At 52.2% G+C, this 70,623-nt stretch overlaps 1 protein-coding gene and 1 pseudogene across 1 annotated transcript; both read right to left on the bottom strand.

Moving 5' to 3' along the window:
* Nucleotides 1–50,420: 50,420 nt before the first annotated feature.
* LOC129069489 (UPF0711 protein C18orf21-like) lies at nt 50,421–51,010 on the bottom strand (annotated as a pseudogene).
* Nucleotides 51,011–52,225: 1,215 nt separating this feature from the next.
* Nucleotides 52,226–69,203, bottom strand: LOC129069123 (vitamin D3 hydroxylase-associated protein-like). The gene is made up of 15 exons (XM_054571636.1): nt 69,009–69,203; nt 63,200–63,313; nt 62,786–62,935; nt 62,305–62,438; nt 61,440–61,646; nt 60,128–60,168; nt 59,562–59,686; nt 58,778–58,903; nt 57,925–58,022; nt 57,522–57,621; nt 56,979–57,022; nt 56,193–56,232; nt 55,674–55,782; nt 54,009–54,154; nt 52,226–52,354 (listed from the first exon to the last, which is right to left on the bottom strand). Exons 1-15 carry the CDS (start codon nt 69,201–69,203, stop codon nt 52,226–52,228), a joined length of 1,758 nt encoding a protein of 585 aa, XP_054427611.1.
* Nucleotides 69,204–70,623: the final 1,420 nt, after the last annotated feature.

Below are 70,623 nucleotides of genomic sequence, written 5' to 3'. Positions count from 1 at the left end.
CTCCTTCAAGTATGCAGAGACATGTGTACAAGAATATTTATCACGGCTCTGCTTATAATGGCAAACAATTGGAAACCTCACTGTCCACTGAGAGAGGATTAGTTCAGTGGATAGAGGACAGTCATGCCAACAACGGACTACGGTACCAGAGTTTAAAACAATGATGTGTATCTGTATGTGCTGATGCTCACAATATATTCTTGAGTGGAAGAAATAGGTAACGGTCTGCAGGATGTGATCCCATTTTTGTAATGTATGTATAAAAATGCATAGGGGAAAAAAGCCTGGAAGGTTATATCCTGAAATGTTAGCAGAGGTTATCTCAGGGAGATAGCAGATAGGATTACAGGTGATTTTCACATTTATATCCTTTCTTTCCTTTTTTGAGGATGCTGATGAGGAGGCTTATCTATGTGTTCCAATGGATGTGGGGATAGAGCCAGGCTCCAAAACACATCCAGGGAACAGAGTTTAGAAGTAATTTTATCCGTCCCTTCCCCCAACCCTACTGAATTGGAATGCCCCTCCCCCACCAAACTGTGAGGCTTTGTTGCTTTAAAACTCACTGCTGTTAATGTGGTGACATTTTAATTGACTTAATTATTGCTGATCCCACAGTTTTTGATGCATGACAAGTCTTTATTAACCAAAGCCAGTAGAGGCACCTCTCTGGGCCCCACAACTTTCCCAGCCCACTGGCGCTCTGAAAGTCTCCAAGACCTGCCCAGCCTGGCCTCTGCCCCCGCTGCAGCCTGATGCCCTCCCCCTCCCCAGATCCCAGCAACACCAGATTGCCAGCCACTCCTTCTTGTCACCTTCATGCCTTTGCTTCTGCAGTCACCATTTCCCTCCCTCCCCCTTCACCTGATCAATTCCTCCCTCTCCATCAGAGCCTAGTTCAACTGATACCGCCTAGGAAATGGGGCATCTCTCCCTTCTCCAGGCTCCAGATAACTACGCTCCATCACCGAAGTGACAGGGACAACAATAGCTACCATTTACTGAACACAAAGCATCTTGCATGGATTTTCTTAATTCTAACACCTTAGAGTAATGTGATGACACCTCTTTCTCCTTCACACAGCTGAGACCCTTGAGGGCAGAAAGTGTATCTGATGCATTTCTGGACTCCCCACCCCGGCTCAAATGACAGGGTCTGGCACAGAGGCAGGCTCAGGAGATGAGGATCAGATGAATTAATTAAGAATAACAATTACTTATTAGGATATATCAGACGTCCCCAGCAATCCTCCCAATGCCCTAGGAGATAAGGACTATTATTATCCCCACCTTACAGATGCAGAAATGGAGCGTGAGAGAGATTGGATAATTTGCTAAAGGGCACACTGCTAGGAAGTGGTGGAACAAGTTTCCACAGGTGAGGTTCTTCCCACCTCACCTAACCCCAGTCACTCAGGCTCTTACTCCAACATATTTTGTTCCCTGACATCTAATGTCTCTGATTTGATACAAGGCAATAAAGTCACAGCAAAGAAAAGGCACATTTCCCCTGATGTCTATGTCTGTGTGCACACATGCACGCGCGTGTGTGTATGTTTGTGTGTGTTGTGAGATGACGCTCAACATCTTTCCAGCTGAGCTCCTCTCTCTCCAGGCTCACCCTCTTCTTCCTCACTCCAGGTGGACATCAGAGCCCCAGGTCTCCTCTGAGGCCCCAGAGAGGCCCTTGTCTGCGGATGCTACTTACCACTTGGGCAGGACCCATGTGGTACTACAGAGTCGCCTGTCTGCAGCTACCGCTGTTTATTTGTGGCCACGTTTGCACACAGCCTGACTATGATGGGCCACATAACCATGTGTGCATCTGTGTTTATGTAGGTAACTGTGGTAATTTATATTTCTGTGGGCGTGCATGTCTATGGGCCTCTGTGTGTGTGCCCATAGGAATGTACACTAAATGGTACCCCTCAGAGGTCATGTGGTCCTGAAAAGGGTCTGAGAGAGAACAAGTGAGAAATACAAAGAGAAAGAAAAAAAGCAAGGAGATGGAGTTGATGCAGTGAGATAGAAAGACCGATCAACACAGAGAAAATAGACTGACCTTATCCATTGTTTTGTTTCTGCAACACTAGCACAGGGCCTGGTACACAGCCAGTGCTTAGTCAGTAATAAATGTTAAATGGCTCAGAAAGAACCACAGGCTAAGAGGTGTCGGTGGGGCAGAATGGACACTCAGAGTCCTGGATCCACCACTCCCTCTGTCCCCAGGTCTGTAAATCTGCGTGTGGGTGGGACCCTGCCCAGAGGACCCTTTTCCAGAGACAGAGGCAGTCCAGACCTGCTCCTGGGGTCCTCAGCCAGGCCCAGCAGCTGGCGCCCCAACCACATCCAGCTGAGTGCGGTGGGTCCTACAGGGAGGCCGAAAGTTCCCCGGGCCAGAGTCCTGCAGGGCCTGCGGGAGGCTCTAAACAGGGCCCTGCTCTCCTGGCCCCAGGCCGGGCCCTGCGTGGGTTCAGCCCACTGCACACTCCAAACAGAATCAATTATATATTTAAAAGGTGCCGCCCCGCAATTCCTGGCAAGCCAGGAGAGCCATCCATCATGGGGCGGCCGCGTTTCACAAGCTGTCGAATTGTGCTTACATTGGTTAAAAGAATCTTTATATTTCATTAAGCAAGCAGATCGGCGGATCTCCCGCCACAGGCGCCATATAGATGGCTTTAATTTTCCAAATCTGCAAATGCATCCGTTATGTCCCCGCGTCGCTGCTGGCTGCAGCCTAATGCCCAGCCAATCGAAGAATCAAGCAGAATTTTATTAGGGGGCATTTTTTATAAATTAACAGCAACACTGCTAGGAAACCACACACAAGGCATTTTTGATTAAAAGGAAAGTGGACCCTTCCTTTGGTCACACAGGGCTCAACCTCCCCACAAGGCTACCCGATCTCTCTTCACCTCTTGCTCTCCTTTTCTGAACTTTTAATTTCCCCCAGTTTCTTCTCACTCCAACACACAGTGGAGAACAAGGCAGAACAGCTATGTTTAAAGGAAAGGACAGGAAGCAGGAGGGGATGGGACCGACATCCTCTGAGCCTCTTACCTCCTCTGTTCCAAGCATGGTCAGACACATTATCTCATTAACAATGACAGCTGCCTTTTATGAACATTTACCATGAGCCAAGCCATCTTCCACTCACTCAACACAACCCTACTAGATAGGAATTATTACCCCCATTATATGAATGCAAAAACTGAGACTTAGGGAGGTAAATTCACCTGCCCAAGGTCCCACAGTGAGTCAATGGTAGAAGCAAGACAGGAACCCTAGGTCACTGAGGATCTCTGTTACTCACTTCCAGGATGTGGCCAAGAGATGGGCCCTGGTGAGGACTAGCCGTGAGCGCCAAAGGCAGTGGTAGGGGCTGAAGGTAGACCATGCACTTCCTTCCCCGAGAAATGCTGCTGTCCCTTTGGCCCTAGATGTTCCCCAGCAACCCTCTGGGGAAAGAAGCCCCTGCAGCTGTCCCTCCTACGCAGCATTTTAGAGACCAAAAGGACTTTTGCTCAGCAAGGAGAATAAGAATACGTGAAGCCAGAAGCACCAGGCCAGAGCTCCTGCCCCAACCCCAAGCTGCTATGTGGCATTGGCAAGGGCCCCACCATCTCTGACTTCTTCTGCCATGACACTGACCCAATGGCTGCCCCAGAAGGGAAAGAAAGCTCTGTCAGGAGGAGTGTTACCCAGGGTGGGCCAGACACACCTGAGAGAGGTTGAGGAGGAGAGATTCTTCTGTGTGTGTGTGTGTGTGTGTGTGTGTGTGTGTGTGCGCGCGTGCACACTGTTGGGGTAGCTGAACAAGCTGACCTTAAATTCTTCCGGCTCTGAGCTAGTGGGTCCAAGATTTTGAGAGAAGCCTATCCCTGGCCCATGCCAGGTACTCAACTATAGTAATCACATTAACTTCGTATCCCAACTCTGTGGGGGAGGCAGTATTATTATATCCACTTTACAGATGAGGAATTGAGGCTTAAAGAAAATAAATCACCCTCGGCTGTTTGGGAATAGGGAAAGCAGAGCCCCAATCCCAGTAAGTACCCCTATTCCCACATCAGTCTTTAGCCCTAAGTTGCCAAGAATCAGCAATGGGAGCATATGATGTAAGGGGGTACTCAGACCCCTGCCTTACCTTGACCAAGGATGCTACAGGCACAAGGCGTGAGGACAGACTGAAGATGAGGGTATCCCAGCTGCATCCTCTCAGATGCTATTTGTTTTACAGGAGCTCCAAAGAGTCTCAGATTCATTCTCAGGTCACGGCTGAACCCCCCAACCTCTCTGAAACTCCACTGTCAAAAGTGCAGACAGCCCCTTCCTCCCCATGCCCCCCCCCAGGGGGTGGGTGAGGGCACCAACAATTCGGTGATTCTGTGTAGCCAGCAAGGCCACAGAGAATAACCAAGGGCACACTCTAGACACACATAGGGCTAATGGCTGGAAATGTGGCATCATTTACTTCCGGTGTCCCCGAGCTGGGGAGCCTGAGGCACAGCTATCCACCTTCCTCAGATCCTCATTCGCCCGGGGTTGCACACCTCTGTCCCACTGCTCTATCAATGGACACTGAAACCTGTGCTCACCTCTCCCATTTAAAACAAATGAACCCATCTCTCAGATGAGTTATCTCTGGTCCCTTCAAATCTAAATTCCTTGAAAGGAATTTCCAAATTAGTCATCTCCACTTCCTCCCCTCCTGCTCACTCTTCACCCACTGCAGCGCCACCCTCCTCCCCACCACTGAGACACAGCTCTCCTAAGTCACCTGTGTTACTTATTGATTACTCCTCCACGAACGCTGTCCCTCCACCAGCATTACCTGGAGAACTGCTGGTCCCTCACATTGCGTCTAGACACCCTCTTCTCCAGAAAGCCTCCCCTGATACCCCGGGGTGTCAGGTGACTTCTCTGAACTCCTATCATAGCATTACCTCACCAACTTGTAGTTGCCCATTTGCCTGCCCTTCAGCTAAAATATAATAACTAATTTTGCCAGCCATCCTGATAGAGACCTGACAGGCAGTATCTCATTTAAGCCTCACCACAATCTCATTATTTCCATTTGATTGATAAGATAGCTGAGACCCAGAGAGGTACAGTCACTTGCTCAGCGGCTTAGCCAAGATGCAACCCAGCCAGTCTAACTCCAAAGTGTGAACTCAGGGCTCACCTGACCTCACCTTCTGCAGGGCAGAGTCTGGCTCCAGAGCCAGTACTTCATGCCCAGCACAGGGAACATTAGACAATCGTTCCAGAAGCAAACATAAAGCCATTGTTCTTATCAGGCAATGGACAGCTCTGGGATAGTATAATGAGTTCCAGCTCCAGGGCTCTGACCCTAGGGAAATGCAGGGAGTCGCAGGCCGTGGATGAGGGCAGACTAGCTCTGGGCGATGGGTGAATGGCAGAGCGGAGTGTGCCAGGCTCCTCCTCACCCTGCCTGTCTGCTGTGCCGCCAGCAGAGAAGAACCCATTTCCCCACCAAAAGCCAAGCCACCTCCTGGCCATAGCTGCAGCCCTGAGCTTGACCCAGACTGAGCTCTTATCCTGGCCACTGCTCTCACCTAGGTCATACCCCAGTGATGCCCCAGTGGCATTTGATACAGGCACTGTGACCCCCATGGTGTTACCATTAACCTCACACTGCCTGGTTCACGTGGGGAGGGAATGAGCTATGGTTGAGGTTCAGAATCTCTAGCATTCCCCTCAGCTGAGGGCCCCCAAACGTGGTCCTGGAGTTGGAGCCGAGGACCTCACACAGGTGGGCTTCCGGATGAGTGGCTTTACCAGGGTCAGATCAAGTGAGGTGCTAGACTCTAGGCAGTTAGAGCTCAGCTCCTCAAACGAGATTCTCACCTCCTGTCTTGGCTCAGGGATGAAGGGGAGAGGCAGGAGGAGCCAGCAAGGGGGAGTGCCAGGGTCCCTGGTGGATCTCAGGGCAGACCCCGCCCCCACGACCCTCCTGAGGAGCCCAGGCGCTTAGTTCCCTACACAAACTGTTATCCATTAACATCCAATTATCCCTCGGTCCGAGCCATTAATTATAAATCAGCCGCTAATTGGGGTAATTAGCCCCCCGCAGGCTAATGGGCCGAGACTGAGGGAGGCCCCATCCGCCTAGTCCTTGGGTTTTCGAGGTCCTTAATTTGGGGGCTGGAAAGTGCAAAGAAATCAGGCGGCTGGAGTTATTTTTCCCCCGCAGGCAATGAAAAAAAGGCAGGAGGAGGGTGAGAAGCTGAGAGAGGCCAGTTTTTGTTGTTTTATTCTCGAATCCTGTCCCGCATAGACTCTTGAAGGAGGCCTGACCACAGGCCCAGGGAGTAGAACTGTCGGGGTAATTGTACGATTCTCCTCTTCCTTCCCAACATAGATGCCGCTAGAGCTCCAGGGACGAAGAGGAATGAGACTTGGATGGAGTGTGGGTGGAGCAGGGGACAGGGTGAGCCACCAGCATATTCCTGGCTTCTCGCCGACGTGGAGGAGGCAGCCGGGCTCACCTGGTTCGCTCCAGCCGGGGAGACCCGCAGGAACCGGCTGAGTCACTCCGGGCTCACCCAGACCCAGGCCGGGCAGGGCTGGGAAACAGAGACTGCAGAGTCCCTGTGGAGCGGATGCTCCAGGCCCAGGTTCGGACCTCCGACGGCTGGAGTAACTAGGGGCGGGGCGCGTGGTACCCAACAGAGAAACCTGTTCCCTCCCTGCGCGCAGACCGACGTACGAATAGATTAGATACAAGGCCCGCGGCAGCCCGCATGCAAACAAACCCTGGCCGATAGAGCTGTGGAGGCCGGGAGAGGCCGCGGGACCGGTGGGCTCCACTAACCCTGGGGCACACTGAAGCAGCACCCGCAGCGGCTGTAGCCTGGCCACAAGGAATGACCCCGTTTGGGAAAGGCACTTCAGCCTGGTGACTGAGGATCCAGGAGACTGTCCTTTGCCGCTGCGGAAGAGCCGGCTAAAGTCAGAACATCTGCGGCCAGAGGTGGAATCCCGGGTCTTTGCGAGCTGGGATGTCCGCCCCTCTGGCAGCACTGGGGCCGAGTCAAATAGGTTGTCTGAAAAGGGAAGGGTTACTAAACGAAAAAGAGAGCTCTCTGGATGGTGTGAGAACCCAGGAAAAAGGAGAACCCAGCTCGGTGCCCTCCTTCCCGGGAGGCGAGGGGAAACTGAGGCGAGGGAAGAGCATTGGCTTACCCAAGGTCAGCGATGAGGGGTACTTAGCGCAAGACGAACGTCCAGACCGGACCACAAGCTCCACTGGAAGCTCAAGCGTCCTCCCCGCGCCCCTCCCTACCCCACCCGGCCGCTTGGTAATGGGCTTTGGCGGGCGGCGGCAGCGGCGGCGTCGCCCCGGGCCTTGATTAGATATTTATTGCTGTCATTTACATGGGCACCGCGGGGCGGCCGTGCGGGACCGTGGGGAAGAGGCGGAGGATCGGGAAGAGAAATGGGAATGTGGGGGGGTGGGGCAGCTCCTGGAAGACCGGGAACCTGGCAGGGGGAGCGAGCAGCGGGGCCCAGAGAGAACGCGGGAGTGAGGAGCGCAGAGACCAGGCTGGAGTTAAAGCCGCGCCGGTTTTTTGGCTGTGCTGGGCCAGTGCAAGAGCAGTGCCTCCCAGCACTGCCCTAGGAGGTGCCTCCGTGTGATGCCTGTGAGTGTCCGTGTGCATTTAACCTATGTATAGCAGAAGGATTTGTGAGTGTGTCCGGCAGATCTGCCTGTCCCTATGTGTGCATGTACTTTTCACCTGTGTGACTTCTTGCCTGGGTGTGCCTGAGCTACCCATGCCTCTGACTCGGTGTGGTGCTCAACATGTGTGTCTGTGTGTGCCCCAGTGTGTTCATCAATCTAAACTGCCTAAAAATGTGTGTGTGTGTGTGTGTGTGTGTGTCCAAGATTAGCTCAAAGATGGGGGCTGTGCCCCTCCAGGTTCTCCTGTTGCCCCAAAACCTACAGGCAGTTTCAGGTTCTCCAACTACCAAACTCCATCTGCTGGCAGAGGGCTGGGGAGGATTCCATGTACTTGGCCTGACCCGGCCAGTGTACTGTCAGCTCCCGGGGAGGTGGGGAACTCTAGAAACTTTGTTTTCTGCTCAAGATCCAGCAGGCAGCGTGTGAGTGGGAGTATGAGGCTGGAGACTGACTGCAAGTTATGTTTATATGGGAGCACAGGAACAGCATAATTTCTCCATCACACAGGTCCCCATGTGTTGCAGTGGCAGGGAAACGGGTTCAGGTATATCCCAGACACTCACCCATCGTCCCTGAGCTGGCCTGAAAGCCTGCCATTAGACAGAGCCCATCCCAAAGCCAGAGTGCTCCTCTTCGAGGTTGAGGTTGCCTTCGCCCGGGGCGGGTTTCCACTCCTCTGCACCTGTGCCTTTCTGTTCCGCATTCTAAGGAGGGTCTCTGTGGCCACAAACAGGTGGCTGAGTTTTTGCAGGAGTTCGCCCCTTAAGGTCTTTGGGGTTGGGGGAAGGTGTTTACCCCCTCTTGAATAAAGATTCCCTGCTTCTTGTCCAAAGATTGTGTCTACCTCAGCCACAGAGGAGAGGAATTTGAGCCAATTATCCGGATAATTTGCTCTCACTAGGCAGCAAATCCGATTTTTTGTCTGACCCGCCTACACACGCAGTAGCCCAGCTGGTTCGCAGAAAGTAGGAATTAAATTCACCGATCCTTAGGTCTGACTGAGTGCCTACCCCTTTGGGGGACGACTAGCAAAGCTGAGAAATGAAACGCGAATTCCCAAAAAACCGAAAACAAGTCTCATTCCACCCCACCTAAAACTTCCCTAGGAAGACGCCGGCCTGGCCAACCCGCCTGCAGCGCACAGGACCCTGAGCTCGAGTGAGAGGACGAGACACCAGCCCCTGGCCGTCGCGGCGGCGAACTGGGAACCTGCACAGTTTTCGTGGCTGCGGCGTGAATCACCTCCGCAGCGCGAACAGCCTCTGGGTCCCCAAAACCCATCGAGTCAGTAAGCCCTCCTCTCTCCCCGACGTCCTGAAACCCCAGCCATCCAGAAAACCAGCACCTGCCCGGCTGGTCCAAGGCCACTGCAGACTTTTCAAAAACGAAAAAGACCATCCCCTGCGCCGGACGGAACCGGCGCTGAGGCCACGCTGGAGGCTTCGCGGATTCCCTGCTGGGGGAGGTTCCAAACAAGGAACGAGGGCGAAAAGGACGCGGTTCAAGCCTTCTTCCATCCCCAATCCGGACTCCCTCGTCAGACAACTCACACACTGAGGAACCCGCCTTCCCCACCGGAATCCAGGAAAGTTCGGGCCCCTGATTCAGGGAGAATTTGGAGAAGTTCCTCGCAGGCCCCCTGTGCGCACCACCAGGGCAGCTGCTGTCCCTGCGCAGAGTCCGGGAACTTGTGACGGCAGAGACAGTTCGGCCGATGGTGTCCGGGACACTGCCTGTTCCCGTCCAGGAGCGGGTCACAGCCATCTGGAGTGGGAGGCCCAGAGAGAAGAGACCCCGCAGTTCCCCCAGCCCTGCGAACTCTCCACCAGGTGTACCACGAGAGCGACTCCAGGACTGGCCCCAGCCTTCAGGTTCCCACCGGAGCTCCTCCGACCCACGCCAGCCAAGGCCGCGGGACGCAAAACGAATACCAGGGACTAGATCCACTAGGCTCCAAACACCCACCTGCGGGGCCCCAGCCCGAGGCCACATTTACGAAGCCAGAGGCTGGCTGAGCGCTGAACCACCCACAAATGGAGAATTCGTGCGGAATCACAAACCGAGAGAAAAGATACATTGGTCGGCGGCAGAGTTTGAGCGGGAGCGGTGCGGTCGGAACCGGAGCGGGATCCCGCGCCATGCTCCGGGCATTGCGGGGTTCGCTGAGCGGTATGGACGCGGAAGCTGGGGAGGTATTGGCGGCCCGTGCGCTCCCGGGCGGAGACCTGGGCGGCGGGCGCACCCCCTCCCTAGCCCCGGACCCGGGCTCCGCGACGCCCCGGGCCGCATCTGCTCCGCATTACCCCGACCACCTCCTCCTCCGACCCCCTCAAAACCGAGAAGGATTTGTCTCCGCTCAATATCCAAACCTTTTTTGTATTTATTTTTTTTCAGGGGCGAAGTAATATCTTCCAAATGAGGCAAAACCGTGACGGATCCGAAGCGTCCTCTGCAGTGCCTGCGTCTCCCCGGGCCGAGGCTTCCGTCTCTGCCTCGGCACGTTTCTGCCCATGGCTCGCTCTCCTCTGTCCTTGCCTCGGAATTTCGAATTATGCGCTCTTTCTGACTCTGGTTGCTCGCTCTCTCTGACTCCGTTTAAAGCCCTCGGTGTCGTTCCCTCTGCCTCTCCCTGTGTGTATCCCTCTGAGTCTCCCAGACTCCGTCTCTCTGGCCTTCCCCTCCGTTTCCTCCGTCTCTGCGCAGACTGTCTGTGTCTGTCTCCAAGTCCCTGGCCTCAAGCAAACTTTCCGATACTCCTAGCTAGCTCCGGACTGCAGGACCACAAGAGAAGAGGCGGTCCCCTGAGTTCTCGGCCCGAGACCACCCCGTCCCGGGGCCCCTCCCGGTTCGGCCCTGCCGGCCCCGCCCGCTCGCACCTGGTCTCCCCGGCCTGCGCCGCCGCCGTCGCTGCCATCTACGCGCGCCGAGCCCGGGGCTGGAGTTTTAAACGGCGTTTCCCGGGCACCCAGCGCGGGCCCACTTGCTCCCTAATGGCCCTGGTGGCTGCCAATCACGCGCCGCTCCCGCCCCCGGCCCGCCCCGCCGATGCTGCGGGCCGGCTCTCGGCCTAGGCGGCCGGGGTCCGACTGTCTGTGGGTCTGCGGGCCCCGCCAACGTCTATCACCTCCTCCGAATCTCCATCTCTCGTTCTCGCGGCCGGGACCACAGCCTCCCTCGGGTCTGCAGAAGCTGCAGGCCGATCCCTTTCAAAGGCCTCACCCGCGGCTGGGGGCTTGGAGTTTAGCATTAGGGTCCGCAGAGACTGCGTGGGACTCCGTGACTCGCTCCCCGCCGTGCCTCCAAAATCGGTCCCGAGCTGCGCTCACGCACGCACGCACACACACACCCTCTCTCCCTATCAGCCCCACACCACCCGCAGCCTACCACCCCCACGTCACCGCACTATCCCACAACCTAAAATCACAGCTAACAGCCCACACCCTCAGTCCATACACAGGATGGGGCTCCTAGCAGCTGGTCACCTGTCTGACAGCGGGAAGCCTGTGGAGAGGCTGCTCCTGTGACACTCAGCTTCACAGGCAGCACACGCACCTATCTCAAGGACAACAGACACAGGGTACCTGGCCCACAAGGGGGAAATCCTGGGACTAGGGGCCTCGAGTTCCTGCCCAGTGCCCCACTCTTTCCAAGCAGGACCATTTCACAGGTTTACAGGAAGACAACGTTCTGGAGCTGGCTCTGGGGCCATGCAGTGATGGAAGCCACCTCCTGAGAGGTGTCTAAGTTGTGTGCCAGAGGAGCAGATTAATGCCCACGCTGCGTGGGATGGGGGTAGAGTGTAGAGTGGCGAATGACAGTATTGAGGCTGTGTCTGTGTGACTGAGTGTGTAGGAGGCTGGAGTGGCTCTTAGGCAGGTGTGTTGCAGTGTATGGAGTGCATATGGTGTGTGTCCTTTGTATGGCTGGGATTCTGTGCCTCTTGCCTTTGACCACAGAGGCAGTGACTGTGAGTTACAAGTGGAGTGTGTCCTCGTGACCAAGTACTCCCATGACTATAATTTTATGTGTACCTGTGCAGCCTCGTATGACCATAAGTCCTTTTTGGGTGTATAACCAATCCTCGTGCAATTAGAAGGTCAAGTGTAGTTGTGAATCCAGGTGGCTGGGTACAGCATGGACAGGCACATGGTATTACATTTGAGGCTGGGGCAGCTGGACCCTGGTTCTGACATTTCCTCTGGTCTGTAAGTGAAGCTCCTGGGTCTAGCTCCTGGGAGCTGGGCTGTTTGCTTAGTGGCAAAGACATGAAGAGATGGGAGGTGTTGGCAGACTGATGCTGCCAGTAGGTTTTAGAGTCCTGGTCTGGGTTAAGGAGGTCAGGAATTTTGGCCTGGGTGGAGCAGAAGGGGCCATGAACAGACTTGAGGGTGATCCCCAGGCAGAGTTAGGGGCTGAGAGTGCCAGGGCGGGTGGGGAGCTGTGGGCCTCAGAAGGGAGGGGAGAAGTGGGGGCGGTAAGAGGATTAGGCTGCTTAGACCCTTCTCTCCCACCAGGATCCCCCACCCCCACCCCAAAGCTCCAGAAAAGATTTCTTCTGCCAAAGCAAAACCGTTTAGACTCCATTTAAAGGGACAAGAAAGGTGGAGATGAGGGTTTTAAATAACCTTTTAATTTCCCTTCAGAGATCCAGCGCTGTAAGGGAGGGGAGCAGAAAGGAGGGAAGGGAAGGGAAGGAAAGGGAAGGAAAGGGGAGGGGAGGGGAGGGGAGGGGAGGGAAGGGAAGGGGAAGGGAGGGAAGGGAAGGGGAAGGGAAAGGGAAAGGGGAAGGAAAAGGAGGGGAAGAGAAGAGAAGGGAAGGCTGTCTCTTTGGCATAGAGAATCAGAACAACGGCAGGGCACGCCAAATGCTGGAGAATGGTGGGAAGGACACTGCGCCCCCACCTGGCTGCCCTCTACACACAAACAGGTATGTGAATCATCCTGAAGAAGAATGTAACCCCTGACACAACACACATACACACAGAGTCATTCATTCACACACACAGACCTGGATACACGTGGACATATGTTGGATCACATTTAGAGACACACAAATGAAGGGAGAGTGCAGTCACTGAAGTCCCTTCGGGGTGGCACAGATGTAGAGATCCTCCCTGCCCCTAGCCATCTCTACTTGGTGGTGGCCAGGAGGGTTTGCTAAGGACATGCCCCCCCCCCCAAGAGGAATATGGCTTCACTGGAGCTTCCCTTCCAGCAAATGGGAGGATCATATTTCTTTGCCCAGAGTCCCAACTCCAACCTATCCCTCACCAATTACTGCCAGTTCCAGAACACGGGCTGCTGGGCAAACTGGAGGGGTGGGGATCCCAACCCAGCTTGGGCCTGATGCCGGGCCAGGCCTGCCAGGTCCAGTCTTGGGGTTGGGGGCAGGACTGCTGAGGACAGTGCAGGTTCTGCTGGTGAGCTAAAGGGCTACTGAGAACTCCAGGCTGCGGGGCGGAGGGCCCAGCTAAGCACCTTCTTTTTGAAGGAACTTGTCTGCCACGCAGACTCTGAGCCCAGCTGAAGAAATCCTTGCTTGCTTTCTATCTCAGAGCCTTGCCAGTGACAATTGTCCTAATCCCAGAAATCTGAAGGTGGTGGCTGGGTGGCCAGTATGCCCCGAGTCTCATGGTACACTCTGGCCCTCCACAGACTAGAATTCCCAAGCACCTGGAGCAGCCTCCACTACCAGCCAGACCGCCCTGGCAGGGATGCACTGGCCTCCACACATGGGAAGGCCCTGGGCAGAGAGGCACATCCCCATCTCTGTGCACTTCCATAGACACTGCAGCACAGTGCTGGGCTCTGGGTTGATTGTGGGTATGTATGGAGGAAGGGATGCAAAAATCCCTGGCACCTGCTAGGATGGAAAGAGAGGAAAACAGGATAGGAGGAGTAATGGGAAGGTGTCCTTCAGGGAGTTTGGCATGCCACAATGTGGGTGGGTTTTACTGATTTAACAAAATGAATCTGATGGTTCCACCGTCTAGACAGGCACTAAGAAGTGGAAATGATTCAGGACCTCCCTCCTTAGCTTGTTTCTAGAGCTTCCCCAACCCGCAGCCTCAGGGCTGAGGCTGACACCTTCAAAGGGCTTAAAAGAAAGGCATCCCCAGACTGGCTGGGGACCCGCCCCCAATAGACTTTTCTGGGCTGCTGGGGCCTTGAGCGGAGGCAGCGGTGCATTTCGGGATTTGCTTGTATGTTTGTGCTAACTCATTATCCTGCGAGTTAACGTGTATTTGAGTAGTTATACTTCTGTATTTGTGTGTAACGTGTGTACACGTTTGAATATGCAATATGTGAATGTAGACCGTGACTGTGCCGGTTGCGGGGGCGTTGGGGAGACATTTCTAAATTGGACCGAGGTGCTGGGTAGGCAAGAGATGAGTTAACTTGGCTACTTGGGAAAACCGGGTGCTCACGGGGCTTCTCCGGGTGGGCCGCGAAACTCTCAGACCACCGGATTCCAGCTGTCTGTGCAGAAAGACCTGGGAAGTGAGGGCCTGCGGTTCCCCTAGAGTCTCAAGGCAGGTCCCAGCCTTGCCATTTCTGGGCTCTGGCCTCGGTTTAGAGCAGCAGTGCCAAACCCAGCCCTCCCATTACCCCTCCCCGCCATACACACTTTCTGGAAGAGACCTCGCAGCCTCCTTGGCGATTCACTGCGCTAGAGCGGAGGGGGCAGAGGCCCGCATGGGGCCACTGTAGGCGTCCCCCGCCGGGGAGGAGATACCCTTGAACTGGGGGGACGCCCGGCTGCGGTCGAAGAGGCTTGCCCAGGAGACATGAGACCGTACCCCTCCACGCTCCTTCCCCCAGGCACACTCTCCTCTGAGTCCTGGTTCGGGGTTGGGGGGCGCCGGTCCAACTCTCCATCCCGGGCCCGCTCCGCCTCCTCGGCTGGCGCTCCCCGGGGCAGTGGCTTGGTGGTGGGCGGCTTAGAGCTAATTCGAGAGTTAATGGCGGCGGCCCGGCCCCCCGCGGCCCCCTCCACCCCCACCCCCGGGCAGGGCCGCAGGCCGCCCGCATCTGCGCGGTCCGCGGCGATTCATCATCTTGATCCATGGCGCGCGCTGACGGCGGCCCCGGCCGCGCTGACAAGACTAACAAAGCAATTTGCCACGAGCCATCTCCTGGACAGGTTATTAGCGCGGCCGCCGCTTAAAGAGCCCTCCCCGCGCCCCCCCCCCCGCCCCAACCCCAGCGTCGGGCAGCTACCTGCTCTGTCCGCTCCCTCCGACGGGCTGCTGCCCCTCACCGCTCAGAGATACTCCTTCACATTGCTGGCCCTTTCTGACTACCCCGAGGTAGCCCCACACATACACCCCGGTCGTTGCCCGACGCATTCTTTCCTCTCCTAGCTGGGGTCGTTACCTCTTCGGTCCCCTTCTTCCGATGGGCTCCTGCACCCACCGCGTCCTAAATCCCCCACGTGCCGCTGGTCCCTCCCGATCACGTCTCAGCCTTTCCCTCACCTTCTGACTCCCAGCGAGTCCCCCTACTTCTACTCTCCACTCTCCTCATCTCTTCTTACCCACTCCCTTACGATCAGCGACTGGAAAACCGTATTTATTCCCAGCTTCGGGGAGAGGGGGTTCTCCTGCTGTGCCTTTGAGCAGATTGAGTTTCTTCCGACCACGCTGGCCCCTAGGTAACCTTACTGTAAAAGGGAGAGAGGCCCAAGGTCAGCTGGATGGTTACGGAGGTGGGAGGACATTCTGGCTTCTCCAAGGGTGAAGTGGCTTGGTGAATGGGGTAGACTTTCTCTGAGGGGAGGCTATGAATGCCAGGGCGAAAGGCTGGGCCCCATCCAAAGGGAGGCTCAGAGAAATGCAGGGACTTGTTCAGGGCCACACAGCAGGTCTGGGCAGAGGAGGGACTGGAACCAGGTGTGACTTCCCAGGCCTGGGCTTATCCCTGGTTGCACCTTACCTCCCACAACCAAGTAGTGAGGGGTAGGGAAAGCTATAGGTGCAAGTGAGGGTGTTTTTGGCAGGACCTCTCCCCCCACCCCTCTGTTCCTCTCCCCCCCGCCCCATATGTATAGTGAGGGAGAACAGTGTGCCACACACATTCAGAGCCTCAAAAGCAAGGTAACTATTTGGTCATTTCAGACTGAAGTCTGCTTTTGAGAGAATTATCTGGGTAGAGTGGATGTGGTCTGGTTCTTTGGAGACCTGGCAGGTCTGTGTGAAGTGAGCTCCTGATGTGTGTCTGAGTGCGTGCATAAAGCCAAGTGTCGCACGTGTGTGCGCTTGCACAGGTGGGGGTGTGTCTCTGAATATATGTGGGGGTTACTATGTGTACATGTGCATTGGGGACTAAGTGTGTGTACAGGAGGCCTGGGAGGAGCCAGCATGTAGCACATGTGTGAATGTGTCTGTGCACACCTAGGGTAACTGGGCTTCAAAACAGGAAGGAGCCCCCACGCCCTTGTTCACTTATCTCTTAGATCCAGCCTGGACATTCCCAAACTGTCAGCCTCCAAAGCTGGGTGGTGGAGAGAGAGATAGCCCTCTTCTGAGAGCCTGGGGGACCACCTTCTGAGGGACCTGGATATGGGAGGGGGCACTCTGTCTGCAGGGCAGGTGGTCTTGAACCTCCACCAGGGCCCAGGTTGGTGATAAGAGCCCAGGTGGGGGCAGGGGAATGGACCATGTGCCAGGAACCTGCGTTTTTTCTTTTTCTCCGGCCAACCAGGCCGTCTTCACCCGCGGGGAGGCCCAGCTCTGTCGCTGCCTGCACCACCACTGCGTCCCTGACGTGAAATATGGGGGGCACAGGCCGCGCTGGGGAGATTTGTCATCTGTGCTCAGCGGGTGACTCTATCTGCAGACTATTAGAGTATAAAATATATTTTACAAGAGTTTTAGCTACAGGTGACTTGCTCTTTATTACTAGATGTGGGCAAAATCAATACTTCTGTAACTAAAAGATCATTTATTTTGCTTTTTGAAACATTTTTCAACAGGGGCACTGGCTAAGCTTACAAAGCTATGATTAAGAGTTATGGCGGCGCCTGTTTCCCTTAACCCTTTAAGTACCACAGACCAGCCCCTCCTAGCACTGGTACTTGCCTGTGGAAAACCAGACACACAGACACGTAGACACAAATCCCAACTGCACCAAACACATACACAATGACTGAAGTGCACAGGCCCCCACTCTGATAAATCCATCATGCAGCTACACAGATTCTCATACACGTATACATCTACTGTCTCAGGTACACACAGAAATATAGTGGCATACACACTCCTTTCTACTCAGAAACCCACAAATCAAACGCACATGGGCACAAGTACAAGCTACATGAAAGCCTCCAGCACACACTTCTACACCCAAATATCTTTCACCTCAATGCATGCACACACTCACACATATACACACCTTAACACGGAGATGTGCACAGTTATATTGTGCTAAACTCTGAATCTGAGTCAGTGGCCAGCCAACAGTGGGGACTCTGAAAGGGGCTGGAAGATACTGAGAGGGTCTCATGAATGTAGCTATAGCCACTACTGGGGAAGGAATGGAGAGAACCAAGGAATGTCAGGGCCCAAAGATGGGATCTGTGGAAAGTGGGCCCTACTCCAGTCCGTGCCCAGCCCTCCTCAAGCCCCCGTTTCCGTGACAGCCCTGTCCCTTTTTTATCAGCTAAAGAGGGTTGGTCTTTCTGGAAGCCAAGCCGCCATTAGGAAAGCTGTGAAGTCATATAACTCTGTCAGGACTGCTCTTTGGTGACCACCCGTGCCGTGGGTGGGGTCAGAATGATTAAGTGGCCACATACCAGTTCCAGAATGGTTTTGCCTAAGCAGATTGGAGGTATCCGCTAGTCATTCTCTGATTCAGCAAATCAGCATTAGCCAGTTGTTACTTATCTCAGGGTTGGGGAGAGACATGGAGGAAACTGTGACTTAACCCACCTGTAGGTGAAGCTCTAATGGTGACACTCTAGACAATGAGACTAGCCAAGTGTATCAGTTATCAATTGCTGCATAACAAATTATCCCTAAATGTAAGTGGCTTAAACCATACATTTATTATGCCACAGTTTCTGAGGGTTAGGAATCTTGGAACAGTTTAGCTGGGTGGCTCTTGCCTGGGATCTGTCATGCGTTGCAGTTATATTGGTTAGGGGTACATTATTGTATCTGGAGGGTCCTCTCCCAAGAGGGCTCATTCACATGGCTGGAAGTTGGTGCTGGTTGTCAGCTGGGGTGCCTCAGTTCTCCTCCATGTGGCCTCTTCAACAGGATAGCCTGGACTTCTTTATATAGTAGCTGGGATCAAAGAGAGAGAAAAGCCAGAAAGAGAAAGTTAAAATAGAAGCTGTAGTCTTTTACAACCTAACCTCAAAAATGAAATCCCATCACTTCTGCTATGTTCTTGTCATTACAATCTAATCACTAAGTCCAACCCATAGTCAAGGAGAGGAGAATTAAGCTCCACCACTCAAAAGAAAATGTGTCAAAGAATTTATGGCCATATTGTAAAACTACCACAACTAGGCAAAGGGACACTTTCATTCTACCCAGGGTCTGCAAATGGGTCTTGATGACTCCAAACCCCAAGTAAACCATGGAGCACCCAGAAGTGGGGAAGGTACGGTCAGGTGATGCTGGAGACTCAGAGGCAATCCTTGCTCAGGACCACAGTATAGCAGTATAACATACACAGTAATTAAATGGGTGGGCCCTGGAGCCAGACTCTGCCACTGACTTGCTATGTGACCTTGGGTACATCATTTCACCTCTTTGCCTCAGTTTTCTAATTTGTTGAAAAGGGGAAATAACAGTACCAGCCCCCTAGCATTGCTATAAGGATTAAATGATTTGACATTTAGCATAATGCCTGGTATGTGATAAATGCCACATAAGCATCAGCTAATAAATACTATTCGTTCCTAAGTTTCGTTGGCAGCCCTCTCCTGTGAAAACTTTCTTGCCAGGATTTATTGGACTCCTTTGATATTCCTCATGCTAATCCCATACACCCACCATCACCACCCTAGTTACCCTGGGCCCTGCCCTAGCCCTGGCCCCACACACCGGGGCCAGGCAGACAGGCCAGGCTCCATGAGCTCCATTTGGCCCCGCCAACCCAGCACTGCCTTTTTGTGGCCTCTCTGGGAATGTTGTGCAATATGTTGGTCACAAACATTTTATGAGCAAGAGGACAGAAAGAAATTTTTCTCTATCGACCGCGGTCAGGCCTGCTCCCTCCCCCTCCTATTCATAAGTCTCTTTGGTGGAGAGAGGGAAGGTGGGGGGCAAAGCCTGGAGACTGTCCTCTCAGCAGAGCCCCCAAGGGGCAGCCCTGTCTCAGGCCCTCTTCCCCAAGTCTTCCCAGTGTCACACCTGAAACCACTACCACTGGCAGAGGGGTAGGCAGACCTGGATCTAGGAGCCCTGGGTGCATAGGACCTAAGATCCTCAGTCCCTTGTGGCAGGTATCCCCTCCAAAGCCGTCTGGTCTAGGAGTCCCAAGACATGTCACCAAAAACCAAGAGTAAGAGAAGGTTTTTGTAGGATTTTATTTATAAAGCTACATCTATTGAATTTGAAGGCCTATCCTCTCTATTCTGGGATTATGTCTTTTTCACTTTTTGATGCTAACATATCTTTGCTTTTACGCAGTGATGTTGACAGTAGTTGGTAGTTTTCCCTCGGTGTCCTTAAATGGCAAAATTCGTAGCTGGCAACTTTAAGCTGGAACGTACATTTTTAAAAATCTCACTCATTTCTATGCAGGAAGCACAAAACTATCGCCACCTCATCAATAATACCTGCTGACCACTGGCCTGGGCTCGGACATGAGGTGAAAGGGGGAGCTCGCCACACTCCTGCCACAGCTCTCCCAGCAATTCCGTGGGACCCAGGAAAAGCCCCTTCCTCTCCCCAGCCCTGTTTGGTCTCCCCAATCTGCTCAGTGAACAGATTGGACAGACGTTCTTTTGCAGTCTATGATCTAGACCTGCTCTGGCTCCTACCCTGGGACCCCTCTCCCCACCCTCCAGCCTTCCCTGCCTTACTCCCCCATCCATCCTCACCCTGAGATGACCTCGGGTAGATGCTGAAATGCCCCGGGGGCGGCAGGCTAGGCCTGGGAGTCACCTCTAACTAGCCTGAAATGCGCCCTCACCCGGTTCCACTAGAGACACGGCCTGGGCGAGGAGCAGAGACACAGGAGGGGTCTTCGGCCTTCGGCCAGGGGAGCCATCGTGATGCACTAAGGAGGGAGAGAAGGATCTGTCTACTCTGAGTTCTTGGGACACCCCCCCCCCGCCCTGCCCCCAAGGCTTGGCTAGAGCACAAGGGGCCCTTTTGTGGGGCCTAATCTCAAAGCACTGAGGCTTTAGCGACCTTCAGGGATGAAAGCGCCAGGAGCTGGCGGCTGGGAGGTTGTGTGGGGGCAGCCCCACTAATCCCTGTGCTTTCGCCAAACAAAGCTGCCAGGCGGGGCTGGCTCCCGGCAGATGATCCAGAGAACCAATTCCTAGAGCCTAACCCACTCTGACAGCCCGAAAAGGAGAGGCTCGCTGCCCGCCCAGTGGCCCCAGTTCAACCATAGAGGCTGAAGGCGGCCTGGCCTGGGACCTTCGGTACTTCCTCCTGGGCACCCAGGGACACCTCTCCCTGTCCATGAGGATGTGTCTCACTACTTCCTTTCCCTCCATGTTCAGCCCGCTGGTGCCCTAGTTCCTCAGCCCCAAACATTTCAGCCCTGATACTCTAGTCCCCCAGCTCTTTGGTTCTTCCCTATAGCTCCTAAATTCCCCAATATCTCAAATCCTCTGCATCCCGCCCCCCGCAATCCTCAGTCCTCAGTATCCTAATCCTCGCTGTCCCAAACCCAAATCCTTTAGCTCCCAATCTTCTCTCTCCTAATTTCTCGCCCTCAGTCCCAGCTCTCAGACTCCCAAACCCTCAGCTTCCCAATCTCCACTCTCCAGACTCTCAGCCCCAAATCCTTAAGTCCCCTGTCTTCTCGCCCTGCAGCTCTGACCACCCAGCCCCCACCTTCAGCCTCCACAGAACACCGACGACTTCTGCCCTCCCAGCTCCTCCCCTCCCCCTCCCAGTCTGACCTGATACCCCTACTGTTCCACAGGATACACCTAGCTATCTCTGTCCCTTCCCGTTCCATCTGACCAGGCTGCCTGGCACCCCTAGTGCCCAGACCTATACTCGGTGTGGCCATGGAGAAGGCTGAGGAGAATGATTCTGACTCAACCCTGAGTAAAACTGCCCCTTCCACCAGATACTCCCTCCAGCTGTGATCACCCTGGAATCCTGAGGCTTCATCCCAGTCTCACAGGTGAGCACATCTTTATAGCCAGAAGAAAGGCAGGGGGCCCTGCTGGGCTCAGTGGTCTGAGAAAAGCATCCCAGAGGGCTAGCTTGCTCGGTGGGGATGGGGGGCTGGGGGAGGCCCAGCAGGGCAGAGGAGAACCCCGATGTGGAAATCTCCACCAGACCCAGAGAGAATGAGATGCCAGGTAAGGTCACCCAGGCCAGCAGAGGCTACTGAGGAGCAGGATGGCTTTGGGGCCCATAGGGAAGGGGGTGGGTAGGGCAAGAGGGTTAGATTCCCAGGAAAGGGGTGGGGGCCAGGCTAGCCCAGAGCATTTTCCCACCATAGCCTCTGCTGTCTCCATTCCACTAATCTGATTACGATATTTACCAACCTCCCATGGCCTGCTTTGGGGAAAGAGGGGTGTGACACTGAGCATCTCACTTCCAGTTCCCAGCATAATGGGAGGCCCAGAAAGGTGTTTATGGGCCCTGAAATGACTGTACCAGGTCTCAGGGCTACCTGAAAGACGCCTGTCTGTCCTGCCACTTTCTGTCTCCAAATGCCTGGGTCACTTCTAAGCCACTTCTGGGCCCCTCATGTTGTCCCATCTCAGAGCCATGATCATATTATTCAAGTCTGGAGTAGTGCCTTCATTCCTTAGGGTAAAAACTCTAATGATGAGCTCTTAGGCACTGAGGACAACGAGGGTGGTGGTGTAGGTCCCAAGGAGGTACTCCACCTAGTTGAGGTCAATGTCACACACCCTTGTTTTGTTGGGGTTTTTTACAGATTTTATTTATTTACTTTTAGGGAGAAGGGAAGGAGAAAGAGAGGGAGAGAAACACCAATGTGTGGTTGCCTCTCGCACGCCCCCTACAAGGGTCTTGGCCTGCAACCCAGGAAGGTGCCCTGACAGGGAATCAAACCGGTGACCCTTTGGTTTATGGGCCAGCACTCAGTCCATTGAGCCACACCAGCCAGGGCTCACACACTTGCTTTTGACCTCACACCCAGGCTCAGGCTCAGGCCCTTACCTCTCTGCGAGGAGGGGGCACTACAGCATCTGTCTCAGGTTTCACTAAGAACAAACCTTTCTCTCTCTCTCTCCCAGCTGTGCACACCTATGCACCACTATTTATTAATGTGTTACAGACAAATCACACTGTCACACAGCGAAGGCCCACCCCACTCAGCTCTCGCCCTCTCCTCTGTTCCACTGAGCGCCAGACAGGTCTGCTGGGGACGCCATGGGTCTGCTCCCTCCCCCAGACGGTGCAGGTGCGAGTGTCCAGTGATGGCAGGACTCTGCCTGTAGATGAGAAGGGAGCACTCTTACTCCTCATCTCCCCCAATGGGATCATTTAAGAGACGGGATACCAGCCTTCCTGAGGGCTGAGGACAGTGGAGGTGGCCCTCTACAGAACAACAGCACCTCTTGCACCTCCTTTTCCTTCAGAGGTCTAAGGCCCCCCTGCACATACATCTCTTGCAAGATTTCAAGTAGTGTGTTGTTCTAGGAAACCAGTAAGTTTTTCTTTTTAAAGATAACAATACAAGGTCAAATTCAGACTGGGACAAAACTTACCCCCTCCTAAGGGCCCTCTAGTTTCCCTCCCAGAGTGTATTCAGCTTTCTGTGGGTTATTCCGGCTATAGGTAATTACAGCTGTGGGTTAATGCTGGCGATGGGTAATTACAGCTATGGGATCCCAGAATAGAGAAAGGATCGAACGCCCCCTGCTGTCTGACTCTAGAACTGCACCTCTCCCCAGGGTGCTCCAGCCAAGATCCCTACCTAACCCTCAATCACGCAAGGCCTCCTCTTCTCACCTCCCACCCTCATATGCCCTTGGTTGAGTCAAACAACTTATTCTGCCTTAGGGCCCCAATTCCAGTTTCCCACTGGCAGCTGACTGGAGAAAGGGATGGCCTGCGCGGGGCAGTTATAGGCCTGATGGATTTCACAGGCTGAATCTCAGCTTTTTAGCCTGCAAGGGGCTGAGCAGAAGGACAGACTAACACAGAAAACTGGCTAAGAAAAGGAAAGACTGTAACCCAGAGACTGGGGAGGAGGGGCCAGTGGGGAGGAATCTAATGGGGAGGAGAGAGGGGACAGATCAAAGGGGCACAGGTGAGAGGACATAGTAAACAGTACAGGTGCGGTGGACACAGGTGATGGGGAAAAGAGAGATATGCACAGGTGAGGACACAGGTGAACTAGGGAATAGCAAAGGGGGCAGGGAAGGTGCAGAGTGAACAGAGGACAACAAGGGGCTCATGAGCAGGAGTCGGTGCCCCCTGCCGCCTGCCATCCACTGATGCACGTCCAGGCCTGAGTGTCCAGCCAGCCCTGTGACTGATGGCCAGGCTCCCACTGGGGCACTGAGGGCAGGCACTCAGCAGAGGCAGACAGCTTAGACTTCTGTGGCCTCTGGACTATGGGACATGGTGGGGGCAGTAGGCAGAACAGATTGAGTTTAGTGCTGTGGTCAGAGACCCAGACCTGCGGGGATGGGGATGCTGTGGTTGTCAGCCCAGCCTTGGGCTCCTCTCCTTTGCACTCCCCAAGCATTTGTCTGGCCCAGGAGTTCTCTCTTAGGCTGGCCCAGCCCCCTCTCCTGTTGTGAATCCCAGAAGAGAATCCTATCCTGCTGGGCTGGAGTCCAGAGTCCTCAGGCTCCTAGACTGTCAGGTGCCCTTCAGGGCGGACAGAGCCCTGCGTCCCAATCCCTCCACAGGGTGCCCCAGCACAGACAGCCAGGCCCAAGTAAAGGGCAAGCTCATTTTCTGCTCTTAGCCTCACCTTCCTTCACCCTCTTGGTGCTAGGTATGCATGGGTAGAGGTGTTAATCAGACCATACTAATGGATCATCCAGCCCCAAATTCATGTTTTTTGTCTCCCAAAGCACTTTCCTGACCAGCCCCCTAAGAGAGAAAAGCTGGCTTCATTATCTTCCTTTCTCAGCAAGGGCCTTTTTGGGGGAACAGTGGAGGCAGGTTGGGGCGAGCAGTTGTAACTCTCCCATGGTCACCCAGCAGACAAGCTCTGCTCACTATCACCCCTGCCTCTCCAGGGCCCTATGGTGTGTCCGTCCTTCTGCTCTTCCCTGCCCCCAGCCTCTTAGAACCTTTCCACATAAACATTATACAAAGGCCGGAAGATCTGTGGCCATGAGGAGTGAAGATCTGGGTAAGCAGACTTGAGATGGACCTTCTCTCTCCAAATCCCGTGACGTTGTCATGGTTGCGGGGCAAGTGCCCCTAAAGGGTCTCAGGGCCCTGGTACCAAGAAGGTCTGAAGAGAATTCCAAGTGAGGCAGCACTAAGCAAAGAGACAGTGGAGCCTGGGAGGTGCTGAGCTTCCTGTGTCTGAGAGCATTCAAGAAGAGGCTGGAGAAGGAGGCAGGATGGGGTGTTCCTTGAGGATCCTTCCAGATCTGGAGTCCCAGGCTACCCTCAAATAAGAAGGAGAAAACTTACCCACTCTCAGACTAATCCGTTACTCCCTACTCCTCTTTCTCCCCAGACACATGGTCAGAAGTGTCTGAGAGGCCTCTTTTCCCCAACTTTCCTTCCGCCACCCCCAGGTTTCCCAAAGGAGCCTGATGTTTGGGTTTAAAGATGGCCCAGCCCAACACCACCTCCCTTCCCTAGCAGCCCTCCTCCTACTCAGGCCTCTTGCTGTGCCTGGCTGAGCTGGGATGGGGACGCCAAGGGGCTGAGGAGGGGGCTCATCAGCAATTGCAGCGCTGCTAATAGACCATCAGCGGCCACATCCTATTACCGCACAGCCCCTCCTTAGCCCCCCAGCCTGGCCAGCCTGCGCCTCTCGCCTCTCCTTTCCACGGCCCCCGGGACCAGGCATCAGATTGGAGTCAAGATTCCGAGAGTGTCATTTGCTGCTGTTGATGGTGCTGATAATAGGGACAGGCTGGCAGGCGGGAAGCGGCGGCACAGAGGCGGATTCTCTATTAAGGCTTCCCCCTCAGCGCAGCAGCAAACGGAAGGCAGGCCAGAGCTGGCACTGGGCAGGCGGGCAGGCGGGCAGGCGAGGCCCTGGCCGTTCTGAAATGTGCGGCTCGCCCCTGCCGTTGTCTGCTGCATTAGTGCAGGCCAGGCTGTGGCAAAGAGCTGGAGGACAGGTAGTGATGGGGTCAGAGGGTGCCAAATCCCAGGGGTGGAGGGGTGAAGGGCAAACGGGGAGCCCCAGCTCACTCCTTTGCCACGCTGCGCCATGCCAAGAGTCTGCCTGTTTCCATCCCACTTTCGCTGCTGCCGAACAGAAAGGGGAGTCCTTGCTCTCGTACCTGCTTTCAGAGCTGAACCCTACAGAAGGCCAATAACACTCATCCTCTGCCTGGAGGAACCTGACAGAGCCTCCCCGCAGTGGACGCAAGCCCTGCCGGAAGTTTGGCCAGTGGAAGTGTTTGGGGAAGGACTTCACTGCCCTGTGCCTCCTCCAGAAGCACCATCACCAAGGCCATCCCTCAGCTCTGTTGTCACCGCCATCCCTGCTCAGGCCCCCTCCACTACCAGCCTCAGAGCGCACAGCACCGACTGTGTCCAGCCCCATCAGCATCGCTGCTCAGCCAGCGGGCAAGCGCACAGGCTCTGGAGCACCTCCACCTGCTAGCTGTGTCGCCTTCCATCATGCATTGCAATCCCTGCCCCGCCCCCTGTGCCTGAGTTTCATCATCTTTAAAACAGAGATAGTATTAGCTACCTTATAAGGTTAAAAATGATTTTAAAAGCTACTACCTATAAAGTACTTAGATGGTGCAGGGCATGCAGTTAGTACTTCATAGATTATACCCTTGTTATTATAATCCCTGTTCTCACCATCATCAACTTCATTACCAGCAGGTCCACCCTCATCATCACCACCTCCACCACCTTCCTTGGCAGTAATAGCCACTATCACTTGCATAGGATTCACCATGTGCCAGGAACCTTTCTAAGCATTTTACATATCAACTCCCTTAATCCTTAGGACAACTCTGTGAGGTAGACACTGTTATCATCCCTATTTTACAGATGAGGACACTGAGGCACAGAAAAATTAAATAACTTACCTAGGTCACGCAGCTAGCAAGTGTCAGAGCCAGAAGTCAAACGCAGGCCAAATTCTTCTTTGCCTACAGTATTGCCATCTTCTGACTGTTGCCATCATTTCCACCTCTCACCTCCACCATTATCCACACCCCAGCTCTCCCCTCACCTCCGTTAGCATATTGGCACCACCGCCACCTCCATGGCTCTCTCTGTCTCCACGATCAGCATCTTCATCATGCCGATCTCAACCCCAGTCAGACTCTCAGCACAGTTACTCACAGCCCACCCGGAACAGATTGTTGCTTCTGCCCTGCCTAGGCCTTGTGCTGTGAGAGGTGTGAATGTTCCCTGTGATGCAGGCCTGTTAATGTGGCCAGACCTGGAAAGAACAGACAGAGAAATTTAAATTGCTACAAAGCTATTCAGGTGCCAGCTAGAATTTAAGGTTGGCTGGAGCCCGCAAGATGTGCTTTGCAAAGCTGACTTCTCAGTTCCCCCAGGAAGCCCAGTATGGTTTAACACCCTTTTAACATTCCCAGAGCTTCTGATGTGGAAAGACACTTTCTACCTCACAAATAGCTGAGGTGAGAACAGATTTGTCAACATAGACACAATCCACCTATTTGGTTATTAAGAAGTCTACACCCCGGCCCCCCCTCCATACACAGCCAACCCAAATGAATAAATAGACATATGAGCTCTAACAGGGGCTGGAAGGGAAGGAAGGATCTTGCTTCCATGGAACTGAGACAGCCCTGCTCTTTAGGGACCCACAGGTCCTCTCTTGTCCTTTACAGGTAAAAGCTAATCTTTAGCTTTTCCAGAGCCCTCCACAACTTGCCACTCCCATCACTGCGTGCAAAGCCCATTACTATGTGCAGAACCTGTCCCTATTTACAAGACTTACTGTTATTTGATGATTCTATCATTGTTTGCAGAGCCTTAAATTATATGTCAAGCTCATAAGTGTTTGCAGAGCCCATTACGATCTGCAGAGCACATCCGGTCACCAGTTTCTGAGCCTGTCCCTGTTACAGATCCTGTCCTAATTTGCAGAGTATGTCATTATTTTCAGAGCCCAAGACTTCACAAAGTTCATCTCTATTTGCAGAACCAAACCCCACCTTTGGATCTCGTTATGGTTTATAGAACCTGTTACCATTTGCAGAGCCAGGATCAAGGCTGAGTACATTGAGGGTGTTCAAGCAACACTTATCATTCATCCTTTCCAAACATAGAAATGGAGAAAGACCAAAAGAAAGAAAAAAAGGAATCCAAAATAAGGAAAGGAAAGGAACAACAGAGAAATCTGTATTCATTCAACAAAACTTCTATGGGCCTAGACTGTGTTGGGCTCTCTAAACAAATAAATGGGAAAATGCAGTAAAAATTACTTCCAGGGCTTGGGTCAGACTCTGTATGAAGTGTTTTATGGTTATGGTCTCATTTTATCTTCACCACAATCCAGAGAGATAGAGACTGATCCTATCCCCCAATTTTGCAGATGAGGAGCATGTCTCTGGCTGGGAGAGATTTAAAAAACAAAACAAAACAAAACAACTTACTTATTATCGTAGATCTTGTTAAGAGCAGGTTGAGAACTTGAACCTGGGTTTCTTTGACCCCAAAACCCATCTCTATTGCTTCTCATGGGGTAAAAATGGAGGAAAATGGAGGTGGGAAGGTACAGAGAAATGGGCTACCTGTCTGAATAGAGGCAAAACCCGGCCCTTGAAACAATCTAAAGCTTTTAAAGGCTTTCAAATTGCCTCTGGCCTGACCCAGGCTGGGTCCAAGTGCAGGCTCTGGAGGATAAAGCCCATCAGAGGGGACACTGAACATATAGGACGCCCTGTCTCCCAGCCTCAGGACCGGCCAGCTTCCCCTCTCCATTCAGGTCTGTGCTTCCATGTCCTTCAAACCTGGGCATAAACACCTCAGAGTCACACAGAGGGTTAGGGTTATCCAGAGTGAAAGACAAGCCTGGAGGCAGAGACAGAAAGACAGAGTGAGCAATACCAGGATACGGAGACAGAGAATCAGAGACAAAGAGAGAAGAGCAGAAGCCCAAGACAAAGTCATAGAGACAGATGGATATACAGAGTCAAACTCGCAGGCCCACGGAAGGACAGAATCAGTTAGGGGGAGACAGAGATAGAAACAGAGATACAGAGAAACCAGGGAGTGGGAGAAGAAAGGGCATGACGTGGAAGAGGGCAACAGTCCAGAGGAGTACCTGTTCAGGCCCAACTCAAAGGGTCCACCGTACCTGGAAAGGGTGGGGGAGGCTGTTACTGAAAAGGCAAAGGCAGCCCTTTCCAGGATGCTCTGAATCCAGCTATAAAAGTCTGCTGGGCAACTTCCTTTCCTGGGTAAGAATGTGCACACAGCGCAAGCCCATAGTTTAAGCTCATCTCTGTCTCCCTTTACCCGCCTTGGGGGTGACTTAAGAGATTGCTACCTTGAGTTCAAGCAGGTTTTGGGCCTGGAATTTGGTAGATATTGAATGCTTCCCTGGCCTTGATGCTTTAGCCCTCTCCTCAATCACCAGCTTCCCCAAACTACCCTAAAAAGGCAGGCAATTTTCATAAAACAGCGCATTTACTGTACAAACTTGGCAGGGTCTTTGGCCCCTCATCCCTCCAGTCAGCCACCCTTGCACTTCCCACCCCCCACCGTGGAAATCCACTGCCATGTTTTGGCCCCCCCCCCCAAGGCTAGATAATTGGATGACTTTCTTGAAAAGGTCCCTGCTGGTTCCCAGCTGTGTCAATAATACAAAGTAAACAGGAGATGCTTGGGGGCCCAGCACACAGTAGGTGCCATCAATTATGCTGTTGCTATAGGCAGGAGCCTCGTACTCCAAGGGCCAGGGCAGATCATGTCCAAACTAGAGAAGTGCGGGCTGGACTTTGTCTGTTCAACTGGTCAGAGAAGGGGGAAGGGAGAAGCAAGGAGGGCCCAGGCAGTCCTGCAGCCTCGCTTCAATCTGGACCCCGCTTGCCCCTGCTCCCAGCCTCAGATGGGCCATGGGCTTCTCTCTCCAGGAAGGTAATGGCTTCTGACCTGAAACAACTGAGCCACAGAGCCACTTTAGATTGGCATCTCCTCTCCCCACCCACTCCTCATACATATGTTCTTGGGGGCTGGAGGGCATGGGCAGTTGGGTGCGGTGGGGGTTCAGGCTCCCCTCTCCTCAAGGTAGGCTGCCCAAACTGACTCCCTATCCCCCACTTTCCGTGCTCTCTGTGGTAATAAGCCTGAATGGGGAAGGTGAAAACTGTAGGCGTTCCCAAGAGTTTCTCCCCAGCCTCCCTCCTTTGGGGGAGGGGTTATCAGTATATCATTGGTTGTTGGATTTTTTCTGCAGTCTGCCTTTTCTGGACTAATAATAATAGTAATAACAGAAGTCCCCACAGCTTGAGCACCTACTGTCTGCCAGCCACTCTGCTACATACTTCATTTCCTTTGTATAGATCCTATGAGGAAGGATTTTATTTTATCCCCATTTTAAAGATGAGGCATACTGAGACACACTGAGCCTAAGTACCTTGTCCAAGGACACACATCTATTAAGTGGGGCAGCAGGATTTGGACCAGGGCAGGCTACGGGAAAGAAGGGCCCAGCCCAGCTGAAGACCACTGAGATGCCACTGAGGCCCAACCTGGAGGCCCCCTGGGTGTGTGTAGGGTGGTGCTTTTTCTCATTCTCATTCTCTCTGGTCCTGCAGGCCTCCCCCTGTACTCTGATGTGGAGAGCTTCTGCCTAGGGAGCCCTTCCTCACAGCCTGGCTGCCGACTGTGACCCAGCTCTCCCTGCAGCCAGCTAATCACACCTGCCCCACTGGCGGCCGGAAAATCCTCCCCGAGTGTGAAACCAGGCCTGACCGCCCTGTGGTGGCCAGGCCCCTTGATGGGGTCAGGCAAGGGGCCAGACCAACTGGTATGTTCTGTCCAGTGGGTCAGAGATACCTGGGAGAATTTCTTCTTGAGCATCTGACTCCTCTAGTTTCTTCCCAAGGGAGTCAGGACCAGAAAGGCTGGAGCGCAAAGGCCAATGAGGGAACCAGGCTCAATCAGGGTCAGGGCTTGACCACGGTTACACAGGGAGGGGAATATTCTCCTTTCACTCCTCACTTTGACCCAGGGGTCAGCCCGGGCCACCTCACGCCCAGATTCTGAAGATTACTTTCTCTCTCACACACACTTCCCAGTGACAGCAGTGGTAGGTATGACGGACACACAGTCACATAGGAACACACAGCACAGGGGCTGGGGGCAGCAGCCAGGGCACTGCTTACTAAAGACTCATTAACTCTGATCCCTCTTCCCCATTGACTGAGTCAGCCACAGGGTCACTCTATCACTGCCAAGGACATGGCGGGGGGTGCCCTCCATGACCCATCAATTGCTCTCTGCCACCCTGGCAGCAGCTGTGTGGACTGAGGAGGTGACTCCATTTAGTGTCCACTGTCCATGCAAAAGATCTATCTCTCTCAAAGTCTTGGCCTGTGTGTGCGCATGTGCGTGTGTGAAGAGTGTGTGTGTGTGTCCATGATCATTTTGTGTGTCCAGAATGAGTGCCTGTCTGTGGTCAGTGTGTATACACAGTCATTGTGTGGCTATGATGTTTGTGTGAGGGGTGTGAGGCTAAGAATAGACATACCAATGACCACGTATGCACACTGTCCAAAAGCATACATATTACCATAGACATATGCAAAGACTGTGGGCATGCACTGAGCATGAAATGTATGTTCCCTGGACACACACTGATCACACACACTAAACATTCTGTAGAGGAAAAGAGGCTGAAAGGCTTTCCTGACATCCTGCCTTGGGTTGGTTTGTAGCTCAGTTCCATCCCCTTTCCCTCGTTAGATAAGTGGAAGCTACCATTTTCTCTCCCCAGCCTCGTCCCTGACTGCCCCTAGGAAAGCAGCAGGCCCAGAGGACCTGGTGAGGAAAGTCTTATACCCCCAGCCCCAGCAAGAGTCACCAGGGGGACTCAGCCTATTTCCCAGCCCAGTGCCATGTCTCAGTTCCTCCCACCTGCCCTAAGAAGATCCCTGACACAGAAGCCCAAAAGTAGGCCCAGACTCCAGAGATCTGGGCCATCCTGTCAGGCTCACACTCAAAAATACATATATGCTCACAGACGACGCCACACACACTTGTCTTCAGGGTCCTTCCAGGGGAGAGGGGCAGGGAGGTGAGTTAGTACAGGTGGAGGCTGTTCACCTGGCCATATGTCTGCATGGGCCATGGTATGGCTAACATCATCCTGCGTCCATGGGGGTTTCCACTGGAATGGCAGGGAGGCTCCACACCTGAACACACTGTGTGTCTGCAAGTGTGTATGCGCGTGCTCCTGTGACCGTGAGCCAGTGTTTCCTGAGTGCGAGCAATCATGGGCTGGCTTATATGTGATGCTGAGCCTGGGTGTATGTGTGTGTGCCTCCCTATGTGTTCCCAGGTGTTTTTGTGGCTTGGGAAGGTGAACATGTGTGTTGTGGGCTCGTGTACCTGGGTTATTGTGAGCTCTGGCCTGTGACTCTTCAAGTGCGGTTGTGTGCCTAGGAAAGTGTGGCTGTGATGTCTCGGTGGCCTGTGTCCCACCTTTGGCTTCTCTCCCGGGCGGACCCTCTTCCATTCACCCAGCTGGGCGCCGCGCGGGCCGCCCGCCCAGGGAGTCCCCGCCCCCTTCGCCCGGGTAAACTTTTCCCAAATCCCGGAGCCGCTTAGGGCGCAGCCGCCCCCGCGGCCTAATCCGCGCCCCCCGCGGATCTGCATAATCGGGTTAGCGGCCGTACTCCCTCCCGCTCCCGCCGCCGCCGCTGCCGCGCGCGATTCTCTCGCTGTCACTTAGGGAGGCTCAGCGCGATTTGCGGCCTAATCCCCCGGGATCGCTCGGCCGCCGCTCCCCGAGGGGCCGCCAGATTGTTCCCTTCATAATTGATTGACTCTATTTGCCGGATTGGGACTTCAAAGCGCCGGCGGCGCGGGGGCGCCTGGGAAGGAGTGGGGCCCACGGCGGGTCTGCGGGCGCCTTCCACCCCGCAGCCCTGTCCTTGGCCCGGGAGGCTGGAGCATGAAATTCGCCAGTGATGATGATGGTGACGACGACAAGGACGATCCTAACAGTGTTGATCATGTCATGGCCGCCGTTTATTGGTGAGCTCTGGGCCAGGCTTAGCGCTCAGCGCTTCCTGAGTATCTATGCTTTAAACCCGCTCATAGCCTTAGAGCCTGCAGAGTATTAATGTCCCCATTTTACAGGTAAGGAAACTGTTCAGAGGGACTTCTTACCTCCTATAGACCCAATGCTGTTTTGGGGTCTGGAGACCCAGCTGTGAGCCAGACCGACACTGTCTATGCCTCCTCTTGGAACTTTATTCTGGTGAAGGAGGCAGGTGGGCACACAAGAAACACAAGAACAGAAAATAAGGTAAAGTAATGTAATGATGACTAGGGGCTGGAAGGGTAAATTCAACTGAGTGGTTCTTTTCTTCTTAAGGAAAGAGGTGTTTAGCTGAACCTTGAATGCAATGAAGGAACCTGCTCCATGGAGGAGAGCTGGGGCAGAGACCGAGGCAGTGGGGCGGTGGGAAGGCTCCTGGGCAAGGACACACTATTAACAAGAAGTAAAGCTGAGAGTGAAACCCAGGGCTGCCTGACTTCAAAGCCCAGAGGCACATTTCTTTTGCCACCTGCTCAGCCTGGACTGAGCCCCAACCTCAATACAGGCTGAGCCCTTAACAGAAATGTCCAAACAGACCCACTGGCACAGGCACCTGTCCAGCTCCACACAGCCCTCCCCACTCCTGACTCCTAGATTGGCCTGCCAGTGCTAGTCCCTGTGTGGTTCCATATCCCACTGATCAGCAATGCCTCACTGCACAGCCCTGTATCCAGAGCCTTCCTGGAGCTAAGGCCTGCTGCCTCCTCCACTCCTGAGAAGGCAGGGACAGGGCAAGCGGGGAGCTGGAGTGGTCCCATACCTCACCCAGCCAGAGCCAAGCTCCCAGAAATCCCTGGCCCAGACTCAGGAATCCCCAGAAACGCTTAATTAATTCTTGATTACTCACCGTCTCTGCAGCTGCCATTAACCACCTCCCCAGCCTGGGCCCAGTTAGGCCACATAATTAAATTAGCACAGGGAGAACACTTCCAGGCAGGAGCACGCCTACTCCTGCTGGGCCTCGTAGACGCTCTGTACAGGCTGATGAGGAAAGGCTCAGAGATACCAAGGGGAGCATCAAGGGTCACACAGCGGGGCCAGAACTTTCTCAAGAGTAACCCACTGAAATTTGTTCTGGTCCCTTTACTTTCCACCTCTCTTGAGGCCTCTATTCTCAGCATGTATTTTAAATGTTAAATGTCTTTAAAGTGACAAGAGATTTGCTGCTGTCTTTGATTAAGTTTATGCCAATTCACAGAGCTCTGGGAGGGATGGATTTGGGACAGGGGAGGGGGGACCAGGATTTCCATGGGGCGAATCTGAGACAAGGGGTCTGCAGCAGTGGAGGCATTTCCCACCTTCTGGATCAAAGGGGTATGGCAGAGGGAGAGGGGGCAGGGTGGTGGCAGGGGAGGAAGAAGAGGAGGGTAATAGAGTACTGAGGTTCTGCCCACAGGAGCTCCCTTGGGGGAAGCTAGGGAGTCACTTTCCCTTCAGAAAAGGAACTAGAAAAAAAAATAGCCTAAGAAACAGCCTGAGGTGGAAGTACGTGCACCCTATAAGCCAAAGCCAAAAGGGATGGAGAATTTGGGTCTATACAGAGTGAGGAAGGCCTCACTGAAGTCTCCATATCCCATGAGGCAAGCCTCCCTCCCTGCATCCTTCCCTCCCTCAATCCTATGAGATGCTGGCTGACAGTCCCCCTCCCCCCAAACCCAGCTTCTTGTCACTTCAAAAAATCAGAAATAAGCCTCAGTGATTAGAGGGAGACGAGGGGGAGATGGAGCTTAGAGGCCGAGGCTCAGGGAGGTGTTAAGAGGCGAGTGGGACTCAGAGTATTAGGGGGGCAGAGCTAATAGCTTCTGTAGGTGCCCCTCCCCCAGGACTGTAGAACCAGGGGAGGAAGGGAAAGGAGAGGGATGAGATGTGGGGAAGAGAACAGAAAGATGCTGTGGAAGGAGGGAAGGAAGCAGGAGTAAAAGGAGAGAGAGACAGAGACAGAGTGAGAAAGAATGGGATTGAGGAAAAGAAGGAAATAAGACATGGAAGTAAATGAGAGGGGGAGGGAGAAAGTAAGTGAGGACAAAGAGAACTACAAATTAAATAAGCTATCATTTTCCCTATTTGGTTGAAAAAAAATTTTAAGATAATACCCAGTGTTGATGAGAGTAGGGAAAATGGAGATTTGGGAGTACAAATTGGCACAAACTTGGAGGTTCTGAAAGTGAAGGGCATTTTGACAATAATTATCAAAATTTTAAATATGGATTCCCAAACAACTCCTCTTCTAGGTATCTGTCCCCAACAGCACTGGCCTCTGTACACGGTGGTAAGGAGAGGTGGTCACTGGAATGATGCTTGTCACTGCCAAACATTGGCAACAACTCAATGTCCATCAAGAAAAGACTGGCTAAATACAGTATGCTGCAGCCGTACTGTGGAGTACTGTGGACCCAGGAAGAAGGAGGAAATAGGTAGGTCTGTGTGTGTGCTGATATGGAAAGATGCAGCTGGTATATTGTTTAGTGATTAGAGTAGGTCATTAAACAGTATGAATAGGGTCCCTATTTGAAATGTTTAAAAAAAACAATTAAAACTATGTGTGGGGTGTGTAAGTGTATCGAATAAAGTGTCTGGAAAGAAGGAAAACCCCCAATTACTGTCAATGGGATCAAAGGATAGGGTTGGGGGGGGATTTAGCTTTTCTCTTTGTATTTTTCTGCATTATATTTTTACAGTGAGTTTTTTTCAAATCACGTATTATTATATACATTTAAGAATAATAGCACTTAAAGAGGGATGAAGAAGGAACCGAGGACAGGAAAGAGGAGTAAGAAGGGAGGAAAGAAGGCAGTGCAGGGCAGAAGGGAGAGAGGCGGGGCACAGACTGCTGAACAGGAGGAGCGGCGCGTGGGCGGGGGCTGACCCATAGGAAGGAGGGGCTCCCACCCAGGCAGTGCCCCAAAGTGCTCAAACGCATTTCTTACCCCTTCCCCATCACAGAAAATCTGGCTGAGACCTGAGTAATTGAAGGCTAATTGGGTTTTAGGCTTGTTAATGCTCCTGCAAATGTTTGCACTGAGGAGAGGCAGTGGATCCGGATAAATGACTCCCTGTGGGTCTCCAGGAGGAGGGAAGAGACCCCAGGAGGAAGAGCCTTATGGATGATGAACAGGAATGGCATTTTTTTAGCCCACGTCAGTATGCATGGAAAAGCCGAGGAGTCCTTGGATTTGGGGGGGGGGGGTGGAAGAAAGAGGCTGGTTCAGGGAAGTTCTGAGGCCAAGCCCTAGTGGGGGCAGGGTTCTAGCAGGCAGCAGGGAGACCAGGAAGGAGGCAGGACTGGTTACCGCCACCCAAACCCTGCAGGGTGGGGGTCTGACCTCCAAAAGGAATGAGGAGATAAGTCTGGCTACCAGGGATAGGTAATGGGGGGACTCACCAGCGCCTCTGCCCACACTCAGGAGCAGATTATTTGGCTCACACAGGGGTGGGGTCCCTTTCAGAACTATTTGCTGGACTGAGGTGAAGTGGACTGTGTGGCCCAGGACCTTCATACCCACTGGAGCACCCTGCAGCTCCCGGCCCAGGTCTCAGCCCTCCTCCCAGGTTCCTCACCACTGAGTCCAGCTAGGAGCGGTCCAGAAGGAGGCAGCTTGCCCACTGGGCTGGGGTTTCTGACTCTCCCTGTTCTATAACCAGTGGGCCTTGTTGGCTTCTGACTGTCAAACCTCATGGAGCTTCCATGACTCTGGCATAAATGTGTTGGCAGCAGGGAAGGAGTCAGAGGAAGAACAGTCTCTATAGAGACCAGGTGATGCCTAAGGAGGCACCAAGAAGGCGAGTCGGGCCCAGGCAACTAAGGAAGAAAGAAGGAGGCTCTCGGAGAACATAAAGAGGTTTTATTTGCAGAGTTGCTGCTTGAGGGGAGCTCAGTGTGCTATAGGAGCTGGAAATTCTGCAGAGCCCACAGTGAGGCCCTTCCACGGGTAATCCCCACCCTCCATAATCCCCTTCTCTTCTCTAGGGGTCGCAAATACAGGATGTGCTTTTAAAGGATCAGCTGCACATTTGTTTTTTTCTCCTCCTCCTCCTCAGGCCTGACTCGGGGACTCGGGCCCCTGTGACAAGGCAGGGAAACATTTAATGAGTTTGTATTCCCTGAGAGCACAGTGACTGACAGCCGCCCCGGGGGCCACCACTCTTCTTGTCCTAGAAGAGGATGCAGCAGCTGCTGGGCTCTGTGTGCAGAGTGCACGCCTGGGCCCACCCCCACTATGTATGCACACCTGGGGCTGGGCTGGGCTGGGCTGGGCTGGGCTGGAGAGGGACTGGCCCGGAATACCCTTCCTGTGAACAGAGAAGCCACTGCAAGTGGTTGGGGAATGGGGAAGGACTTGGGGGACCACTGTCCTTTCTAGGGAGCATCTCTAGCCACAATCTTCAACCCTCCACCTGCTCTCCTTGGGTCACCCTCCATCTACTCCGCTTGGGTCAGGATGGCAGGAGGGAGGCCTGAGGCTGCCCACAGTGGGGTTTGAAGGAATCGGGGGGCATGGTCGATGTGGAGGCTTGAGTCTGCATGGGTAATGAGGCCAGGGACTGGCTTGTCAATAGCATTTAAGTACTTTTCTCCCATTTTCAGGCCAGACTGAATTATTTATTCGTTTCTGGTCAATCGCTGGTAATGTCATTAGCATTTGTCTATCAAAGATAGGGAACAGAATAGGAGTGGTCCCCTTCAACTGACCCCCGAATCCCAAACTGACTCTCAAGGGTCCAGCTGTCCAATTGCCTGCCCCTGCTCTTAAGTTACCCTCGGACTGGAATTTCTCCGGCCCTGCATCCAGAATGTTGCCTATCCCCATGTGCCACAGCTTTAAGCCCAGTGGATCTAAGGAGCCACGTAGTGGGGTCCTTCCTGTCCTTCTCACACACTCCTGTCATGAACTTAGAAACCCAGTCCTCCCACATTTGGGGGCATCACACTGGCTGGCTGAGCCCTTGGGAGAGGGAGCCAAGCCTGGCAAGGGAAGACCTAGATGGGCAATGGGGTGGGGGTCCCTCACAGCAGGCAGTCTAGGTGGCGTTCTACCTCTTCTCTTGGTCCAGAACCCAGTCTGCTCCCACAGACTCAGCCTCTAACGCGGGGTTCTTCCTTCTCCCTCAGATGGGCCCCTAAAGCAGAGTTCTGCTTCCTCTCTAAAACCAGGGTCCTTCTCTTTCTTCAGTCAGCTCCCAAGACAGAATCTGCCTCCTCTTTCCGGCCAGGGTCCCAGATTGGGTCTCCAGAGCAGGCCCTCTCTCCCCACCCTGTCCACAGGACTGTCTATACCATTGAAACCAGAGGGGCCCAAGGATTAATCCCCAGGGAAGGAAGTGCAGGTCCTTGACGGGCTGAGCTGGCATCTAGATCAGGAGCTCCCAAATCCAGGTCCTTTACTGATCAACCTAATCTTCCGTCCTTGACCTTGGGACTTAAAACAGAAAGGGAAGAGTGAGACTTCCTGCAGAAATCAGGGTAGAAGTGTGCAGGCAGCCTATCGGGAAGAATCCGGGGAGCAGGACTAGGCAGAGTGAGAGTTTGATGGTGGTGCAGTTGCAACGGTGGCCTCAGCCAAGCCCACAGGAAGCTCTGGTCCTGGGATAGCCTTGAGACTTGTCCCAGACTGGGGTAAAAGGGCCAGACCTTTGTTCTCCTACATTGACCAGTCGTCCTGTAGACTGCCCCTAGAGAGAGAGCATAAATCCTGGGAGAAGCAGCTGAGGGCAGTTCCCCAAGGGATAGAACCAGTGGCCAATACTCCAGCAGCTGCAGGATCAAGTGCCTCAGCCCTCAGGGAGGACCTAGGCAGCCCCACAGCATCCACAATGGATATTCTGGGCAGCATGGATGGATGGCACACTAGGAGTCTCAGTAGGATGGCTCATTTCACGGAGGTGGATAGTTATAAAACTGGGGTGAGGGTTGTGCCTAGACAGGGCAGCCTGGGTGAGCACTGCAGCATAAGAAGGCTTGGGGTAATATGGAGGGCTGGGGCAGTGTGGGGGACAAGGCAGAGATGTTTGGGGGATACCAGTGGACCAAGAGTTTGTAGGACAGAGGGGGTAGACGGGTCTTCTTTATGCTGTGCCTGCCTCAGCTAGTGCATGGGAAGAACTCCCCCACTCCCCCATCCCAGTACTGCTGGCTTCTGAGCTGCTAAGCAGGATTAGCCTCCTCTTCCTCTGGAGGAGGGGCTCGGCTCCTGCATCAGCCACCAGCTCTGGCCGGCCCTAATCCCCCTCGCTTTCTAATCCACCCACGACTTTCTTAGGCATTAACGTTGGGCTCTCAGCTCCCTAAGCACTACCCTGAAGATGGGAGCGGGGCTCTGCAGGGAATTAGGGCAGCCTCAGAGGGTGGCTCCTCAGACAACTGGAGGGAGCCAAGAACAGCCCCCAGTCTCTCCTCCTCTGCAGCCCCCCAACCCCCAGACAGGGTCCAGTCTCAAGGATCTCTGCCAACTCACTGCTAGAGTCAGGTGAGGATGGGAGGACAGAGAGGGGCTGAAGAGGAAGAGGATCTCCGAGGGTGGGTGTGGAGTCTAGAGGTAGTGCCAGAAAAGGAGGGCAATTCACGCGGGGCAAAGGCAGAGAGACAGGAGAATGCAGGACACTCCGTGCCAGGAGAGACTGGAAGGGTAAACTGAGGCCAGATTGTATAGGGCCTTGAACGCCAGCTGAGGAATTTGGACTTGGGAGAAGTAAGGAGTCATGATGGAAAAGCAGTAGGATTCAGAGCGATTGCATTGGTGCCAGTGGAGGCCTGGTGGGAGAGGGCAGAGACTGGGGGTGAAAAGGCCCTTGCTGTGATGCCAGCAACAGGCCAGGTGATGAGACCTAAAGAGGACACTTGCCCAAGGTCACCTAGCACTGGTTCCCGGGGTGCTGGGCAGCACAGCACCTCACGGGGTGGCAGGGCTCCACTGCAGCTGTGAGGGCCCAAGCTGGGGGTACCCTAGAGAGTGACAAGGTGCAGTGACAGGGCATTGGCTGTTGGTGGCTTCTCGAATGTAGGTTTTTCCAACTATTAGGAACAAGTAGCAGCAGCCTAGCTGTAGCACAGAACAGGAATGGCCAGGTGGATAGGACCTTCACTTGCCCCAGGACACAGCTAGTGACAGCACTGGAACCAGAGAAACAGAGGGGGCTGAACAACCATTTACAATCCAGGAAGGCCAAGTAGTGCAGTGGCTATAAGTGGGACTGTTGGAGTCTGATGGATTGGCATTCAAACCCAAGTTTTGCCGTCCTATTTCTAACTGAGCAGCCTCCTTGAGTCCCAGAGTCCTCCTTTGTAAATGATTTAATAACACCAACTCATGGGACCCCAAGGGTGAAGGCCATGTAGAAGAATATACGTGCAGTGTCCCAGTGGAAACTGGGGTGGGGGTGGGGGGACAGGGCTACTGTTGTTGCTCTCCAAGGCCACTGAGTGGGTAGTCAGAGGAGCAGGGGCTGGTTCTCAGCTCTGCTTCCAAAGCTCTAGGATGCACCTCCTCAGAGGTGGTTGTAGGCAGCCAGGGTCGCCAGACTCCTTGAGGGAGGCGGGTAGCAGGGCAGGTGAGTCAGGTTATTGAGTGGGTGGTGGGATGTTGAAAGGCTGGGAGGTTCATCACCGCAGGTTCGTTAGGCCGTCCCAGCAGGTCCCTCTCATTGGGTCCTGCTAATGAGCTTCCACTGGATTATCCGCTCCCACCTCCGGTCGGTTTACTCTGTCAAATCGAGTTTGCATTTTAAATGGGAATTTGACAAGACGGGCAATTTGTCTGCTGACGAGGTTAATGGGTGTTGGCCCTGCGGACTGAAGAGGGAGAAGCCATGCCCCAGCATAGCCTGGCCTCTGCCAAGATCAGTGACCCCAGCTGCTGCTCCTCGCTCCACCGTAACCTCTCTGGGCCTCCCAGTATCCAGAGGCTGCCCTTGTGTCTGGCTCACCACCTCCAGGCAGTCTTCCCAAAAGCACTCTGCTCTGGGCCACCATCTACTGCTCAAGCTGTGTGTCTTCCACCTGGACTCAGACAGAGCTCTTGAGGGCTCAGCCACGTCACCCCTCTCAGACCCTGGTTCCCAGGGCAAGGCCAGGTTTTCCCTCACAGTTGAGTGCCCAAGGGCTGGGCACTGTCTTCTCCCTCCTGTCATCCCCACCTCCTTCTCCCATAGGGAACTTAAAGCGGAGCCAGGAGGGCTGGCCTGGCCATATCCTATGAGCTTTAGTGCTGGGATAGAGACTGGTTGGCAAGAAAAGGTTTCAAAGCTATCAATCACCTCCAAGCTTTGGGACCCCTAGACCAAGCCCTAATGTTGGGGCTCATAGGAAAGCTGAGGAATCCTTCTGAGATTTCCTGTTGGGGTCCAAACTGGCCTCCCCTACATGGGGTCCTTCTTTGAAACACCCCCTCCAAGGCTGAGCGAGAACCCAGGTTTTCTGGGACCCTAACCCAAGTCTAGGAGCAGCACTAGGCCAGGATGGGCTCGGGCTGTGGGAGAATGTGCCTCAGCCTCCCCTCCTCCCAGGGGCCCGGGGCCCTTCCCCACCCTGGCTAATGTGCCACAATTACCTCCTAAGTGCCCAAACAAATGTGGCTGCTGGGGGAAGTGACATGGGCTCCAGGTGATGGATTCGTGCCATCGGGGAGCCGGGCGGAGCGGGCCCTGAGCGGGGGGCGGGGGGGCAACACTAATATTGTATCAGCGTCGGCGCCGGCGCCACGAGCCGGTGATGAATATGTGTCACTTTACACGGCGCACACTCGGGGGCCTGGCTGCGCAGGCATGGAAAATAGAGTGTCTGGGATTAATGATATTGAAAATGATAGAGAGCAGATTGGAAATGGCTTCGCCTGCCCGACCCGCGGAGATGGAAACGTACCTCACAGCTATCTGCCCAGCGCGGCCCCCCACCTGCCCCCCCACCTTCCACTGCTGCAGAGGCCCACATACGATGAGGACCTGGAATCTCATTCCACCAGCAGTTTCTTGGGATGGCACATATGCGAGGTACACCTGTGAGCAGAGACAAGGGACATCAACAAAACCTCAGATCCGAACTGACCTTTGACCTTGGTTCCCGAAGAGTCTGACCCCAGTCACCCAGTGAACCTTGACCTTGGCCACAGACAGAGGCCTGACCCCAGTTCCAGCTGAGCCCCGCCTCTGGCCACAGTTTGAGCCTGCTGGAGCCTGAGCCTCTCACAAGACCAGGAGGGCTGGAGTGGAGCGGGGAGGTGCAGGGATGAGGCAGGAGAGTGTGGCTCACTCAGCAGCATAGTGCATCCCCTGCTGGAGGGCAGCTCAGAGCCCAGGCTGTCACTCCATAGTGTGGACTCCCGGGCAGTAAGCAAGTGAACAGGTGTCTTCTCCATTGACATTTTTAGTGGTTAATTATATTGGTTTTTATGACTGCGTCTGAACACCTAGGTACACATTTGGAGCGGGGGGGTGTGTGTGCATATATCTATTCAACCATAAATCTATGTAGATGTGTCCAGTGTGTGTAGCAATGTGAGTAACTGGCCTTACACTTCTGTGTGCATGTGCCTTGGTGTGTAGACATCTCTGGGGATTTGGTGTATGTGCATGAGTGGGGCTTATTTTAGGCCACTCTGTGCATGGGCATGAATGTGTCTGTCATGAGTGTATATGTGTTTACTCACAGACAGGGGAACTTCATGTGTGGCTTCTGGTCAAGGAAAATTCTTTTGAGGCTTGACCCTGGTTAGGCTAAATTCCCAACATCAGGACAAGATGCTGCTCCCCTTTGGAATGGAATCTCTCTCACTGGGGCTTCAACAAATTTGCCAGATGGACAGCAACTGGAAACCATCAGTCCAGCCTCAACATCCATTACACATCAGTCCCAATCCAAACCAATATCAGAAGGGTGCACTTACACCAACGTCATTTGTTCATTCAACAAAGATAGCAGATACTGTCTCTGATGAACAGGGAGTATATGGTTCCTGACTTCATGGAAGGCACAGCCCATCAGAGGAGACAGACACCGAACAAGTAAACAGGTAATAAACCAATAACAACAGAGTATAAAAAGTGCCACAAAATAAACATTCTCAGGGCCACGATAGAGTTACTGCAGTAACCCATCATTAGATGGGGGGGGTCAGGGTTGGCTCCTAGGTATACAGGCGACATTTGAGCTGAGGGATGAGGAGCCAGCTCTGGGGAAAGAGGAGAACAGTGACTACAAAGGCCCTGGGCATATTTGAGACCATGTCAGGAGAGAGAAGTCAGGGAAGAGGCAGGAGGGAGCAGTAGGACCAGAACACCTGGGCTTCGGAAACCAGCGTGAAGAGTTCAGGTTTGGTTTTCAGTGACATGTGGAGCTATTGGAAGGTTGAACCAAGAGAGTGACATGGTCATAGCTCCGTTTTTAAAAGGAATTGGAAATGACTGAGTGTAGAGCAGGAAAGCGTACGGGAGGTTCTGGTATTAGCTCCAGGCCCAGGGTCCGTGTCCTCCCAGCACCTCCAGCAATTCTCACACACACTGTCATCAGCACCAGCACTGTCACCAGCACCAGCTGGTGCTTCTTTGAGTCCCTCTTGGCAGCATCTTGGGGGCCTTGGGCTCCCTGCCCACACTGTCTCCCTCCTGCTGCTTTACCCCTACCCCGATCCTCCCCCTGCCTCACTTTCCAAACATGGGCTCTCCTGGAAATGCTCTCTCTCTCCAAGACCACCTGAGTCTTCCCGGAAGCCCTGCTGTCATCTGAGGAACCAGAGCGCAGGAAGCTCAGTTCCCATGAAGAGCTCCCCTGGAGATGGGAGTGGAGGAGGGAGCGGCACACTGATGGCGAGAAGGCCCTGTCTAGGCAACAGCTGTTTGGGGGCCAGCCGCACAGTTCCCAGGGCAGCCAACTCTCAATCTTGGGAACTCTGAAACCACACCCTGTCCCCACCCTACCCCACCAGTGTCCCCAGGGGATCCAAGTACATTGTAGGCAGGGTCCTTGCCTCCCTGTCTGTTGGCCCCCTAGGCTCAGTCAAAAGGGAGAGGAGTACCAGGTTCACCACAAGCACAGCCTGGCGCATGCAGCAGCCCTTAGGAAAGATGAGTGGAGGAAGGACTTGTAGCAAGTCCCTTGAGGGTGTGGGGTGCTGCATGACCTGACACTACCCCTAGACTCAGCACCACCCCCTCCTGCCCTGGTACAGGCAGGCTCTCTGGTGGCAGCCACTTTTTGTATGTGAAGGAGGCAGGAAGAGAGGACTGGGGCTTCTCTGGGGCTGCTTCGTTCCCTCTTTCTTTCAACCTCTTGTCTTCTGCTCTCTGGCTTTCTCTCTCAATCTCTCTTCGTCTCTTTCTGCTTCTTTCTCTCCCTCCTTCCCTGCCTCTCTCTCCCTGAGTCATTTGCAGAGCGGAGATGGCCTAGCCCATCTGGGAGCGAGAGCAGGGCTGGTGACGGAGGCGCAGGTAATAGCCAAGTAGAGGAGAGAGACGTGGAAATTTATGACATTGAAAATGACTAAGAGAGAGAGTGTGTGTGAGAGTGTGGGAGAAGGAGAGAGCAGGAGGGGGCAGAAAGGGAGAGGGAGGGAGCTCTCGCGCACTCTCTCACACAGGCGCTCCCTGCTCTGCCCCTCCCTCCAACCTTGCAGAGAGGAGAGGACACAGGGGAGGGGGCTGCCAGCACAGAGAGGGAAAGACAGACAGACCATTGGTAGGGCAGAGAAGGCAAAGGAAGGGAGGAGAAGGAGAAGAGCAGGTGAGACCAGGAGAGGGAGCAAGGCTGTGCACCACCATGGGAGAAATGACTAGTGCCTGGCTGTGGTGCTTGCTTGTCTCTGCCCTGGTCCCCTCCCCTCAGGGGAGGGGTGTCCCCATGGAATACGGTAGCATGGAGTTTAGAGTCTAAGCTGGAGATTTTCTAAGTGGTGAGACTCAGAAAGGGCCGGAACATGCTCCAGGCTGCACAGCAGGTCTCCTTCCTTCCAGCATGGCTGTTTCCCTGCAGGTGCTGTGGTGTGGAGAGCCAGAGAGTAGATTGACTAGATCTTGTAACCAACAGCAACTCCTTCTAGACCATGGGAGGCAGGCGAATGGCCAGAATGACCTGCTACGTCTTCTTGAGGTTGGAGGAGAATCTGTTTCCTTGACATGTTAACCCATAATCCCCTCAGCCCTAGGCACTCCTAGAGCACCCAGGATGGTGTGTTGGAGACAGAAGAAATTAAACATCCTTCAGAGAGCTGAGCATGTCACCTTTGACCTGGGGCCAATCCAGACCCAGGAGACTACACTCCACCCCTTCCTCAGCCCTTCTCTTCTACCTCTTGGCTCTAGTGTAACTGAATCCCCTCCCAGTTACTATATCTTAACCCAGGGCTCAGTTCTTCGCTCAGACTCCTTCCCTCTCTGGACCTAAGTTTCCTCATCTTTGAAATGGGGATAGTAACATTCACCTATGCCCAACCCCCTTGGGACAGAGAAGCGATGCTAAGGCTCAGGAGGGACCGTGGGCCACCTAGGTCTGGAAAGTGTGAGCCATCTTTACTCCAGAGGAGCTCTCACCATTCCAGCTAATGTTGTGGGTGCAGGGAGAGGAAAGAAGACTCCCAGGCATCCTACATACACAGCCATCTTCCAAAGAAGCTGATATGTCAGGTACTCAAAGAGCGGAACACTCCATGCCCAGGTACAGCAGAGGCTAAGGCCTAGAGAAAAATGGGGCCACCCCAGTCACACAGCTGGCAAGGTCTGAGTCAGACCCTGGTTTGCCATCCCCAACCACGTACCAGGCCCCTTGTCCTGCCAGATATGGGAAGAACATATCCCTAAGAACATATAGTGTCTTAGGGCTCTTGCAGACCTTGCCCCCCACCCACAGCAGCTTGGGGCCTGACTCTGAACTCATGTCCAAGTTTCCCCAACTGCGGGGGGTCACTCCCCACTCCACAGTCTTGCCCCCTACTCCCTGCCAGCTGTCCACTAAGGCCCCATCCCCTCCCCACTCTTCTCCTTCCTCCACTGCTCTTTAGCCCTCTCTGTTGGAAAACTTTCTTGGATTAACCCCTCCTAGCCTAGGGCATCTGAAAGTCGGTGGTTGAAAGCATGAGCTTTAGGACGAGAAAGGCCCCAAATCACAGCTCTGTCCCTTGGCTGAGTGACCTTGGGCTCTTCATTTAAAGTCTCTGAGCGTTAGCTCCTCATCTGGCCAATAAGACTATAAATGTCTGGCGCCAGGATTTGGGGAGAATCACATGAAATCATGGATGTAAAGTGACTGGCACAGAGGAGGTACTCAGCAAATGCCAGCTGGCATCTGGTCCTTAGTATCACATCTTACTGTGTCTTAGCTTTCTGCTGCACTTAAAGGGGTGAGGGTGAGCCTGGGGGCAGGAAGAGGAAGAGGAGCAGTAGCAGCAGCTTCAGAAGACTACTGCTCTCTTAGAAGAGATAAAACCAGAGCTACAGTTAGCTCTAAGAGGGACTGGCTCATTGTGAGACCTGTGAGGAAGACATATTTCAAAGGGCCCGCCTGGTCCAGTCTGTTCTGAGGCCTCATTCTAGAGGCAGCTCCAAGGCAGCAGCGGCTGCTCTGTCTGGGGAGCAGCGGGGGAGGTGAAGAGTTCACTGGGCCCAGGGCTTCAGGCAGCCGGCCTCCCACCCAGCCCCAGTGCCCTGGCCCAGCCCATCATGGCCGCATAAAAGGTGACGGATGGTTAATGGAGGAGATAACAGGATTCATAAGGGAAATTTATCGGTCACTCTGGTGGTATAAATATGTTTATAGCAGACCAAAGGGAAATGAAGAAGCCCCAATAAATCACTATGAAGCCACCAGCCACTAATAGGCAAGAGGCCGCGGGAACCCCAGCATTGGTGCTTACAGACACCCCCTCTGGCTGCCCGCTAATGGCACCGCAGAGCTGCAGACTGGTCAGGCAGGCCGCCCAGCCCAAGCCATCGTGGGAACAAGACCCCCAGGGCCATCTCCACCAGACCTGCCCCGCCCTGCCCACTCTTCAGTCAACCCCTCGGTAGATGTGGTCTCAGTCAGGCTGGAAGAGCTGAAGGAACAGGGCAGTGACTACAGAGGCAAGGTCTGGGAGACGCCATGGTGCAGAGCTCTGGAGTCAGACATGGCTTCAAAACTTGACGCTGCCACTTCCCAATCCCTGACCCTCTTTGGGTTTCCTTTCTGCAAGTGACTTCACAACTTGGAAAGGAAAGCTGTCAGGAGGAAGAGAGAGATAATCCACTAATCAGAGTGCTTAGCACTTTGTAAGCCTCAATAAATGGTAGCTACTCTTCTTCAGGCAGGCTCCTGCCTTCTTGGAGAAAGTGCTATGCAGGTACCAGATGTGAGGACATTCACAGAAAAAGTGTATAGCACAGTCCCCATTTTATAGATGAGGAAACTGAGGCTTAGAAGTTAACAAAAAGGCTTGCCTGAGGTCACAACAGCTAGAAGACAAAGGCTATATTTGATTCCCAAGCCCATACTCTTCCATCTGCCCCAGTTTAGACCCACTCCTTCCTCAGAGTTCCTGGGGTTCCCTGTCCCCACCCTCTCCAGGAGAGGCCTAGGATTCCAGGAGCCCTGAAGTACTAAGAGCAAAGTCCTGGGGGCTCTGCCAGCAACTTGCTGGTGCCAGTGAGCTAGGCTTTGACTTTCTGCTGGACCTTACCCACTCTGCACCCCCCCCCCCCCCCCCCCCCGCCCCGCTCCCGCCGCTCTTCCACTCCTCTCCCCGACCTCCTGCATAGCCAGGGCCTGGCTAGGTTAGGATGACCTCCCCTGAGCACTGAGGTTGCTTGAGGCCTTCCACGTGACCTGCACAGAGTGCTTTACACTCTGCCTTTTCCCCCAAACTCCGGGCCTTGGTCACAGAGCTTGAGTCCAGGTTAAGTTCCCCTCTAGCCCAGCTCACTGCTTCATTCATACATTCAGCAAATACTTATGCAGCTCCCTCTGAACACTGACTTAGGTGGGCCAGGGCCTGCCGGTGTGGAAGTCGCTATCTAGTGGGGAAGCCAGGCCTGGATCATGGAATAGAATGAGGTATGTGCTGAGGCTAAGGCAGGCACAGCAGCTGGGGAGGTCCAGGGTCAAAGAATGAGTAGGAGCTGGCAGCAAAAGCATTTCCAGAGGAGGAAACAACTTGGCTTCCGGAGCCCACTGGGGATCACCATTTCTGTCTCAGTGCTGAGGGGCCACGCAGACACCCCCACATCAGGCTCTATCTGCACTGTTCCTCGCCCCTCCTCCCTCCTCCCAAGGGCACACTGTTCAGCTCACCTCACACAGGACAGCACCGCAGCCTGCTCCCCGGATCCCTCCAGGACAGGCCTCTCGGCAAACTATGCTCCCCACCTTATCACTTCCTGAGCCCCAGACCTATCCCCCAACTCCAGTGCCGCAGCCGGCAGAGCAGCCTCCCTCAGCCCTGCAGGTTTAGGGGCGCTACGCCAACACTGGGAGAGAACACAGGGCCTTTGAAGTCCTGAGGCTCACCTCTCTCTGCTGCTCTAGGAAGAGGCACCCACGCTGCTTTTGCCTCGTCTGATTCTCTGCGCGTTGCTCTAATCTCTCTCTCTCTTTCCCGTCCCAGTTTCTCCCTCTCTCTGTCTCTGCGGGTCTGTGGCTCTCTCTTTCCCCCAGTCTCTTTCTCCATCGCTCTCCCTCCCGGTGTCGGGCTCCGTCTTTCTGTCTCTCTCCCTCCCGAGGCCGGGCGGGGGAAATCGCTCCGTAAATAGGCGGATGGCCCCGGGCGCTCCCAGCGCAGGGCGCAGACACTCGTTTTTAGAGCCGGTAATTGACTCCTTTCAGTTGATAATTCATGGCTTGCATATGCGCTTTAATGCGGGCGCCCGGGGAGGCGAGGCGGGCGGGGCGGCCAGTGCGCTGAGCCTGCGGCCTGGCGGCCAGGGAGGGAGCTGGACTCTGGGCGTGTTCCGGCCCGGGCTTTCTGTCAGTGCGCGGGAGGCGCCCCGACAAGGGCCTGTCCGGCCCTCCGGTGACCCGTCTAGGTGCGGTGGATGGGGTGGCGAAGCCTGTAAGTCCCTAGGCCAGTGGAGGTTGGGGCGGAGCAACACGAGGCAGACTGGCAGAGCCTTCGAAAAGAACGGGGAGGGAGGGCAAGACACGCTGACACCCCTTCCCCCTGCAGCCAAAGGGGAAACTGAGGCCCAGAAAGGAGCTAGGTGTTACTCGCATCCCACAGCACAGAAACAAGATCAGAACTCCAGGTGCCCTCTTTCCAAAAGTCCTGCTCTGGGGCTTCAGTCCCAGCCTTGGTAGAACCATCTTGCCCTGGGAATTTCCCTGTTTCTGAGCTAAATTCCTACTCTGCTGCTCTTAGTCTTCCCCAGGACGATCTGGCTCTTCCTAATGAATGCTGGACACAGCCGCCCAGACCTGTGACTGCCTCTCACCCCACAGCAACTACCAGGCTGAGGAGGGGTCCCAGGTTCTCCCACCTGGCCATCACCTTCTGTGGATCTGTCTCATCCTGAGGCTGTGGCATGCCATCGTTATTTCCATTTTACAGAAGAAACTGAGGCTTAGAAAATCTGGAAGACTTGCCCAAGGCTGCAGAGAAGGCAGAGCCTGGATGTATGTGCCCCCACATCAACCCTCCACGGTGGAAGTCCCAGGAATGAGAAAGGGAGAAGGAAGAGAGGCCATGTTCCTGGAGGTCCCTGGTGCACCCACACACAGGCTGCAGCTGGGCCTGATTGGGGGCACCACCCATGTTTCTCTCCCTCCCTTTCTCTGTCCCTTCTTCTCTCTCTAAAAATAAGTAAATAAAAAAATTTTTTTTAAAGAGTAACCAGAGAAAGCCAAGTCTGGAAAGAAGTCTGGCCCTAGGATGGGACTTAGTCCCTTAGGCCCTGTTGCTCCCTTTATCCAGGGTAATTTCAGCCAAAAATATAATCCTATCCTGTATCTCCTAAAATCTGCAAATGTTTTACCCAAAGTCAAAGCACCGGGCTTATTCCTGTGCCCCCTATGTTTGTTTTTCCACCCTCTAGTTTCCCCATCTGCGAAATGGAGTTTGAACAAAGATCTCCAAAAGTAGTGGTCACAGTGGATCTGATTAAAGCGGAAAGTGCGTTATCTGCACTGTATGAAGCTCAATGCTGCCCCCTGGTGCCCAGGCTGTTACAATAGTACGCCGATGGGAAGAGAGACCAGAGGTATTGAGGTTAAAAAAAAGAAACAAACAAACAAACAAACAAACAGCTGTGCCCCGCCCCCACCTTCTCTGAACCTATTAGTAAGAGGGAGAACAAAGCAGGAGCCCTACTGAGCAAGGGGAAACCGTGAGGCTCCTTCTCCAGCAGAGGTCTCAGACTCTCTAGTAGAGCCCCAGAGGGGTGGAGGCCATAGTGACGTCAGCAGTAGCACTGTCCAGCCTGCACCTGGACACCCCAAACGGTGTCTTTTATTTTAGGGAGAGTCAGGGTTGCCGTTCTGGTGTGACTCCTGGCATCCTCATCTTAGTTAAACTCAGGCCTTTTTCTGCCTGAAATTCTATCATTTGTGCTGAGAAGGTACTCAACAAATGTAGGATGGATGGATGGATGAATTCCATTCCTTTGCGTTGAGATACTACCTCCAGAAGGTTTGTGCTGTTAAGTACAAGGGAGGATGAGGTCACTGGTTTTCCTAGATGACTGGAAATAGGGCTACAAAGAGGAATGGGACAGAAAAAGGGAAGGTTGTGGGGGTTTTGTTTTGTTTTGTTTTTATTTTTTGTTCATATATATTTACTACTTACAATAACTTTTCACATACTATTTTTTTAATTTTTATTGAATTTATTGGGGTACATTGATTAATAAAATTATATAGGTTTTATACAATTCTATAACACTTTATCTGTATTTTCATATATTTTTTATTCTTAAAACCACCAGGCAGGTTCCACTTATTGATTCTGATGAGTTATTTTCTCCATATATACTGAAGAATGCCAAGAAAATTTTGCTTTTGTACCCTAGTTTTCATGTACTTAGAGAATAAATAAAAGTTTTTTAAAAGCTTGGGGTTTTTTGGTCTAACTTTAGTTTCAGAATGTGTTAAATATTTATTTTCATAGTCCATCCTTTACAAAGAAGATAAGAAATTTCTAAACTTCACCTTTGAATTATTTTGGATTTCACTCTAAGCAACATTTTTAGTTGAGAGAAGTATTTCTTTGTTTTGTTCATATATTTAAGGAGCAAGTGAGTGTTGACTGTCCAGATGTAGATGCTGTGAAAATCAATGCTGGGTTCTTGCCTTTGGAGCCAGACATACTATGATTTACGTTTACAGAACTTAGTGTCTTTCTCTCTGGTGTCTTCAAGCTGAGTTTACTCGTCAGAGTGGTAGGATTACTCTTCAATGCTGATAGAAAGCTTCTGTTTTTACCATGATGTTTAACTGTTTTGTTGCATATTTTACAAGTAGTCAACAATACACTTGAGGAGTCTGTACTTTCCCCCATTTTTTGCTTCTTTAAAACGGAGTGTATAATTTCTTGCTTCTCAATTAAGAAGTTTCTGTATTTTGGGTGTCTGTTTGGGCTAGGGGTTTGAGATACACTCAAAAGTTATCCAGAACCAGCAACTGAAAACCACATGGATATGTTTCTTCAAAAGTGCTTTTAGCATCATGTAGCAAATTGTAGGCCCAGAGGAGATAGAGGGTCTGGCCCAGGCAGCTATCTTGCAGTTCCCATGCCACAGCCTTAGGTAGTGCTTCTGCCTCATTGCCACTACTGTCCCCACACTGTTAAGACCTGGTGACAAAAGGAGTGCGAAGGGTACTTTTTTCCTTTTTTTTTTTTTTTTCAATTTATTTGGGTGACATTGGTTAATAAAATTATATAGGTTTCAGGTGTACAATTCTATAACACATCATCTGTATATTGCATTGTGTGTTCACCACCCCAAGTCAAGTCTCCCTCCATCACCATTTGTCCCCCCTGTACTCTGTTCTACTCCCCCCACCCCCCAGGAAGGATAAGTTTTGATGCAGGAGGATCTCAAGAGAGTTCAGATGAAAGGAAAGTCATGGGGGAGTTGAAGGGAATCAAGGAAGACTTCCCGGAGGAAGTGGCATTTGACAGAGGGCTTAAAGGACAGAAGAGACAGTGATGATGTTCAGGTAAAAGGAACAGTATGAACAGAGGCATAGAGGCAAAAGCGCATCATGCTCACAAGAAGTGTCCAGTTTGAGGGAGTGAGGGAGGTTGTGCCATAGCAGGGCCAAAGCAGAGGACACTAGAGGATCTCAGGAGGTGCTATGCCAAGAAATCAGCACTTTGTTTGCAAAACACTGGACTGTAAGCTGAGGTCTGGTCCCAACCCAGGGTCTGCTCTGACTAGGCTTCATTCCATTGGTCTTGCTCTCTGGAACTTTCTCTAGACAGTAATGGGAGCTATAGCAAGTTCTTACTCAGGGAAATACCTGGAAATTACAGCTCACAGAATAGTGAAGTCATCAAATCTAACTCCCTCAATTTGTAGATGAGAAAACAGAGATCCAGCGAGAGGAAGTTATTTTCCCAGCATTGCACAGTAAGCCAGTGGCAGAGCCAAGACTTGGACCTAGGTCTCTAGCCTCTCAGTTTGGGGCTTATTCCTGTCTGCTACAATCTGTGATAGCATCTGAGGGACTGAGCTGGAGAACAGCTGGAGGCATAAGGCTACCAGGAAGCTACAGTGCCACTTAGATCAGAGACCACAAGGCTGGCCAGTCAAAAATGTTTATTGACCCCTGGATACCCATCTTGGGTGGATCCGAGTCCATAGACTAAGCACCCACAAGGACAGAGAGACTACAAAAGAAAAAAGAAAAAGAAAAAGAATCTGGTGGGCTTCGGGAGGAGATATGACAGGATGTGATATTTATGAGAAGGGAAGGGCATTGGGAACAGACATGGATGAGAATGTAGGAAGATCTCCAGCAGAAGAAACAGCCCATCATTTGGGTTCACTCTGGTTTTTGGCCAGGGTCTCCACCTCCTTCATGAACCGAAGACACAGCTCCTCTTCCCATGGCAAAGCAATGCACTGCACAGCCACTGGAAGCCCCACGGATCCTTTTATCGCCTGCACAGAGAGTGTTTGTGAATCAGAGCCTGCTTCCTGCCCACAAGCCCCTTGCTCGGCCTTCCTCACCACCCATAGGTATGGACTAATTCAAATATCTTATCTCCAATAAATATTAAGATAGAGATTTCCTGCAGTTCAGGCTTCCTCAACCCTCGGTAAAAACTGGCAAAACTGTTCTTTGTCTACAATTTTCCAGGGTAAAACTTCCTCCTTGTGCAAAGAGCCGATTATAACAAGAAAATATAAAACCGAATATCCACCCAATGTTCTTAGCAAAGGAAAGAAGAATGTGCAAATCCCTGATCCAAAACCTGGTTACACTTTGGCAGTGAAAGAGGGGGCTGAACCTGAGTGCCTCCCATGAAATCCAAACATACTTGTAGGAATTCAAACATGTTTTCATTGCTTATGACAGCGATTTTCAACTGAGGTGCTGCAATAATTTTTAAAACATGCCAGACCAGACTCTTTAGTCAGGGACCCTGACTTCTTTTCCTTTAGATTGTCAAAGAAAAATGACAACAACCAACACATCATTAGCCATCTGGCGTGAACGCCCTATCTTGAACCATAACTATATAAGTCATATAATAAAGTTGCATCTTAGTGATCATGTCGCATAATAAGGTTGTGTCTGATTGGTTAATTCTTAGTATCGGAAATGCTTATATACAAATATAGGCACCTGATTTTTTTAAAAAGTCACTTTAGTGCAAAAAGGGTAGTTGATTACTACAATTTTATTTTATAAATCAATCAAAATTATACCTATTTTTTGTCAAATCAGCAAAAAATATATTTTTGATGCTCTGCCAAATTTTAGTACTTAGTTTATGTGTGCCATGAAATGAAAAAGGTTGAAAATCGCTGCTTTATGATGATATCATGTAAGCCTTTATCTGCCTTTGTCTCTCAAAACAGGTCATGTGGCTTCAAGTCCTAGCTCTTCCACTTCAACTAGCTGCGTGGCTTTGGTCAAGTCCTTTAACCTGTCTGTGTCTCCATTTCCTCATTTGCAAAACCTCACAGGATAGTTATGGGAAAATATATATATACATACACACATATATATACTTACATATACATACATACACATATATATACACTTCAAATATACATATATAGATATAACTTTTAAATAGCTCCTGGATCAGAATAAGAGCTCAAGACACATTAGATAGTATCATTACTACTATTTTCTCAGAATTTAGATCAGCAGTTCCACAGGGTAACTCTACCACTAAAATCAATTTCCAGACAAATAAGTTACTTAATGTCAGACATATGCATACTTTTCAGAGTCAGTCTTTCTCTCCTTCTCTCTCTTTCTCTCTCTCTCGCCCAAGTCAGGGTTGTTATTTTAGACCCTGCATTAAATAGGCCCATAGAAATGTTCCTTTTTGTTAAGCCACCTCTGAGTTAGTAATAGTAGCATTTATTGAACACTTGCTACATACTAGGCCTTATGTTAATTGCCTCCATCTTTTTTAATTTAACCTTTAATGTAACCTTGCAAAGCAGATTTTTTTGTAATACCCATTTTTTTCTGACAAAGAAACTGAGGCTCAGAGAAAGGTAGAGTCCCATTGTTACACAGTAATGGAGGCAGGGTGAGGAGCAGAGAGGGTGCAGAGATAAGAGGGAAACTGACCTCCACGAAATTTCTGTCACTTTTGTCTCCGTAGTACCCCTTGTAGAAGGCCAGTTCTTCTTGGTCCTGTAGTGTCACGGTCGTAACAGGCACCACGCCAACAGGGAAGTTTAACAGGTTGTACAGTCCGGTGTAAGAGACGCTCTCTGTAGAAAGATCCAGGTTAGCTCAGGAAATCCCGACTCTGAAGACTCAACAGGTCGGGGGAAATGTGAGTAAGCGCCCCCTCGGGGTCCTTCTCAGAACTGCAACCCTGTGGGCTCGCAATAGCCAGTTCAGTGCCGGGGAGTCGTCTGACAACTGCTAGGAGGGAAGGGGAATCCTCATTGTCAAAATATTCGGCGCCAGGTATTGTGCTGGCTTCTCTACGCTGCTGCCTCTCTGAATGCTCTCCACCCCTGTGAGGTGGGGATTACTATTTCCTGAGTACAAATGAGGAAACCCAGGTGACGGACAGGTTAGGAGGCTTTTCACAAGCTACACAGCTAGTAATTAGCCGAGGCTTCAGCCCATGCCCTCCAGTACACTGGGCTCCAAGATGGCTGGGGTGTGCAATGCCATCCTGAATTGAAAAGGCATCTCCATTGCAACAGCCACCTGTGTGCAAGGAGTGAGCATCACAGGTAATGATGTTGACAGAGGATATCAGAGAGCAGAGCCAGATGTGGGATGTGCCTTTGGGCAGCCCCTGTGAGGGGACCCAGGGGAGAGGACTCGATGCTTGAGGCGGGTTTTCCTTCTGCATTGACATCACCTCTTAGACTTGCACCTGTTCTGGGCGTGGGAGCCAGCAATGTCTCAGACACTGCCCTATGCATTTCAGGTGAGCTAAAGACATTTCTAGAAGTGGGGCAGCAGAAAGCATGTTAAGAGTGAATACATACGCTTAGTGAAAGAAGCCAGAAACAGAATCCTCATATTTTATGATTCTATTTATATGAAATCCTAGAAAAGTTAAAGTTATAGTGAGAGAAAGCAGATTAGTGGTTGCAGGGGCTAAGGTTAAGATAAATTGCAAAGGGATGTGAGAAAAATTTGGTTGGTGATGGAAATATTATATATTTTTATTATAGTGGTGGTTATACAACCATACACATTTTTAAAAATTCATCACATTGCACTCTCTGTGAATTTTATTGCATATAGGTTATAGAGATGGTCTCCAACTTGCAATGGTTTGACTTACAGTTTTTTTAACTTTGTGAGTGCGAAAGTGATATACATTGAGCAGAAACTTTCTAGACTAAGCTATGATGTTCAAGAGATTAAATGCACTTTCAACTTAGGTATTTTCTACTTACAATGAGTTCATTGGTACATAACCACATCTTAAGTTGAGGAAACTTTGTACTTCAATAAAGTTCATTTTAAAAGCGAATGGAAACTGAGAGTGTCTACTAACAGGTACAATATTTCTTTTCAGGTTGATGGAAATGTCCTGGAATTAGATAATGGTGGTGGTTGCATGACATTCTGAATATACTAAAAACTATTAAATCGTATACTTTAAAATGATGAATTTATGTTTTCTGAATTTTATCTTGATTTAAGAAAAATAAATTTTTAAGTGAATGAAAAGAAAGATCAAGGTCACAGAGGCTGTGGCAGGACTTAGAAGACCTAGACTCCCAGTCTCAACCCCATCAGGACCAAGTGCCCTCTCACCTGCTGATTTGGAAGGATAGCCTATATAGAAGGCAGGGTCCAGAGACGGTGCCAGCAGCACATCCAGGTTCAAGGACCTCCATTTGGCTATGAACTCTTGCTGATATTCCTACAGGGACAATAGGAGCAGGAGGGGTAAAACCAGCAGAGGTCACTATTTTCAGGACAAGATAAGGTGCTGCCAGGCTGAGTGGGGTTAGACACCGGGAAGAATTCCCAAGCTATGAGATACAGACTGAGATATCTGGGGAGGGTCAGGGTCTTACCAGGTGCCAAGGTAAAGGGATGGGAAGGGAGGTCTCAAGCTGCAGTGATCTGGGGACAACAGATCATCCTGGCCCCAGAGAGACAGGCTAGATTAACCTCCTAGGTCACTAAGCCTTCCCATCCGGATCCATCCTGGCCTCCCTTGCAGGCCAGGACAGAGCCCTGCCCTCTATCTGGCCATTCCTGTCACCACCCAGGTGTCTGCTGTCCCTGCTCTGGCAGTCCCTCGAGGTCTCGCCAGGCACATGTCACCTCTGTTTCCGTGTGCAGCTCCCACAGTTTCTTGGGTGTCCTGGGGGAATGAGGAAGACTGAGAAGTCCAAAGATCAGCATGGGAGGACCCTCTTTTATACAAATGGGACATGTTGCCCAAGAAGCAGGCTGCAAATCAGTTGATGGGTTGGGAATGACCCTGTGTCTTGTCCCCTGGCCAAGACACCTTGCCTGTCCAGTGTTCCCAAGAATACACATCCTCTGGTCAATACTCCACCACCATCACCAGCCACCAAGGACTCACAGACTCCCCCCCAAAACTACAGGTTTCGTCCTTCCCCTGTGAGGCCTCAGGCCAGCTCTCAGGCTACTCCAGCTCCAGTTCCAACCAGCACCTCAACTCCAAGCCCCGCCAGGCCAAACCCAGGAGCAAACCCAAGCCCAAACCAGAATCCTCTTCCAACCACATCCCTACCCCTGTTCCAACCCTAACCCCAACCTCAATTCAAAACAACTTCAACCCCAGCCCAAACCTAACCTTAACTCAGGCCCAAATTTTCCCACAACTCAACCCAATTCTAGCTTGAATTCAGAGCTTAACTGCAGATCAAACCCCAACCCCAAATCAGCCCCAATCCCAATGACACTCAGAAGTCTAAATTTAACACAGTGTCAGGCATGACCCTAAAACCTTAATTAGATCCCAAAGTGTACATAGCTCTTGCCCCCAGTGAATGCCAACTCTAACCACATGACCCTCACTCAATTATGACCACTCCATGGAAAATCCTTGTGAGCTGAACCTGAGGAAACTCAACCACTTACCCCACTCCCATATTCCCTTCCAAATTCTTGCCAGTTCGGGGCTCCTAGAGGTAGGGAGAGAGAGGGACACTAACTTCAGAAACCATGAGGCAATGCCAACCTGCCGTGGGTGGGGGTCCAGCAAGAGCAACTCTGCTCAGTACGCTGACTTGGAGACCTCCAGTCCTCCACAAGCCACCACCACCACCTCCTCACTCAGGCCTGAGCCCAGCCTCCTCTGGGCCCTCACTCCTCTCTCATTCCCCTCCCCTCTCTCTGAAATCTCCTCTTCTCTCTGAGATGCCCTCCCCCTAGGGCCTCCCTGAAGCCTAACCCCCCTCCCACCCCCAGCCTCAAGAACACTCCTCTGTTCTGGCCTCCATTCCCCTCTTTCAAGCTCCTTTTCTTCTTGAACCCAGCTCTGAGCCACCAATATTCTCTGGGTCTCATGCTCTTCTCTGACCCTGTCCCACTCCTTGAGCCAGTCCTCCTCCTCTTTCTGAGCTCCTCCCTCTCCAGGCCTCACCTCCTCTCAATCCCTCCTCGCCCTCGGCCCATACTCACTATGTATTTTAGGATCCAGATCAAGAAGTACTTCACTAGGTCCGGCAGGCGGAAGAAGCTGACTAACGTCTTCATGGTGGGGTCCACAATGTCCCCCTCACTGAGGAGCCACAGACACATACCTGGTCAGTTACAGCTTTTCAGTCATCAACTGGCTCCCGTGCCCATCCAACTCCCTCTCCATAGATAAGCTATGGAGGGAGGTCAGACCCAAAGAAACACTTCTGTTCCCACCACCACCCCCTCCTGAAGCATGTGCACCCTGAAGACAAAGCCTGAGTAGATGACTTGCTGCTTAAGGTCACACAGTTAATCATTGGCGTCCCCCGCAGCCCAGACCCACAGGTCCCCTCCCCCACCCCATTTCCACCATGCCCAGCATCTGAGTCCTAACAAACCGTACAGCTTCTCAAGAATGGTGGCCCCTCCATCGGCAAACAGACCCTCATTGTACAGATGTAGTAAGGCATACTCTACCCGGGGGATGGAGAAGGGGATGATCTGTGGGGGTAGAGGCTGAGTCAGGGCCCAGAGCTTCTCCCACTCAGCCCTGCGTTCTGTTCGCATCCCTCAGGATTTAAGGAGAGGGTACCACAGTGCTCCTAGTATCCTGCCTCAGCTCTGCAGCAGGGCATGGGAGGCCTGCGGGTGGGTGTCATGCCCGCTCCCTTAAAGAGATATGATGGGAATTCAGGCAGTCCTTACATCCTGCCTGCTCCACTGAAACCCTGCCCCATACCGCATACTTTACATATGTGCACTCATTTAATCTTCGCAGCTGCCCCTTGTGGTAGAAAACTGAGACTCAGGGGGTTAAGAGAAGGGCCCAGGATCACATAGTACATGTGTGGCCTCCCCTCAAAGGGGAGGCAGTGCCAGGAAAACCCACTGGGGCATGAGAGTCCAGGCAGGATGGGGAGGACTTTGAAGACAGGAAGATCCTTACAGCCATTAGATGGAGGCCAACAGAAACTGAGGCTATAGGAATTTTAGGAGTGAGTCCTTGAGTCCCCACCACTGAAAGGAGAAGGCACAAAATCTTGATGTCTTTTCCATAAGGTGGGCTCTCCTCCCCCTGCCCCCTACATCTACCCCATCCATTTTCTCTAGGAAGCTTAGGGGAAACACAATGATCTCAGCAGCTCAAACTCAGGTATAATTTTCTTTCTCTCCAAGAATGGTTCAGCCCATCATCCTCACCAGTCCAGCCTGCCCCCCACCCCGCACCTCCCTTCCCCAAGGCTAAGTAAGCCTACCTCATGTCCTGCATCATGGAGCAGCCTGGAGGTGAGCCTCACAGCCCTGAGCATGCTAGGAGATGGTTCAGTGTAGCCATCTGATTCATAGTAGCCAATCCTAAGGGGCCGGTTACTGGAGTATACCTGTGGGCAAGACGGGTTGAATAGGGGAGACTGGTCTGGGGACAAGGTGATCTCACTCTCTCCAGGAGCCAGACTTGTGGACTGAGGCCCTGGGCCATACCTGGCCTTACCCAGGGGGATCTCCAAGATCCCCTTGGAGCCTCCCTGTATGCTTTTCAAGCTCTAGGTCCTCTGGAGAAACCCCTGGAAGAATAATAAGTGGATGAGGATGTGAGTGATTGGGTGGATGGAGCGAATAGGTAGATAGAGTTATAAATGAGTGAGTGGGTAATTGTATAAGAAAGTGAATGGGTGGGTGGGCAGAGAGTTAAATGGATAGAGGAATCAATGGATAAAGAGATAGTTGGAGTTGAATGGATGTGAAGGTAAGTAGATGAACAGATACAAATATTTTTAAGCTAAAGAATTATTGGGAGAAGATGAGGATGGAGAAATCAATAGAGGCAAAGAATGGATGTCAGGCAATGTTCACAGGGTGATTGTACCAGGATGTGTGTAGGGAGTTGAACAAGGTTGAGCATGTGGGCATCTTGCTCACTGTACCTTGGGCTAGGAAAGGAGGTATTCAGAGAGATTGCCCTGATGGCAGACGGGTCAATGAAAACTGAGGGCTGGGAAAGGCAGGAGACCTCCAGGCCTGCTCTTTCACCCGGCTTACCTCTTCCCTGAAGGGCATGGGAGGTACAGTGGGGTCCAGCTGGTGCATGTTTTTGCTCAGCAGGGCTCGCATGCACAGCACCAGGCTGTCCACATCCCGGGCCAAGGGGCCAGCCACGGTGATCACTGCACAGAGAAGAGGGGAGGGAGGTAAACATCTTTCATTACTTCTGTTCTGGGGACCCCCACAGCCTGGCCTCAGAGGGTGGGGCCCAGGGCCACGATCAAGGCCAAAGGAAGTGTTCCTGGGGCCATCCTAGACCAGGGATTGAGGACAAGATGGAGTTAGTAAACTTGCCAAAGCAGCTCTGGTGCCTGGAGGGAGAATCTATCTGGGGCATAACATCAAGAGACTGGTAGGAAAGATTAAAGCTAGATAACAGGAAGCACTTCTCAGTGGGGCAAAGGTCACTGGGCTAGTGGAGGCCAGGTGGAAGCCAAGAAGTCCCTTCTCCCAGATACATTTATCACCAGTGGGTCTGATCTGTCTGAGAAAGGGGCGGAGTGAAAAGTCCTCGGGGAGAAAGACTGGCAGCTTTGTGAATAGGAGTGACCACAGGAGCTTACCTGATTTCTTGCCCTTCACAGCGGAGGCAACTCCAGTGTAGCTGCAAAACCCAACCCACCAAGAACCCATCTCAGCACATGAAGGGAAGGGCCTGGGTGCCAAAGAGGTTGAGCACCCAGCCAAGGCACTCCCCAGGGCTCAGCACAAAGGAATAGGAGTCGCTTCAACCTTCTTATAACTTGCCATTACCCATAGCATAACATCTGATCTCTTTGACTGCCCTTCAAGACTCTATAAAGTATCAGCTTCCACAGCCTCCTCTTCTAGCTCCTCCATGAACACATACTGCTCTAAGCAAAGTAAGTTGCTTATAGTTACAGACTTCTAGACTCCACACCTTCTATGCATGTTCATCCTTCAAAACCAAGCTCAAATGCTGCTTCCTCCAGGAAACCTTCCCTTTCCTTTCCCTGCCTCCAAAACTTCAAAGTCTAGGCCTTTAATAAGAAGAAAATGTTGGTTTCATCCTGTGAGTTCCCACAAGCTTTGACCTTCTCTTACAACCCTGATCACTTTCTGTCTAAGCCATTTGAAGGTCTAATAAGGGCAGGGACTAGGTCTGAGAGTGCTCTGTGTCCCCAGCACAGAGTCACCACAAAGTAGGTACTCAGAGTGGGGTTGAAAAATGAGTGGATGGATAGATAGATACATGAATGAATGTAGGATAGATGGAAAGGTGAAAATATGAATGGAGAGATGGGTGAATGAAGGCAAATATGGATTAGTGGATGAGGAGATGAGTGGGTGAATGGATAAGATAAATGGATAAATGAATGAATAAAAGAATGGAAGAAAAGATGCATGTAAGTTTTTCAAGGGCTGCGATATTTGTCCCTTTTGTTCATTGATGTATCCCAAGTACTTAATATACAGTATTTGGCACAGAGTCAACACTCAATATTTGTTAAACAAATAAAATGGTAGATGAATTGTGAAATTGATGAATAGAGACTAGGATGATGACTGCATGGGTGGGTAAATTGATGAAGGATGGGTAGATGGATAAATGGATGGATCAATGAATAAATAAGAAAAAGGATAAGTCAATGGATAAATGTACTGAAGAGTGAAGTGATAAATTAATGAGTTAATGAATAAGTGGAAGGTCTATTCCACCTGTCCCAGACATAGTATGTTTAGCAGTGGCTGAGGCAGGAGTTATTTGAAACCCTTCTATCTCCACCCACTTCCCCTAGTACTAAGCTGAGTGAATAAGAGTTCATGTGTGGAGCTGGCCCCTCTGCTCCCCCAGATGCCTAGTTCCTCTAGGCTGGGCTGAGCCTACCCACCTCCAGCACCACCACTGAGTACCTGATGCGGTATCCCGTGGTCCGCAGGCCACAAACACCACAAAAGCTGGATGGTATGCGGATGCTGCCACCTGTGTCAGTACCCATGCCGAGGATGGAACCCCCTGCCGTCAACAGAGCTCCTTCACCCCCCGTGGACCCTCCAGGAGTCTTCTTAAGGTTCAAAGGGTTCAGAGTCTGTCCATAGATGGGGTTGCTGCAATCAAAGCTGAAGGAAGCAGAAGAAAAGGAGTTGGAAGCTGAAGGTTTAATTTGGGAAAGTTGGTCCTTCCCCAAATAGGAGCCAACCACCCTCAGGAGTCAACACAGGGCTGCTTCAACTCATGAGCTCCTCCCTGGGGGCAAGGCTTCCTGGCTTCCCTTTTGGCTGAGGTGAGAAGCCACTGCTGCAGGAAAGACTCAGAACAGACACTAAACACACCTAAAATAAGGAGCAAGGAACCCACAGCTCTGCTGTCAGAACTAGGAACAGCTTTCTCATAAAAAAGGGTATGACAAAGGCTGAGTAGGGAAGAGAGAGAATAAGGGATGAGAAGAACAATTAGAGACAGAAGCTGGGAGAGAAACAGACATGTAACTTTTCAATAACTCTGAACTTGAGGGCCCTTAGAAACCATGAAGCACACACACAAAGAGGAAGCTGAGACTCAGAGGGCACAAAGATTTGCCCAGGAACCTCCAGCCTTGAGGTCTCCATGACTGGGTCCCACCTCGCCCTCTGCTCTGAATCAGGACTTTAAGTTGTTATTTCAGCCCTGGGCCAAGCCCCGGGCCCAGCCCCAGCCTCAGCCCCAGACCTAGACCTGGACCCAGCACCAGCCCTGCCCCCACCCCCGCCCCTGCCCCAGCCTGCCCAGTTCAGACACCTGAGCAGTGTCTGGGGGATGTTGGTCTTAACAAATGGAATAGCTCCCTGGGCCTTCAGAACTTTCACAATGACCCCGTCTTCAGCCGCTGGCTTCTCCAGGTACTGAGCCAACCCACATGTAGAATCATGGCCCTGCACAGAAATGACATGAACTTCAGTCCTTGGGGGTCAGGTAGAATCAACCAATGAACAGACTCTCATCCTCTCTCCACCCCCACTCACATTCATTCTCACATCCTCTTGACACACAAGTGCTGAACTTTAAGGGGATTCACAGGTAGCAGAAGAACATGGTGGTTGAGAGTTTGGGTTCAGGTTTGATAGCAACTGCTCGGTTCAGTCCCAGTTGGCCACTTTCTAGCTGTGCATCCTGGATTCAGTGAAGCATCCATGTCACACACTCAGGTGCTCACAGGCTCAGTGGCATGCATGCACCCACATATACATGTACACCTGTGCATGCATACCCCAGGGCTCACCTTGCAGTCAAAGGGGTCCTTGAGGCTGATGGGGACCCCATATAGAAGGCCTCTCTCACTCTTCTTGAGCTTCTTCAATGTCTGCAGTTGCTCCTCACATTCCCCCAAGAAATCCGTCAGGCAGTTCACCTCCTGGTGCACCTTCAGCGCCTGAGCAACATTGAGAGAAACCAGATAAAGGCTCAGGGTGAGGTCAGGGACAGGACATTCAGTCATCCCAGCCTCTCCCCACACCCTGACTCAGAGCAGAATGGAAGTGACAGATGACTGTGGCATGAGCACTCTCCCAACCTACCCACAACACCAGAGTTACATCTACCCCCCAACTCCTCTACGTAGAACAATGACAGGTGACATACCCCACACCAGCCCAGAGTCATGTTTGAGTCCTGACCTCTGACCCCTGACCCTTACCTCCTCTAAGTAGCTACAGAGGACACTGTCCAGACTCAGTTCTTCTGCCTGCAATTTCTGGGCCAGCTCCATAAGGGGCAGCTCCAGGATGGGCTTGGGGTCCAGGTCTGGCTCCTGCAGAGATGGGGTGGGGCAGGCAGGTATCAAAGACAGATTCATTCAGGCCTGCTCCCACACATTCAACATCACACCCCACATATTCCAATGTACACACATTTACACACACATCCATATGTTCAGTGCATACCCATCCCTGTGCTCGCCCTTAGCATGAAAAACATTTATTGGTCTGTCTCTAGGTTGCCATGAAAGCCCTGCAGGGAACACATATTCCTTTCTGTCTCTGTCTCCCCAATGCCCTTCCCAGTACCTGGCTCAGAGGAGACTCTGCCCCCTAGTATTGCTATTCAGGAGCATATTTAGAGTGGGAGTGACTTTATATGCACATCTTGGGACTCAAACGTTATGGAAATGATGCTCAATTCTGTGTCGTTTGCCTTTAGGGGAGCAACCGGCATCCCCCATTTCCTTCTTATCCAGTCCCCACATCTCTCTTGATCTGACCTTGGGAAAGGACAAGAGTCTACCATGGGTGGCAGAAGACCACGCCACGGGTTAACTGGGTGATCCAGGGTAGGTCCCTTCCCCTGCCATGGCCTAAGTGTGCTCAGAGAGGAAAAGACTAGAAGTCAATCATTAGTAAGTCATCGAGGGTGACCGCAGACAGGCCCGCCAGCTGCTCTGAGCCAGATCCTTCAGGGAAAGAAGAAAAGCCTGACACTAGCCCCTCAGGCCTCCTGTCAGGGGCAAGCATGACAAGGATCTGGCACACAGCTCACACTCAGTGAAGCTGTCTTCCCTTAGTCCTCCTTAGCCCCAGTTGGGACCCTGAGGCACACAAAGAGAGAGAGCTGTGTGCCCAAGGACACACAGCTACTAAGTGCCAGAGCACAGATCCACAGCAGGCAATAAGACCCCAGTAACCACTCTCTTGGCCATGCATACTGCCAATAGGTGGGTTTGCCTCCCTCATATCTCCCACCTTTGACTCTCCAGCCTCTTTCCTGCCTAGAACCTTCCCTGTTTCTCAGTTTTCTCAAAAGCCTCCTCACTGGACTCCCTGACTCTAGTCTTCCCCTCCAGCTCAACCTCTTTACTACGACCTAGGCGATCCTTTTAAGATCTTATATAGTCTAAACCTAACCATAGGTCCCAGTTGCCCTGAGAATAAAGTTGCAACAACATTCTCCTCAGTATAGTTTATAAGGCTTTCAATATAAGTATATAACATGTGTTCATCTTCAGATAAACCAATGCATGTCAATACTTTGCCTGCACCAATTCGTTAAATTCTCACAAAAATCCTTGGATAGGTATTCTTATTATTGTTTCCATGTCACCAATGAAAGCAACTGACTAACAGAGAGGTTAACTCTCTTGAGCAAGGTCATAAAAGTAAGGGAGCCTGGACTTAAACTCAGGTCACCTACAGCTTCACCATTACCCTCTAATGGCTCTAGGGGGGGGGAAGCTTTCTTGATGAAGCACTTACTGGGTGCCAGGCACTACACTAAGCCCTTTCCCTGCCTGGGCCCCCAAGGGTCCATCTCACCAGCCTCCTTTTTATCTGCCCCCTGCCCCCCATATACTGCCGTTGTTCTAGCCACACTGCACAATCCCTCTATTCACTGTGCTGTTTTTCTGTCTTAAAGTCTTGGCTCAAAATTCCCCAGCCTGACAAACAGGGAGAAAGTAAATTGTCTGGCTTTGGGGTAGGGGCTGGAAGGGCAGCTTTCTCTCAGACAGAAGTGCTGGCAGAGATTATTGTTCCTTTGCTGAACTCTCCCCACACAGAGCTGGCAAGCAGGTACCATATCTAAGCCTCCATCAACCTGGCTGAACAAGTTGTTTGGCCCTGGTGATTACCTAACACCCCAGTCCACCCAACTATAGGCCTATCTGAGCCACTTTAAGTGGCTTTTTAATACAAATGGCCTTTCTTTGCTTATGCTGTGAACTTTCCTAAAATCCCTCAAAGGTTCACAGACCCCAAACAAGCAGAGCATCTGGCCTCTGAGTACCTGAGTACCCAGCATCCCAGGCCCAGTACTAGTGGCAGTTGGCCTCAGTTCACAGCTTTGCTGGTCCTGGGCACCTCCAAAACCAGCATAAGCAACAGCCATCTGCGGATTGCTATGTAGCTCATGCTGGGTAGCCCTAGACAGGGCACAGAGGGCAGCTGATCTTGGTCTGTACCTCCTAGGAGGCCCCAGAGCCAGCACACCTGGTGAACAGCTTCAGATCACTCTGGAGTGCCACCCAACCTCTTCCACCAGCTATACACTCAAGGGGCAGACTCTTCAGGCATCAGAGCCTCACTGAGGTAAGTCCTGCTCCATGGTTGGGGTCCTTGCACAGCAGATCCTCTGCTGGAGGCGAGGCCGACTGGCCTGTGGCTAAATCTCTCCCATTGTTGTGCCGAGAGCAAACAAAGCTCAGCTACAACAGGGGGGTGTATGCAGCCCCAGATAGGGGGGCCCTAGAGTTCCCAGCTTAGGTGACCAGAGGAACCCACTACATAAGGCCACTCTCCCAAGACCAGGAGACATAGCAGTTCTACCTAATACATAGAAACAAGCACAGGAAGGCAGTCAAAATTAGGAGACAAAGCAATGTGTCCCAAATAAAAGAACAGAACCAAACTCCAGGGGGGGGGGGAAACAAAAACCTAAACAAAATGGAGACAAGCAAGTCATCTAATGACTCTCAGTTAACTGGGAGAGCTTTGAAAGAGAGGGACATCTTCCAAAGATCATAGCCACATCAAAAGATCCTCACAAGGTTTCTAAAATATCAACAAATTATTTGGAAATGGTTAGAATCATTTGAAGAAAGAATTGAGCCTCAACTTACATTGCTTTTATACTGTTGTAATATATAGTTTAGTTTAGAACAAATCACACCTTGTTGCCAAGTCCTATAGCCCCGTGGACATCTTGCCTTCTCCACATTCACCTGGCTGCCTTCTATCATGGTTTGAGAATCAAAGAAAATAGCCCTGGCTGGTGTAGTTCAGTAGATTGAGGGCCACCCTGTAGACTGAGAGATCACTAGTTTGATTCCCAGTCAGAGCATATGTCTTGTTCTCAGGCCAAGTCCTTGGGAGCATGAAAGAGGCAACTGATTTCTGCTTCTCTCCCTCCTTTTCCTCCTTTCCCCTCTCTCTAAAAATAAATAAATAAAATCTTTAAAAAAGGAGAAAAAATGTATTTTAAAGTTTTTAGTATACTGATTTATTATTAAATTTCTAAAGAGGTGAATAAACTTGTTTAATATCATAAAAATCCTCAATTCTCAGGACAACCAATTTCCCCCTGAGGTGACCAGAGCCTCCTGGTAAGCAGCCTTCAGCCATGAGCAGCTTGTCTGTTTCCCCCAGGGGACCCTACACATATTTTCTATACACTGGCCTCTGTAACTCACTCGGTTGGAGTGTTGTCTGGTGGACTGAAACATCACGTGTTCCATTCCTGGTCAGGGCACATACCCAAGATGTGGGTTCTATCCTCAGTCACACCTACAAGAGGGTGACCAGTAGATGATGTTTCTTACATTGATTTCTCTCTCTCTCTCTCTCTCTTTCTCTCTCTCTCCCCCTCTCCCCATCCCCTTCCTCTCTTTCTAAGAACAATGAAAAAATGTCCTCAGGTGAGAATAAAAATTTTTTCTATGTGTTCTACAGAAACACTGCCTTATCTTAAGCTTTTCTCTGTCTGGTACCACCTATACTTGCCATTTCTCCTTTTGGAAAACAACACATCTTGCAAGGCTCAGCTCTTTGGAGCCCTCCCCACATGACTTACTGCAGGCAGAGCAAATCACCCCTTCTGCCAAGTCTTGCAGCTCCACAGGCATCCGGCTGAGGTCGCATTCAGCAGAGCTTCCTCCCACCCTGGTTGAAACATCTGTTTCCACTACACCTTTCCCAGAGTGAGAACATCTTTAAGACAAGTCTGAGTCAGATGTTAGATTCATCTCAATGATGAATCTGTCCCCAAGGTTCAGCAGAAGGCAAGATCCACAGGAGCACTCTGAAATTTTGTTAAACTGAAATGAATTGGATTTGTTTGAACTCTACAAGAGTCTGACCGATAGCTCAGCCTCCCACTTCCCTGGGACATAAAGCTGGACACCTGAGGCCTTGAGGGTATTCCTGGCAGAGGGATGACCCAACTGAGAACGTGCCCAGGACAGACCCGTATAGTTTTGTTGGGGAGAGAATAGGTGCTGAGAGCCAAGAGGCCCACAGCCTTGAGGGGAGGCTGGAGTCACGTGGGTGACCTCACCCCAAACACTTTCCACTCACTCCCCCAGCCAACCAGACTCACTCAGCACCACCAGGTACCCCACCGCATAGCTACATATTCCAGATGCCCAGACACACACCAAACAAGATGTCCTTACACATCAGACCTGTGACCACACATAACATGCTCAACCAAACCTTTGGACCCAAACACATCTAGATGTATACACTCCAACCAGTAACATGGCACATACATACCAAACTAGACACACACACCACAGGCGCAGAACCAAACACAAGCAGCACACAAAACACACCAGCAGGGGACACACACAGGCAGGCCCTGGTGTTGGCAGTAAAGGAACCCAAACCCACCAGCACACACAGAGGAGGTCACTGCACACACACAGGAATCCTCTCCATCATGCTGATTCGCCACGGCAACCCCATTAGTCCAGATTTCCTCTCTATCAACTAAGAAGGGGCAGCTGCTCTCTGGGGGCAGATTGATTTATCCAACTAATTAGCCCCAATTAATATTAATACACATTCTCAGGAACTGCAGCAGCTCAGGCAGAGAAGCTGCCCATTGGGGTCATCTATCACCATCCAGGGGACGGCAGAGGACACTCAGGAACTCCAGATCACAGGGACAGCACCTCAGGCACTCTCCCCAAACCCCCTCCCAGGGTTGCCGGAGAGACATCACCACCATCAACCAAAGTTGAGGACTTGAAGATACTTGAGCCCACCCTTCTGGAGCAGTCAAGGAGCCCAAGGCCCAGAAGGGGTATGTCACATCCTCCAGGCCATACAGTGAACCCAAGGCACAGTGTGAGGTTGTCTCCATGCCCTTCCTTCCCACCCTTCTCTCTGCCACTCTAGGCTGGCTTAGCTGACACATCCGTGGATTAGTCACTTCACCTGCAAATCCCAGCCCGGCCACAATGGCTATCACAATGCCTTGACATATCCCCATCCATGCTGTCAAAGCCCTCTTTTAAGTCACATAGTGTCCTGGGAGGACCCCATTTCTAGTGACCCCCTGTGCTTTGCATCTGTCAGGTTTTCAGCAAACAGTCACAGAACCCAATGGGGCAGGCGATGGGAGGGAGAATATGTAGACTAGCATTCCTGTTTCAGTGTGGTTTGGGCATGTTCAGGAGCTGAAAGAAACCTGTCCAGCCGCCTCCAGTTCCTCCATCAGTTTGTTTGAGCTCAACAAAAAACCCAGTGAATACTACCATGTTACTGAGCTGTGCACCAGGCACGGGAAGAACAGAGAAAACACACTGCTCCCAACCTAAAGGGGCTCAAAGGACATAGATGGAAAGGAACTGACAATGACGCAAAGATCTAGCGTGGGGAGAGCTGGGATGAGGGACTTTCCCCTAGTCTCCCTGTCCTCTGAGGGGGATGAGGCAATGGGAGGGGTATGCCCTGAGGTAGGACCCAGCGTTTGGGACTGGGGCTGGGGGGCTCCAGGGATTGATGTTCACTCACCTGCTGCCGGAGACGCTGTGCCAGGGCTGCCATCTGCTGCAGCGCTGTCTCCCTACGCTTCTGTGCCCTGGGGATCTTTCTCCGTGCTGGAGCACGCTGTCGGAGAAGCAGGGCAGCCCCCAACAGGGCAGCCCCCAGCAGGGTCAGCAGGAGTAGCCCCAGCAGCGGGTAAGACAGCAAAGCCATCCCAGGCATTGTGGGGACTCTGTGGATTCAATAACTGCTTCCTCGAGATCACCTCTTATTTGTAAGCCGCCCCACGAGAGTACCCTCCCACATCTGGGAGCGTATGTGAGAAGCCCTGGGATTGGCAGGACACCACCTTCTCCCGGCTGGTTCTTGTCTCCACCTGGACTTCCTGGGAACAAAGTCCCCTGTCCCTCAAGCCACTCAGTATAAGAGGCTTGACACAGACAAGCCTGCAGGTGGAGAGGTGACCAGGCTCTGACCAGTCCTCCTTCCCATGCTCTTCCCTTGTACCACCCATCAGACACCAGCACCTTAGTCTGACTGCTGCCAGTTTCCAGTAATGGTTTCCTGTTGCTTTCGGGATCATTGCCAACTCCCTTAATATGGCTCATGGGACAGGGGGACTGAAAAAGCCATGTGTGCCCAAGATTAGCAGCTCACTCCAGGGGGTCTGGGGCCCAGGCAGAGAAGAAAGGAAGGACACCTGGAGGAGCAGGCAGGGCTCAGAAGGCATCTGTCCTAGGAGAGATGATGCAAGGAAGTGAGGAGCACAGAGCCCTCACCCCTGCCCCGTCACCCAAGGCGAGCTTTCATTCCCAACTCCCAAAGCAAGACCATCCTGCTGATCCTGCGATACCAGCTTCCCAGTCTATTGGTTCTCTCTTCCAGACTCATCCCTTTTCTCCTTGGACCAGGAGTTCCCTATGGGCAGGGAGGGCAGTGAAGAGGAGTCTGCGGTGGGGAGAGATGAGGAGGTAGAGGTGGAGGTGACTTCCTGGAGGAGGGACAGAAAGGATGGGGAAGCTGTAAAGCAGTAGGGCAGGAGGGACTTGGTGCATGAGCCCTTCCACTGTTTTCGGATGTTTCAGCCCAGTCCTCCGTCTCAGAGGGGAAGAGAGGAACGAGCTGTCACCACTGAGGCTGCCAGTTACTGAGATAGGGGAATGGTGACTCCTCTCTCAAGACTGCCACGTCAGACGCAGCAGATTTGGTGGGACGGAGATGGGTTTGTGGCTAATAATGTTGAGTCCAAGCATCTGAGGGTCACCCAGGGCCAGATGTGGAGGCAGCAGTTGACCTGTTGGTCATGACATAAAGAGTAACCCCAAGGTCGTCCACCCTCTGAGACTCTGACTTTGCCACCTCTAAGGGGCCTCTGGAACTAACCTTTCTGCCAGTGCGCTCTCCCTGCCCTCCCCCTTCTTTTCTGACATTTCCCCCACAGCCCACCTCCCGCACTGCGGCCGGCACTGCCCTCGTGACTCAGGTCCCGTGGGCCATTTGGCATCTGAGTCACTACCACAGTTCCCCAGCCCGGAGCATGTCACTTTTTCTTGAGTTGCACGTGTTCACTGCCACATCACCCCATTTTATTTCTTCATTGCACTCCCAGAGGCTGAAATGGCCTATGTGTTTGTCCCTCTTG

The sequence above is a fragment of the Pteronotus mesoamericanus genome, unplaced genomic scaffold, assembly GCF_021234165.1.
Source record: "Pteronotus mesoamericanus isolate MK-2021 breed Mesoamerican mustached bat unplaced genomic scaffold, CSHL_Meso_final contig_221, whole genome shotgun sequence".
Lineage (NCBI taxonomy): Eukaryota > Metazoa > Chordata > Mammalia > Chiroptera > Mormoopidae > Pteronotus > Pteronotus mesoamericanus.
This window is presented reverse-complemented; position numbering and strand designations above follow the sequence as displayed.

What these genes read in the sequence shown, in the direction of transcription:
- LOC129069123 (XM_054571636.1), bottom strand. Translation starts at nt 69,203, where the DNA reads ATGCCTGGGATGGCTTTGCTGTCTTACCCGCTGCTGGGGCTACTCCTG. An exon ending in TGTGAAGGGCAAGAAATCAG is followed by an intron (nt 59,687 to 60,127) that starts GTAAGCTCCTGT and finishes TTCTCTGTGCAG; the next exon opens with TGATCACCGTGGCTGGCCCC. An exon ending in TCCATGATGCAGGACATGAG is followed by an intron (nt 58,023 to 58,777) that starts GTAGGCTTACTT and finishes CTACCCCCACAG; the next exon opens with ATCATCCCCTTCTCCATCCC.